We start from the raw sequence: 72,089 nt of genomic DNA, 5'->3' as shown, positions 1-72,089 counted from the left end.
TGCTGTCAGAATTTCTTCTCTCTCGAGATCGGCCTTTGTTCTCTTAAGTCTTCAACCAGTTGGATGATTCCCACCCACATTATGGAAGGCACTCTGCTGTACTCAAAATCCACCCATTTAAATGTTTATCTCATTCAAAATACCCTCACAGAAACATCTAGAATGTTTGACCATATATCTAGCCATCTTGACTCAGCCAAGTTGACACATAAAATTAACCTTCATATTGTCACAGTAGGACCTATTATTGCTCTCAAAACTCAGCAGGAAAAAGCAAATAATCCAATTACAGACTAGACAAAAGATATGAACAGAAATTTCACTAAAGAATTAGTACAGATGGCAAATAAGCACATGAAAATGTATTTTGCATTATTAGCCATTAGGGAAATGTAAATTAGGACCACAATGAGATATCACTACACATATATCAGAATGGCTTTAAAAAAGTTAACAAACTAAATGTTTTCAAGGATTCTGTGAAACTGGAAAATGGATCATTCATTTGCTGTTGGGGATGTAAAGTGAAACAGTCATTCTGGACATAATTTGGCAGTTTTTCTTTTTAAACTAAACGTATCATATGACCCAGCAATTGCACTTCTGGGCATTCATCCCAAATCAATAAAAACTTAGGTTCATTACAACTCAATAGCAAAACCCCCCAACTAATCCAATTTAAAAATGGGCAGAGGATCTGAATAGACATTTTTCCAAGGAAGACAGATGACCAACAGGTACATGAAAAGATGCTCAACATCACTAATGATCAAGGAAATGCAAACTAAAACCACAGTGATATATCACCTCACACCTGTTAGAGTGACTATTATCAAAAAGACAAGAAATAACAAGAGTTGGTGAGGATGTGGAGAAAAGGGAACCCTCGTCCACTGTTGGTATAGATGTACATTGGTGCACCCACTATGGAAAACAGCATAGAGATTCCTCAAAAAAATTAAAAATAGAACTACTATATGACCTAACAATGATGCTGCTGGGTATTTATCCAAAGAAAAAAACACTAACTCAAAAAGATACCTGCACCCATGTTCATTACAGCATTATTTACAATAGCCAAGACATGGAAACAACCTAAGTGTGCGTCGATGGAAGAATGGATAAAGAAGATGTGGTATATATATAATAGAATATTACTCAGCTGTTAAAAAAAAAAAAAGGAAATCTTGCCATTTGTGACAACATGGCTGGACCTTGAGGGCATTATGCTAAGATAAATACGTCAGACAGAAGAAGACAAATACCATATGATCTCACTTATATGTGAAATCTGAGAAACAAAACAAAACAAAAAACAAAGCTCATAGATACAGAGAACAGATTGGTGGTTGCCAGAGGTAGGGGTTGAGGAGTGGGCAAAATGAGTGAAAGAGTTCAAAAGGTACAAGCCCCCAGTCATAAAATAAGTCCTGGGGATGTAATATACAGCATGGCGACATAGTTAATAATACTGTATTGCATATTGGAAAGTTGCTAAGAGAATAAATCTTAAAAGTTTTCATCACACACGAAAAATATCTGTAATTATTTATGGTGATAGATGTTAACTAGACTTATTGTTGTGATCTCACAGTATGAACAAACACCAAATCATTATGTTGTACACCTGGAATTAATGTATATGTTATACCTCTAAAAAAGAAATGCTGAAGACCAATTCTCACAACAGACAGTGCAGGTAGCCAGAACTCCAGAGACTGGCAAGCAAAACACATCTCTCAGTTTAGCAGTAGTTTAGCTACTTTCCCTGTATTTTCAAACTATGTTCAAACCAAAACCTGTACACAAATGTTCTAGCAACTTTATTTTAACGACCCCAAACTGGAAACACTCCAGACGCCCTTCAGCAGGTAATGGTTAACAAACTGTGGCACATCCGGACTGTGGACCATGAGTCAGCAGTACAAAGGAACATGTTAACATACAACTGGGATGAATCTCCACAGATTATGCTGAGTGAATAAGCCAGTCTCAAAAGATTACTGTATGCTTCCATCTATTTAACAGTCTTGAAAGGACAAAATTATAGAAAAAGAGAACAGATTAATGCTTTCTCAGGGTTGTAGAGGAAGGAAGGAAGGCAGGTGAAACCTTAACACCCATGACCTATAACTGAGATATCCACTATAGGACAAGCTTCATTTTCTTTGTTCAAGAGATGAATGTTGACATTTCAGCAAAAAGACTTATACTGAACTTTAATATATATAATAATAAATCTAAGAATAAAACAAAGGTAGGTGAATAAATGTAAAAATAACGTAAATGTTATATGTTCCTACAAAGTAGAAATGGCAAAGATTTTTAAAATATAATGAGGAGAGAGGAGAAAATGGAAAGTTTGCTTACTGATTTTTATATATGTCCTGGTCGATTGCAAAACATAAAACTTAAAGCTAATAAACTAAAGAGTATAAGCTTAACAAAGAAAAATAAGCATGTTAATAGAGCAGTAATATAAAAATAACCACTGGAAAAAAATTGAGTACCTCCCTAAATACTGAAAGAAAAATCACAACAAAGAAGAGAAGTGGAAAATAAAGGTTACTCATGAAATATAAGAAAGGACAGGGTGAAAATAAATTTGAAACATATTTTGGAAAATACTAATTTGTTACTTTGCATAATTATATGCAGACAATTTGGAAATCAAAGGGATCACTTTTAGATGTTTCAGGCTGAGGTACATGGAAGGCAAGTGGTTTATTAGGGAGATGCTGTCTGTCCACGTCGTTTAGGAAAGAGGAGGAGCAAGACAGAGGAAGGGACAGTCATGAAGGAGGTAAGTTAAATTCAAGCAGAGTTAAGGGCAACCCAAGTGGCCCAGAGACAGCTCTCTGCTACAGGCATTCAGAATTTGGGGGAAGGGCAAACGCATTTGTAAAGAGGAATTGGGTGGGGTACCTATAGTCTCTCCCAGAATTGCGGACACTTTAGCACAAAGAACCCGCTGCCGCATTAAGAGAGTAGCACATCATGTCAAAGTAGAAGTTGAACTTTTCGTGGAATACCAGAATGCCTCAAAATTTTTAAAATGCATTAAAGTATTTCACCACATCTGTATAACTTTGGAGGTAAAACATTGACTTATTTCCACAGATGATGAAATAAACTTCATTAAATTTCAACACTTATATTTGTTTAAAACATCCAGTGAAATGAAAATTGAATACTTTCTTAACATCTTCATAGACCTTTGTATCTCAGTCTTAAAGCGGAAGTCTTACTTAATGGCGAAGAACTGGAGGAATTCCTAAATCAAAAGCAACAAAAGGCGCCTAATCCCACTACTCTCTAACATAGTGGAAGTAGTAAAACAGTGTGATGCTATTTTGTGAATTCACTTACAAGTAAAATTAAAAAAAAAGAAATTCCAAAAATAGAACACATGGCTTGCTGACAATAATTTGAAATCAAAGTGCAAAAAACGTCAGTAAATTCAGGGTTTTTTTAAAGTTGATTATAAAGAAAAACAGTAAGCATAAATTGAAAAACAAAAATATACTAAGAAAACTCAAAAGAAAAATAGAAAACTGGAAGAAAATGTTTTCAACATTTAATAGTTTCTAGTTCCTTATGTTTTAATACTTAAAAAAATACTTTTATTGAGAAATACAAAATACACACCAGAGATAGACAATGTAATAAATTACAGACAGCAAATACATCAGTGTAACCACCATCTAGAAAGAAAGAAAAAAAAAGAAACAAAAATTACTAGCAACTCAGAAGACCCCCTGGATCCTTCTCTTAATCACTGCCCTCTCATATTCCCTGAAAGGAAACCATAATTATGATTTTAATAGTAATCACTTCTTGCATTGAAACAAACTTTCTAACTAAGCACACAGCCCTAAAAATATATAGATGTGTTATCTGTTTTCATGTTTGACCTTATTCGAAGGGAATTATGCAGTTGTATTTTTTTTTTAATTTTATTGGAGTAGAGTTGATTTACAATGTTGTGTTAGTTTTAAGTGTATGGCAAAGTGAATCAGTCATACACGTATCCACTCTTTTTAAGATTCTTTTCCCATATAGGCCATTACAGAGTACTGAGTAGAGTTTCCTGTGCTACATAGTAGGTCTTTGTTGATTATCTATTTTATATACAGTAGTGTATAAATGTCAATCCCAATCTCCCAATTTATCCCTCCCCCCTTTCCCATTGGTAGCCATAAATTTGTTTTCTAAACCTGTGAGTCTGTTTCTGCTTTGTAAATAGGTCCATTTGTACCATTTTTTAGATTCCACTCATAAGTGATATCATGTGATATTTGTCTCTGGCTTACTTCACTTGGCATGGCAGTTGTATCTATTTATGCTTTGCCTCTCTTGTGTAACACTGTATTAGTTCAGATTCGAAGCACCTCTAATTCATCTGTATTACTATATGAATTTCCACGGTGTGGCTCTACAGTGATTCATTTATTCACTTCCATCTTAGACAACAACATCACACCTCCACGTCATGTATCCTATACACTTTACTGTATTTTCCATCCTACTGTCTCTCCATGTTTGATGCTGGATTTTCTTCTAACTAGCCTCCAATTCAGTAATTCTCTTTCAGCTGTATCTAATCAGCTATAAAATGCCTCACCAAGACCATATTTTAAGTTATTGTTTTTCAGTTTTAGATTTCTATTTGGTTCTTCTTTTTTGGTTTATTTTCAGTTCATTTCTGAAAGTTTCAATCTTTTATTTCCTTGAATATATTAAGCATAGATATAATGAAGTCTGATCATTTCATGATTTGGATCTCCTGTCAGTTTATTGCTGTTGTCTACCATTTTATTTTTTGACTTTCGATATTGTGATAATTCCTTATATGCCTTGTTATTTTTCGATTGCGTGATCTTCATTGTAAATGAAACTTTAGGGGATAATTTAAGGCATAGAAAAACATCATTCTCAAAGAAGGATTTAAATTTGCTTCTACCTGAAACAAAAGGACCCTGGGTGGGGGCCCCTCATGGTTAGGGACCACCATGGGTAGGGGCACTCAGAAGAGCTAATTTAACATTGAATTAACCTATCTCTCCACCTCCCTTTCTTATTTTAATCTGTTCTTGCCTGTCGTTAAGAGAATGCTTAGAGAGCTCAGATAATTATCACCAATTATTCTAATAAACAAAAGCAATATGAAATTTTATATTGCATATATATGGGTCAGAAGCTAATTTCTAAATGTAACCATATGGGACATGCATGCAAATAATAAATGCATTTTGATTACTTGTAATTTTTTGTTAAAAATAACTCACATTTGAAGCATCCTTAAAAGGATATTTTCAATTAAATTTGGAGATCATGAAAAAATCTTCACATGAGTCAGCATTATTAATGTGTAATTTGCTGTTGTTTCTCTCATAGTATAATATATCCTACCAGCTATTACTCAAAGCTAAATTGTAGCAACATAATTTTAGAATGCTGTTAAAATGATAAGTTATTCTTTGCCTCTTAGTTGCTGATTGACAGTGGTATGTTCTTAAGCTCCAAAGTCAGTCACAACTTTTTTTTTTTGCCAGCAGTTTTAGTGACCTTAGAATTTAGTGACATTGAAAAGTCCTCTATTAGATAGAGAGTCTTTAAACCTATATAGTAATCATAAGCTGAGGGTTACTTTGTAATATGAAAATGGTTAAATAATATTAGTGCAACTTGGAAAGTAATGTAAAAATCCACAGCTTCAAATAATGCTTCAGTGTTTCCATGCACTTCCAGAACTCCAACCAGATAGATACTGTAGTTACTTTGTATTAATCTTTGAAAATGTAAGCCTCTATCATTTAGCCTTCGAGGTATGAGGTCACATGATGTATCCTTGCCCCCAACCCATTATTTGGTGACATTTCTACTTTTTAAAACACCGGTCAATGCTTGGTTTTGGCCATTAGTGATACACAGCTGATAACTTGTCAGGGATCTGGAGATAAGTGTGATCAGGGTTTCTAAAGACCTCGACATCTTATACAATGACCACAAAGTCCTTATATTCTTAATTGATCTGCCTTGTTTATATGCTCAAACCAATTTCCTTCTCAAGGTGATTGCCCCCCAATGATCTTTGCTAACACTTTCTTCCAGTTCTCTGTGTGGTGTGACCTGAGATTTGACTCTGTTTCTTTGCAGTCAGCCAACTGCCAGAGAAGGCAAAACTGAGAACCTGATTGATTTGTCCCTGATCAGTCAATTAAGAAGTTTTTCTATTGAACGTGTTACACAATATCAGTAAAACAAAAATGTAGAACAAGAGTGCTGATTAAAGTTGTTCAGTCATAGAATTGAGAGACCTGACAGTCTTCTAAATCCTTCACCAAACATTTATTTGCTAAATAGAATCTAGCAAGCATGGTGAATGGCTTCCTGCTGCCTGAGAAAAGAAACAAAATGTTTCCTTCACTTATTAATAGAATGATGCGGAGACTTTACTATTGGTAAACGGTGAATGGGGGTTGGCAGATGGGAGTATTAACAGAATGGGGTTTGTTTGGATTGATTTATAGTGGCATGGACATAAACAGGTGTAAGCAGTTTAGCTCAGAACAGTAAATCCTGTGGCGGTCACAATAAAGCATTGGTATACTTAGTTGTAATTATGGCTGCCTAAAATAAATTTAGATACAGAAGCACGACTTGGATAGCTAGAATAACTTCCTGTATCACCTAAAAGAGAGCACAATCCAGGGATATGAAAGTTTCCCTGTGAAGACACTGTTTAAATATTATTTAGAAAAATAAAACCATTTATAATATCTTTGGTAATGATTGATAATAAAAAGTAAATAGCCTTATTGCCAAAGAAAATTACTGGACCCATGAGAGATTAGCCAGAAAAAAGGACTATCATTGATTGAGCTCGAATGCAACAGATTTTGATCTCTACAAGGCAGTCTCGTATCTTATTTTTGACGCAGAGTAAGTATTCAGGTAACACTTGTAGAACTCTGTGTGTGTCACAGATAAAGGCTGACTTTTACTGGGATCCTAATGCATTTGACGTGTGTTAGTGAAGACAGTGCTAGGTGCTGTAGCAGATCAACCTTAGAATCTCAGTGGCTCAAAACATTGGGAGTTTATTTCTGCAATTCAATGGGAATAAATATGCAAACATATGTGGTTCTGAAGAAGGCTACAGATGAACTGGAGTAAAATTAAGTTGTTTCAGAGGTGTGTAGCTGCATTCAAATGCAAGGGACAATCTTTTCATGATTATCAAAATTATCCCGAGGCTGCATTTTGAACAGTAGGAGACTGAGTGTAAGTTCTCTTGAGTTGTCTTCTTCCCAAACATAAGGCAAAAGACCACTAAATGTCTGCAGCTGTAGGTGATTCTCCTAAAAGCACAGGGAGGGGAGTGAGGGTGATCTGTCCACTTTAAGTAATCAGCGTCAAAGACAAAAGAATAGAAAATAAATAGGTAAAAGCTCTACTGATATTACCTCTTTACTGCTACTTCATTAGAATGCTCTCAAGCAATCTACCATTTTGTATTTTCATCCAATACGGAACTATCTTTCTTCTCAATATCAGTGTGGTTGAAAGTCCCTTGTGTACCTTTTAACACTTTTTTTCCATAGCCTTGGAATTCTGAATCGTCTCCTTCAAGGCAGCAGCCATGCTTTGCCCTCTGGTCGTGAGCCCCACACGGGCACAGGCAAGTGCCATGTGTGTTTCTGAGTGCTGAGAAGGATGTTTCCAGAGAAAAGAAACGTTTTTGGCAGAATCAGCTCTGCCTATGCTGCTCTCTAATCTGCTGAATAATTGCTTAAATCTAAGGAAACAACCACCAGCTCTGAAAATGTGTCATTTCAATATCTTTGAAAGTGTAGGACTTTTTTGGCTTGAAAATCAAGAGAAACTTAACTGGTACAAACGTCAGGGAAAGAGGAGGTTATAGTGAGGCTCCGAAGTTGCCTTAGAGACACCGATGACAGCAATAGAGCTGGAGCCTACAGGGACCTAGCAAGTCTGACTTGCCCATCTTCTGTTTCCGTGCGTTTCTGTTTATCCGTGTTGTTCGCTCTTGACCAGCTCTTTCCTGGTTTCCAGTACTCGTGGTGGAAATAATTGGTCTTGAAAATACCTCACAAGTTCTATGATCTAATCACCCAGGGGAAAAAAAAAAGAATAACCTATCTCAAACCCTGCCTCCCACTTCTGGGCTAATCAACAAAGCCGTTAAGTGGGTCACATTGTAGGAACATTGCAGTTCTATGGCCATTGAGAGAAGACAGAGAAGCAACCTCAGTTTCACCACAATTCCAAAACTTGAACATACTAAGTAAGCTTAAAATTTTTTTTTTAATATAGATAGTTTTGCTAATTGAATGAGGCAAATTGTCTAAAAAATGAGAGTTTCTTTCATGTTGTCAAAGGGTGGGTAGTTGGCTGGGGCACCAGAGTCCCTACCTTGGGATCAGATATTAAATGTATAGATAACAACTACCCCAGTATGCCCAGTTTGTAGCTACTGATTACTTGGAATGATTCTGAACAGTCTGTTGCTCTTACCTATACATGTTCCTTAGCTCCAGATTCTGACTTTGTCAGTTATAGCAGAGGATTACTATGTTCTGATCAACTTCCATCTGCTATGTATGACTAATTCTGAGAAAAATTCTAACAAGTCACATTTATGGAGGGTTAATTGTTTACTCAACCACCCCTATTTTTGCTCCATCCTATTTATTTTTGCATAGTATTTTCCATAATATTTTCCCTCAGTAATTCAATCCAATTCGATGAGCTTGCCACACTGTGTAAAACACTATGGTAATGTACTGTCAAATATCCTAGCATGAGAAGAGCACAATTTCTGTCACCAATGCATTTAAAGGCATTTATCAAGACAGTCTTTTATGAGGTAGATGATGATACTAAAATCTTGTATTGGTAGATTTAAAGCTATGAATTCTGATTAGAGCAAAGTAATTCTTAATAAAAAGCTCTATCAAGAAGGAGATAGCCTGTTGGAATACATGGATTTTTATGGGACGTGCTATAAGGAAAGGTATGTTGGACTTGGCCATGTAAAGATGTTTTAGGTGGTAATCTCTCATCGACTAAACTATAGAGCAGTCTTAGTAAAAGCCTAGGTTAATGAAAAGGAACTGAAAAAGATAAAACTGAATAGACAGGTAGGGCAAAATTATGGAGTCCACTGAACATAACTCTTGTGATCTTCATTCTTCAGGCTAGAGGAATCCCATCGAATTTTATGAGTGTAGAAATGCTGTATTATAAAGTGTTTGCTGCCTCCAAAACATCTCCAAAATATCAATGACTTACGACAACAGATGTTTATTTTCTTAATTGGGCCTTCAAGTCAGATGTAACTCCTGGGCTCAGCTTGATTTGCAAGTCTTGGCTCCAGAAGTCAAGGTAGATTTACTTAGGTGACTAGCAGCTAACCGCCTTTTTAATGGAGGGATCCAAAGAATAGGTGAGGTAAGAAAAATATACAGTACCTCTTAAGGCCTTAGCTGTAAACTCACATATGTAACTTCTGTCCACTTCCACTGACCAAAACAAGTCACATGGCAGAGTCCAACATCAATGGGGTGGAAAACATATTCTACTCTAGAGGGGGATGATGCAAAGTCACATGTCAAAGGACATGCATACAGGGTGAGCATGAAGAACCGGGAGCAGCGGTCCAATCCAGCACACGCATACGTGCAGAGCAGTGCCTTAGAAATATTCCTCTGATGGAGCAATGCCTTAGAAACGTATTTGATCCATTATATGGAGCAGAGTAGCACTGGAGAGCCACTAACCATATTGCAGGTAAGAGTTGTATTCTTGGAAAAAACTTTTTCAATTTATTTCAGTTCTTGAACTACTCAGGTTTTCTAATACCTCGTTATCCAATGTCAGTCATGTCCTTGTCAAAAGACATGAGGGGCCTGAGACTCTACCCTGCTACAAAGTCAGCATACCAGAAGGCGTGGGTCTGGTGAGCAGGGGCAAGAACTCACTACTCAGGGCTCAGCAGACTGCTGTCAGGCACAGTGTGTGGTGTGTATATGTGTGTAGATACTCGTGTGTACATAATATAAATTAGGGCAAAAATTTAAGAGCTTTCAGATCATCTACACTTTATTGAAAATTTGCTGGTTTTATTGGTCATTGACAGAGTTGTATAAAAGTCTCCTACTATATTTGTAGGTTGTCTATTTTTTGTTTTAGTGTCTCAACTTTGCTTCACATATATTGAATTTATGGTACAATATGTATATGTATACACATTTAAAATTGTGACATCTTCCTGGTGGGCTGAACTTCGTGTCATGAAATGTCCTCTTAATCTTCAAAACCATTCCTTGCCTTGAAGTCTGATATTAATAACACACCCTTGCTTTATTTTGGTTAGGGTTCACATGGTCTATATTTTTTCATAGTTTTATTTTCAACTTGCTATGTCTCTATATTTAAGGCATGTTGCTTGTTAGTAGCATGTGCTGACTTTTATTCAGCCTGATAATGTTTGTCTTTTAATTGGATAGTTTAATCCATTTGCATTTAATACAGTTACTGGAATATTTGGTTTCGACTTATGATCTTATTTTTTGTATTTATGTCACGTGTTTTAAATTTGTTTTTCTGCCCTTCTTTTGCTTTAGTTAATTTTTTAAAATTTTTCCATTTTTTCTTTTATTAGCTCGTTAGTGATATATGCACATTATATTATGGGCATTTATTTAAACCCTAAAAATATAGGGCTGACATTATTTGTGGATCAGTAGTCACTCATAGTTTCCTCTGTGTTTCCTCTCTGTTGATCTCCATCTATGCATGTGATACACCTGTGGGATTCTTCCTCAGAGCCGGCAATGTTAGTGGATCCCCACACACCCACCCCCCATACCTGACCTCAAACACAAAGTCCCTAGCTTTGTGAGCATATCCAGCCCTCCGTGGACCAGCTCAGTTCAGCTTCAGTATTAAGCACTTGCTTGAGATTCAACCCCCGGGACACAGTCACAGCTCTGCCCTCCCTTCTCACCTGGATGGGGGCCTCTGAGTCCTGGCTGCCTGGGGAGTCCCAACTCCAATTTTATTTCTGCAGCCTAGGAAATTTCCCAAGGCTCCACAGACTTGTTTACTTCTTAGAAGCCTCTCTACACAGAGCTGTGACTCAGCAAGAGGCCGGGTGTGAAGAGCAGGTCTTATAACACAAACTTACCTCTGTGTAGTTCTCTTTTATAACTTTGGCCCTCAAGACCTGGTTGCCCTAAAAGATCTCATTGCTTTCTAAGAAATGTTTTACTTTTGTAGACTCTCTGGATTTTCTGTTTGTTCTTAGCAAGCGTGTTGTTTGCCACAAGCCAGAACTCCGTGTGTGTGTGTGCTTGTGTGTGTGTGTGCACGCACAGGCGTTTTGGTTGTTCTATACAGAGAAGCTTGGAAAGGGCTCGTCTAACACCGACAGTCTGACATCATGGTGCCCTGAAAACATGAGAATGGTAGATTTTTTCAAATTATCTTGAAGAAATTCTTAAAGGTTTTCTGAAACCTCTTATAATTTATTTATAATATACATTAAAGAAAATATTCTAGAGATGTCTAGAGATGCTTTGTAAGCTACAAATAGACCAGGTCTCTTTCAAATATTCTACATATTTGTGTTTGTGTAATGAAGAATGAAAAAAATAAATGAGTGAATACTTTCCTAGGACTGTCATAGAAACACTTACATGTGGCGAATGTCCTGTGCTGGTGTCACAGGCCTACTGGTCCTCACTGCCCTCAACACCTCTCATTCAGTCCTGCATCCACCCTCCGACCACGCCCACCTCAGATGTTCTTTCAGGGGCTTTGATTTCTGCAGCTGGAGCTACCACCTGCATGTGACACCATGTAGGAAGTCTCTCTGCTCAGACGTGCTGACTGGGGACACATCCCTGTCCCACAGCCTTTGCAGCTTCCTTTTTGTTGTTGCTGTTTTGTATCAATCCTCAGCACCTTCACAGGCCACAGGGTGTTGTATTGGAATCCATTCCAGATATTTAGTTCATAATGTGGCTTTCTCTTTGGTTTTCTTTGTTTGTTTGTTTTTTTACTGAACACCCACACACATTATATACATGTATAATACAAACAAACACACACATATATATATATTATAATCATTAACTTAAAGCAACAGCGAATACATAAATAGGATGTTATGTGTGAGAATACAGAATGGGTGAATGTGTTTTGCAGCTGTCAACTTTTTCCTTCAATTCTAATATTTCACTCCAATAATAATGTATCAGGTGCTTGGTAGATGTCATAACGTCACCACTTTCCATGAGGGAAGGGATCAAAATTAAACAGTAATCATAAAAATAATAAAAGTAACAGTCTCTAAATTCTTTACACAAGGTCTATGAGATACTATGTTATTGGGAAATCAATACTATAACCAAATATCCTGTTCACTGCATAAGACCAAACTAAGACAGTGTGAGCAGTAAACATACCGTGGCCCTTCCCAATTCCGTTCCGTTCCCTCGTCCTATATTTGCCATTACAGCTAAAACAAAATAGGAAAAGACCTCTCAGTGTGCTCAGCATGAATCTGATTTTGTTCATGTTGACCACTGGGTACTTTTCTGAAATATATATTAAGAATGATAGATGGTTTTCATGCTTTGCTGCTACCCTAAGCTCAAGCATTCAGTACTGCTTTTGGCCTGGATATTCTGAAGGTTCTAGACTATTTGACAGAAATTCAGGGAAATGGTGATGAGTCAGGAAGACGTGGCTCTGCCAGCTTGCTCTTCACACGCATCCCATAGAGCCAGCTCACAGGGCACCCACCTCACCTGTCACATCGGCTGGGTGCCCCTTTCCCTCTGTGAGACTTCTGTTTCCCACCAGTGTGTCCCTTGGTTGTAGTAATGCCTGTGGTGTAGCAAGGGTTTTGCTGGGGGCGCAGGTGGGGAAAGACGACCCTACTGAGATGCTACTGGCACCATGTCTCTGGTTGTGCGTGAGGATGGGGATGAAGAGATTTTTCATCTGCTAAAATATGTGATTTAAACACACATTTGTCAAAAGAGATTGGACATTGATAACAAGGTCCTTAATATTTAGATGAATATGTGTTCAACTCTTTTAAATGCTGGCTTTTAATCAGAAAAGAACTGATAAAAAAATGATAGAGTAAGCCTATTACCTTTCATTCTGGTCATATTTGGAAATCAAAATAAAGTCAAATATGTATTCCTAAGTTTCCACAGTTCAAACCAATTCAAATGTGTAAAGGAAGAAATATCTGAAACTATTTCTTCATAATTTTAAGCAAACAAAAAAAATTAAGAAAAGAGAAAGGATAAAGATAAATATGTTGGGACTTCCCTGGTGGTGCAGTGGTTAAGAATCTGCCTGCCAATGCACGGGACACGGGTTCGAGCCCTGGTCCGGGAAGATCCCACGTGCCACGGAGCAACTAAGCCCGTGAGCCACAACTACTGAAGCCCGTGTGCCTAGAGCCCATGTCCTCAACAAGAGAAGCCACCACAATGAAAAGCCCACACACTGCAAAGAAGAGTAGCCCCGGCTCACTGCAACTAGAGAAAGCCCATGCGCAGCAACAAAGACCCAATGCAGCCAAAAATAAGTAAATATAAATTAATAAATATTAATTAATTAATTAATTATAAAAGTATATGAAAAAAAGTTATGTTATGAAAGTTTTATGGTTGTTGGCTCATAAAAACATATATAAAGTATTTATTATGCCAATAGCAAACCTCAAAAACCCACTTCAAGGAATGTTGTTCTATGCTATTTTATTGTGATATAATAAGTCATATCATACTTGCAAATTTTCTCTTTGTGATCACTAAAATAATAAAACACGTTTTTGCTGAAAATTAGTGTTTTCATGTCTTCTTTGGTTTGTTTTTTTTTTTTTTTCCAATTATTTATTTATTTACTTATGGCTGTGTTGGGTCTTCGTTTCTGTGCGAGGGCTTTCTCTAGTTGCGGCAAGCGGGAGCCACTCCTCATCGCGGTGCGCAGGCCTCTCACTATCACGGCCTCTCTTATTGCGGAGCACAGGCTCCAGACGCGCAGGCTCAGTAACTGTGGCTCACGGGCCCAGTTGCTCCGCGGCATGTGGGATCTTCCCACACCAGGGCTCGAACCCGTGTCCCCTGCATCGGCAGGCAGACTCTCAACCACTGCGCCACCAGGGAAGCCCCTTCTTTGTTTTTTGATGTATGTTTTTCTTGAAAGAAATATTTGAGGGGGTTTTGGTGTTTACTAAAAGATATTGTTTCTTTTTCAAAATGATCTTTATTAGAGTGAGATGTATTTTATAGCTATCTTATCTCCTACAAATTACATTATAGAACTCTTCTTCCTTCTTGGAATGAATTTCCAGATCTGATTTGTAATAAGTACAAAGAAAAACTTATGAGTGAAAATTGGACATCTGCATCCTGCAGATTTCCTTCCAAAGCAGACTTTTAGAACAAAGAATTAGGAGCCAGATTTCTTGGTTCAAACCTGAGATCCTCCACTTCCTTGCTGTGTGAAGAGAGGCAAGTTGCTTGGCCCATGTGCACTCTGCGCCCCGCCGTGAGAGTTCAGATCATCACAGTATGTGATTCACAGAGTTTTGTGGGGCAAAGGAGAGGAATGTACATGGGGGCACTTGGACTGGAGCCTGTGACGCTGTGTGCTTGGTCTACTGTCATTTTCGCCACCACCATAGGTTGATGTGGTGTCACCCGTGGAGGGTGTAAAGCTGAGTCCAGGGACTACGTCGTCAGCCCAAGTCCCAGAAGGTGCTGAGAAATCCACAGGCTGGCCTTGGCCAACTGCAGGAAGGAGGATCCAGATATGTGTCAGTGGGTATAGCGGGTACAGCCACGCCTTCCTCCATGGTAGCGGATAGAATGTGAGTCGCCTTTGGGATAGTTTGACCTTTTGCTCTGGTCAAATCTCCACTGGGCGTTTTCAGTGCTTTGCAATGCAGCTATATTTCATTAAAATGGATTATTTATGTTAATTGATTTATTATAGTTATTTTTGAATGAGTATTTTAAAAGTTCTCAGTTTTAATTCCTACTGTGGTAAAACTCAGTAGATTTAACCCACATAATACAAAGTTTTTTGGATCCTCAATGGTTTTTACTTACGTAAGAGGTCCCAAGACTAGCATGTGTGAGGACTGCTGCTCTGTGTCGGTCTTTATGTGGGTCGGCCCTTCTTTTACTGTAAAATGTTCTGAGGTGTCCTCTTGAGTATGGAGCCCGCTTGTACGTGCGTTTTGGGGTTCAGCAAATGGCCTCTCTGTACTTTATGGTTCAGAAAGGAGACGTGGATCCACCTCCCCTTAAATTCAGGTGTGAACACTTCACTGTTGCTCCCGACACCAAATTAGGTATCCAGTGCAGAATGCCAGGTGTAGAGCAAGCAGGCAGACACAGGCACACCTTGTTTCACTGCTCTTGGCAGACAACCGTGTTTTTTTACAAATTGAAGGTTTGTGGCAACTCTGCATTGTAAGAAGATGGTTAGCATTTTTAGCAATAATGTACTTTTAAGGCATGTACCTTGTTTGTTTAGACATAATGCTATTGCACACTTACTAGACTATACTATAGTGTAAACATAACTTTTATATGCACTGGGAAACATTTTTTGGTTCATGTGACTCACTTTATTGTGGGGGTCTGGAACCAAACCCTCCATGTGTCCAAGGTGTGCCTGTGAGGAAATTCTCTACCCCCTTTATAATGAGCTCAGGATTTATGGAATGCCAGTTACAGAAAAGGACCTGGGTGGCAGGCTGTATGGGATGTTGGGGAGGTAGATGAGCTTGCGAGTTGCAGAAAGACCAAGAGGTCCCTTCAGGTTCCTACTGTAGCTGTGTTATCTACCTCACCGCACACCATACTGGTTTTACTGATAGGTTTCTACACCCTGTTTTTATGTAGAGGAATCTTGGTAATGAGAAAATAATATGTCTGTTCCAACTTAAATAACAGTGTTACAACAGTTCTGTGGGCAGGATTAAGTGAAAAAAATAGGTTAAAATCAGTATATGTAGCATAATAACTTTTTCTAAGAAAAAGAAAGAAGCCTGTAGGAATATATTTTAAAATTTTAGGAGTTGTTATCTTTGAGTGCTATTAGTGTAGATACTGCAATTGTTACTGAAAATTCTTCCTACACTGAAAGTACTATTATGAAGTAAAAACAATAAGAATTGTTTAAATACAGTCGTTACTCAGGATCCACATGAGATTGGTTATAGGACCCATGGAACCCAAAATCCATGAATCCTCAAGTCCCATAGTTGGCCCTCCATATCTGCAGTTCTGCATCCTGGGATTCAACCAACATGGGATTGTATAGTATTGGGTTAGGGTTATGTATTTATTGAAAAAAAAATCCATATGTACGTACTGAAAAGAAATTCCACATGTAAGTGGAGCCAAGAAGTTCAAACCATGTTGTTCAAGGGTCAGCTGTATTTAAACTGTCACTGTATTTTCTTTTAAACTTTCCCCCTTAATCTCTCATAAGTCCAGAAGCTCTTCACACTTTATCATTCATCAGTATTTTGTATGCAATTAATCTGAAAATGTTTCCATTCATTTATTCAAACAATAGTTACTGATTATTCTTTGTGTCATGGCACATAAGATAAAAGAATGTGTCACGCGCCATGCCTCATTGGACAGACACGTATGCAGGTGACTGACAGCGTGGGCTGGAGCCTGGGTCAGTGCCGGCTGGGATGGGCATCCCTGGAGGGGGCGTTTGCCCAGTTGCGGGGAACCAGGGACAAGCAGCAGCCACGTGCGAGAGGTCAGAGGTCTGAAATGCAGACCCAGCAGTGAAACACTCAGAAGAGGGGAGTGATCGTGACATAATGGAGACATAGGATAAAGAGTACACTTGAAGTTGTGAGAAAAACGGAATTAAGCATGTGTGAGTGTTATGAATATTCAATACTTTGACTTGACACCTTTTCGAGGCTATTTTCTGAAAAGATGGAAATATCAAATACTCCCATGTGCTTTTCTAATTATTTCCATAAAGTTTCACCTTCACTAAGTTAGATCGCATCTGTGACTCTACAAACTGAGGAAGTTGATGGCATATCTGCTGTTCTTTAAGAGGTTCCTTGAAGACTATTCTCACATCATCGAACAATTTTTTGCTCTAGGCAGGATCTTTTCAAAGTCTCCGATTTGTCTGTCGGCTGCTTTAGAACTCCAGCTGTCACAGTGCTCAGTCAGGACAGGATGAGAGAACCTGCCTTTGACAACCTGCCCATCTCTCTCTGTCTCCTTCCATTTCCAATCAGACTGCAATAGCTTTCTGTAAAGATGGGATGTATCACTCACATATTTAATTTCAAATCCATGCATGAGAGCTGAAACTAGGTGTAAAACCACAAGAAAAAGAAACATTTCGTTATCAGTTCTTCTCTAGTCGCTGAACTCAATGATCAAATTATTTACTGATGTGTTACTGGCATTTCTAAAACCATGTCCATCAGATCCTTGAAACACAATTCCTTTGCAGAAAAAATTTCATTTTAGTGTTCTCTTGTTTAAAAGGAAAAGATATCTTGCATCAATATTGCTAAGTTTATGCTTGTATAAGACAGTGGAAATTACCGGCTGATTGCTCAAGAGGATTTTATGTGGATCCTGAGAGAGTTGTTCTGTTCTGTGCTCATCAGCCACAGGATGTTTACTGAATGCTTCCTGTGAGTAAGACATCACTGCTGGGGGAGCCATAAAGGAAATTGGGAGGCATGTGACATAGTGTTTGACCTCAAAAAGCTTACAAAACTGTCACAGCTATAAGCCACAAACCATAAACTCATAAATATAACTAAAAATGGAAACACATAAATGGAGGAACAAAGAAAGGAGAGCTCATATGTGCAGAGAGTACTGACAAAAGTTATACACAAAGAACAGTATCAATCGTAAAAGAATGGTAGAAAGGGTGATTGTGGTGTAGATGGCGCTGTCCACGGTATATGAAAATGTGCCCCCCCACCAGGTGGTCCTCCTCGTCTTTCTATCCCCGGGACGTTCCGCTTCATCTTGATAGTAACTGTACATATTTATAACAGAAAGATGTGTGAACTCAGTTCATAAGGCTTCTGGAGAGGGCATAAGTATAAAATAAATGGTTCTTTGGGGACAAATAGCTTTAAAGTGAGTTAGCCTCAGCCTTAACATTCCTAACAGAGACACTTGTCTGAATAGTTTCCATTTGCAAACCTTATTTAAGTGATTTCAAAGATTAGCTATCTAACAATTAGCATATAAATCCTGAGTTAAGTCTTCACAAGGTAAAGCGATTGATTATCTGCATCACTGATTATTCAGAAGAATCCTGGAGAGAATGGATTCTAACTCACCTAATACAAACATGAATAAAGGAAGAATCTGGAGGACACATTGCCTGAAGCAGCCCTATCTGAGGGCATGGAGGGTTGGGAAATGGGAGGACAGAACTGGGAGCATGAGAGGATGACTTCTCACAGGAGATGGCGTGCTTGTACCGAGGACCAATCTTGTTCATACTCTGCTTGCAGGTAGCAAATTGGGATCTAGTGATTGTGACTGACCTTAGGTGTGGGGAGTATCCCCTGAGTGGGGTGAACAGAGGTAAGCACAATTGCTGCTTCCACCCACTACGTTGGTCCATGAGAGCCTACCGAAGAGGGGGAGGATTCATTAGGTGTTTCCTGGGCTCAAAGGTAAAAATGTAGTCGGGTAATTACTGTACATTCATACTGCATTGATAACCATTTGTCCTAATCAGTCAAGGAAGCAGTGACTCAGTTCAAAGCCATGTTTGTGCCTTGCCCAGAATCATGGGAAGGAGCTGAGGCACATATTCAGGGGCGTGTGGGACACGATGACAACTTTGAACCTTTATGGGAAGAGAAGCCATCGTGCGTGTCAAAGGTGAGAAACAATGGCAAAGACATTTGGGGGGGTCAGGGGCAGGAAGAACACAAACTGCTGGGCAGCAGACATGGTGAAATTCAAACAGTGTTATTTTTGAAAGTCGGAAGGAAGCATCCAGCCTGGCAGAAGTGGCTCCGGGCCGGGGGTGAGGCCAGAGGGGCTTTCCCTGAGACGCCCAGCTCCAGCCCCGGAGAGTCAGCAGGGACTGAAAGTCATCCCCGCTAACGGGCACCCTGGAGATCGCCCCTCTTTTGCTTCATCGCTGCAGCTGTGGGAGAGGGGCTCCTGTGACAGCCTGTGGTTTTGATTTCTGCACTTCCGTACTGTAGACACTTTTATCAGAGAAGCCACCGTTCATGTCTCTTCCACTCCAGCACCCTCCGACCTACTGTTAGGGATGGCAAACACCTTTGCTTTTTAAGTTTTCTCCATTGGAAACAAACTTAGATGCTTTTGTACATTGGTTTTATGGCAAAGTTATTAGTCTTGAAAATGTAATAGTACGATCAAACTCCTTTGCTTGCCAGGTCACGCTAGAACATACAACTGGAAGGGATTTAAAGTATATAAAGTATATGAAAACGTTGTCATGAAAAGTTGATCAGTAAAGAAAGAACTCAACGGGAGAAGAGTTAATGTGTGCTCTTTGTTCATTTGGATCATAACTGGCTTTTAAAAAAAGGTTGATTTTATTATTTCTATGATTAATTATGGTTAAATGCAATTTATAGGATTTAAGGATTAATATTTTTCTTGAATTGGTTCTCAAAATGAAAAGACTTCATTTTTAAAAGTAAAATGCAAAATAAAATCAAAATAATAATGACTGAGCTTTTTCTTAAGGAATCATATATATTAGCCACCTTTTAAATTTCTATTTTTTACTAAGATGGTAGTACTTTGAGAGATTGAATACACAAACAAAGACCAAACCATATACAAGAGCACAACTCTGACTTATAATCTGCAGCTCACCAACCAACCCCTCACCTACAGTCACCTGCCCAGGGGGTCCTCTGACCAGCCTGTCCTCTGCAGTCACGGCCCAGGGCCCAGCCTGCGGAGCTCACACCTGTAGGGGGTCCTGCAGCCAGTCCAGGAAGCCTAACAACAACCCGGTGACAGTCGACCAAGCGGCCAGGACTGGATCGTCACTGACCGCTGCCCTGAGTCTGTCCCCGCTTCCCCCGAGGACCAGCCAGAGACGCCAATCCTGAGGAAGCCCTTCTAGTGGGCGCACTGCACCTGCCCCACCTCAGCCTCCGTCGGGGGGCAGCAAATACCAGAAGTCTTACCTTTCTCCACTATAAGTATGTTCCCACCTCTCCTCCTGCCTTGGAGACAGGCAGGTGTCTCACATAAACCTTTTTTGTGCCATTGATCTGTGACGGCAAATTTCTGGAGACTTGGAGACTCTGCCAGACCAAGTGAGGCTGCCATCTTCCATGCCGTAGCAGCTCTGAATAAGTGGCCTTTGCCTGCTCTCGTTTGGTTGGTCTTGGTTTAATGGCACAACGTAGATGTGTCGTGTCACATCTTCGCCTTTATGCCAACATCTCCAAAAAGGTGTCTACAGTGGCTCAAGTCCCTTTGATCCATTTCCGCGGAAACGTGAGTGGTGTAGGACACAGTGCTGTGAAAGTGTGCCTAACGGGAGAAAGGCCCCAGCCGAGCCCGTCCTGTGTGTCTGGCAGAGCAGCTCCCCCTCGGTAGGAGGGACGTACGATCTCACCTTGAATGGCCAGCGCTCGCTTCCAATTTAAGGTTAGGCTGGGCGCTTCAGAGTCACTGGGCTCACCTCCCCTCAGAGCACAGGTCCCTGCGGAACGTCCCGGGAAAGCTTCAGAGTACCAGGTAGACTCTTCTTATTCTGATGGTTTCGAAGAAAAGCTGCCCCACCTCTTGGGTATCAATGACTGTCCCAAAGGGGACAGTTAGTCTAGGGCTGTTAGATCAACTAGATTAACTGTTAACCATTAGATTAACAAGCGGGCAAGTTTGGACTAAGTCCCGTCCCCGCACTGCTGGTATATGAAATGAAAGAGCTAATCAAAGAGGATCTATAGATTTTGGATCCTGGATAGGGTGTATGCTTGGCCAAGCTTACCATTACAAGAGTGGGATCACGTGTCTTGAAGATTCACTTCATAGCCAGGGTTAAGAATCTGGACTCAAGAGATCAGCAAAACCCTGAACAAAATTTTCCATTTAAGAAGCGACACCTGGTGGCAGAACGAGAAACAGCACCCGCAGATTGAGGAGACCCGATCTTGACAGGACTCTGAGGAGGAGGCCTGATTTGGGACCCGGGGACCCTCCGAGGGGGAGAGAGACCCGGGAGACTACAGTAAGTAAGTAGGAAAGCTAAAAGATGTATCCACATTCCATAGTGAATCTGGGGAACAGTTTATCCCATTTGCATGCAAATTCTCCTTTGAGGAGTATTTCTCCAACTAATGATTAGCACTTGAGAATTTCTTTCTGTAAAGGCTACTCTAAGTATGCATATGATTTAACAGTAAGCTAGTGAGTTTCAAAAGCAAAATAAAATGCATCTAACTGAATGACTCTATTGGTAAAGCCAGATAGAAATATTTTAAATTTATTTCATAATCAAATGTAATTACAACATTTATTTGGAGAATAATGATAACAATTAATGATTACTTAGAAACTAACTTAGCCTTGTATTATCTATAAGGCCAAAATGTTTCCTAAGCAAATGGGTAAACTCTCAGAGAGAAAATGTTTAAAATGCTTAGGATAAATGCACACGAGCTTTTTAGATTTGTTTATTTTCACATAAATCCTGCACGAGTTTTAAATCTAGAATAAAAAATCCATTTATTGTGTTACTTAAATACACTTGGCTTTGTGTTAATTCTTGATATTGCTATACAACAAGATTTTAAAATTTACCTGGAAAAATTGAAAGGTAAAGTGTTTAAAAATTTTTGTAAAGATCTTTTAAACAATTTAACACCTGATAATTGCAAACTATATACCAGGATACAAAATTCAATAATGCAAGCCCAACTTTCATGGTGTTTGCAGCTTTCCAAAGACATGATAACTAACCAATTCACTACTGGAAATTAAAACATTGAAAAAAAGTGATACTTTTTACAAAGTGAGATACAAGTAACTTTTATTTAAAGGAATAGAATAGTTCTGAAACTGATTCTTCAATATAGTAATTTAATCTCTATCAAAAATTCGCCATCATAGATCAATGGCACAAAAAAGGTTTATTTGAGAAATAGAATTAGAACAACTGGTTACAGGGGGACGGAAAGTCAGGTAAAGTCCTTATTTCTTAATAATCACAGCTTTCCGTGCTGATGAATTAAAGAGTTAAAAATTAAAGTCAACCTGCAGCTTAATTCTTTGTTGTGGGAAAGGGATCTGTCTTGTGCCTTTTGGATATTTTGTGGTGTCCCTGGCCTCTACCCACTAGGTGCCAGGAGCACACATCCCTTAGCCCAGTTGTGACAACCAAAAACGTCTCAAATACTGGCGAAAGTCCCCATGTGGTAAAATTACCCCTGGTTGAGGACCTTTGCTTTATAGGAATAAAAGCATCTGCAATTTAAAAAGAACCTTTGAGGGTTTTGCTATTATCATCATCATCTATTAGAGATGAAAAAAAATTGAGAATGAATTAGGTGAAACAGATAATGAATAGATGTATATTATTATAAACTGAATATGGAAGATTCTAGAAAATGTAAACCTAAGATTTCTACTACATTGTTAGTATTTTGATGTATATTTTCCATTTTGAACTCAGTTCCCTTGAAACTCATCCTGAGTCCTGCCCCCTGGCATGGGTGAGCCAGCATGAGCACAGGCAGGAGGAGGTGATGGGGCTTCAGACCCAAAGACAATGAGCTCATGGTGGTCCCTTTCTCCTAAAGCAGCCGTGCGCAGCTTCATTCTAACCATACGATGCTTCCCTTGTTGCCACGATGGGAATGCAAACTTGTGCGTAGGAGCCATTTAAATTACTTCTTTTTAAGGGATTGTTTATTTAGGTGTGACTTACATGCAATAAAACACACAAATGTTCTGTTTGGTCAGTTTTGACAAATATACACACCACAGAAAACAAAATACAGAACATTTCTGTCAAGCCAAAAAAGATTTCTCATACCCTTTTCCATCCAATACCCCCTCCAGAAGCACTTTATCTGATTTCATCACCGCAAATTAGTTCCGCTTGTTGTACTGCTTCATAAAACAGATTCGTGCAATATGATCTCTTATGTGCTTGGCTTCTTTGCTTATCAAAATGTTTTGAAAACTCACATGTGTGATTGCATATATTTGGATTGCTATCCCTCTTTATTACTAATTAGAATTCCACTGTACAGAAAGACTACAATTGGCTTATCAGCTACCCTGATGAACATGTAGGTTCTTTCCAGTTTGAGGCTATTGTGAATAAGTCTTCTGTGGACATTTGTATTCAAGTTTTTTTCTGGACGTATGTGTTTACTTCTCTTGAATAAACCCTAGGAGTGGGATTGCAAGGTCTTAGGTGAGATGAGTGTGTAATTTTATAGGAAACTGTGGTATAGTTTCCAAAGTAATTTACCATCTCAAGGGCAATACATGAGAATTCCCTTTGCTCCCCTCCTGATCAACATTTGATATTTCCTGTAATTTTGACTTTAGCCATTCTAGTAAATATGAGATGTTATTTCATTGTGGTTTTAATTTGTACCTTCTCATTTACTTACTGGCTATTTGTACATTTTCTTGTGAAGTCCTGTTCAAGTAACTTGCCCATTTTCTATTTATAGGGCTTTCTTTTATTGATGTGCAGTTTTTTAGATACAAGTTTCCCCCACTGTCTGAAAGTAGAGCGTTCCTATGAAACCTTTCCTAAGTTGAAATGGCCTAACGTGAAGAAACAGATACCTTAGGACATATATTGCTAACAGATGCACAGAATAGAGGAAGGTAAAACACAGATGCTCACAGACACAGGTGAAAACTACGGCAGCTAGGTGCCGAGATGCCGAGGGTGGTTCCCAGAGAAGGAGCTTGGCAGGGCCCCTCTCGGCGCTGCCTCTGTAACGATGCCTGCAAAACAAATGCTGAATGCCATTTAAAATTTCTGCGTTTTTTCATAAAAGTGAAAATCCTCTTTGAATTTCTTTCATTTAGCAAAATCAGGCACTAACGCAGGTCTTTTATAACAGCGAAGTGGCACAAAGCAGATTTGGAAAAGCGGGGATTCAAGTCCTGGTCAGATAAATGTGTCACAGATATTTTATTCTGAGTCTGTGGATTGCCTATTCCTTTATTAGTGGTGAAGAGCAGACGCGTTAAGTTTTGATGAAGATGAAATTATCCATTTTAATAGTTATTTGTGTGTGCCTATGTGTATGTATGTGTATCCTAGAAATATTTGCCTAAACTAAAGTTGTGCTGTGTTTTTCGGGAAGCCTTTTGGTTCTCAAATGTATGTTTAAGTTTCTGATCCATTTCACATTTTTTTTATACATGGAGTGAGTTAGGGGTCCAAGTTAATTTTTTATTCCATACATGTATGTAGTAGTCTGACACCCTTTGTTTAAAAGACCATTTCCACTGAATCACTTTAGCACTTTTGTCAAAAATCAATTGGCCATATGTGTGTGTGATTGTTGTCTTGACTCTCTGTTCTGCTGACCTGTGTGTCTGTCCTTACAACAAAACCACACTGCTGTGGTTACGAAAGTAGGACAGGTCCTGCAATTTTGCTCCTCCTTTCCATAAATACTATTTATACTATTCCAGATTATTTGTATTTCCATACATACTTTACATTCACCTTGTCAACTTCTCAGAAAAATCTGCAAGGATTATGATTGGGAATACTTTGAATCTATAGATCAAATTGGGGAGAATTGACGTCTTAAAAGTACTTATTAGTTCTGAACTATTTATAAGAATAAATATTTATTCCTCCAAACTATGAACATAGTGTACCTCTTCATGTATCTAGGTCTCTAATTCCTCTTAGCCAGGTATTTAGAGTAATTCTAGTTATCCATTTTTATGCTACAAAAGAGGTATGTTTTTAAAAATTGGAGCATAATTACTTTACAATGTTGTGTTAGTTTCTGCTATATAACAAAGTGAATCAGCTATATGTATACATATATCCCCATACGCCCTCCCTCTTGCGTCTCCCTCCCACCATCCCTATCCCACCCCTCTAGGTGGTCACAAAGCACCAGGCTGATCTCCCTGTGCTATGAGGCTGCTTCCCACTAGCTATCTATTTTACATTTGGTAGTGTATATATGTCAATGCTACTCTCTCACTTCGTCCCAGCTTATCCTTATGAATTCAATTTCTTTAATAGGTACAGCTACTCAGATTTTTCTATTCTTTCTTGAATCAGTTGTGATAAATTATTGTTTTCAAGGACATTGCCCATTTCATCTAAATTTTCCCAATTTATTGTCATAATTTTTTTTAATTTTTATTTATTTATTTATTTTTGTCTGTGTTGGGTCTTCGTTTCTGTGCGAGGGCTTTCTCTAGTTGCAGCAAGTGGGGGCCACTCTTCATCGCGGTGCACGGGCCTCTCATTATCGCGGCCTCTCTTGTTGCGGAGCACAGGCTCCAGACGCGCAGGCTCAGTAATTGTGGCTCACAGGCCTAGTTGCTCCGCGGCATGTGGGATCTTCCCAGACCAGGGCTCGAACCCGTGTGCCCTGCATTGGCAGGCAGATTCTCAACCACTGCGCCACCAGGGAAGCCCTGTCATAATTTTTTATAGTGTCATCATGTTGTTTAAGGCTATGTGATTTCTGGAAATTTGCTTTTTTATTTTCTGATGTTTATAATTTGCATTTTCTATTTGTCTTGATCAATCTTGCTTGGAGTTAATCAACTTTATAATTTTGCAATACTTAATGTTCTGTAAAATATTTTTTAAAATTTTTATTTCTCATTTCATTGATTTCTGGTTTTAGTATTACTTTTTTCTCCCATCCTTTTGGCCTTAATTTGCTCATTTTTTAGCTTCTTCAGTTGGAAGCTTAGTTTATACATTTTACATCTCTCTTCTTCCTTAAGTAGGCATTTAAAGCTCTATTTTTTTTTTCCAAGTCTTCTGTACCTGCATCCAAAATTTTTCATAGGCTGTGTTTATTGTTGGGATCAAAATATTTAATATTTCCTCTTGTGAGTTCTTCTTTGGTTGGTGGGCTATTTAAGGTCTATTGCTTCATTCCTTAATAAAATGTTGTAATTTATTTCTAAAATAATTTAACATGATCAGAGACTATCTTCTGTGAATTCTATATTTTGAAATTAATTGAGTTGTTAAATGACTCACTATAAAGTTAATATTCCATGAGCCCTTGAAATAAAAATTGATCATACAGTTGTTGTTTGTAGTCTTCTGTAAAGTTCAAAAAGACCAAGTTGGTTGAAAGTATTGTCATTTTCGTTTACCTGTTCTATCAGTTACTGGAACAGAAGTTTTTAAAATCTCCAACTATTTTTGTGAATTCATCCTTTTTTCTTTTTAGTTTTAGAAATTTGCATTTCAGTTATTTGGAGTTCCGTTATAGGTGCATGCATATTTAGGACTGTTAATCCTGTGATAACCTGATAGTTACCTGTGAGATAGACTATTCGATTTTTAAAATGGAGTTTTTATGAAAAGTGATTTTCTAACCAAATTTAATGCAAATAGTCCATGTTAACAAGACATATCAATATAATTGACATTTTGATAAATGTAACTTTTATTAATAGTTATTATATAAACTACCAGTATTTTAAAGTATAATGCCACAACAGACATCTGTACCTTTTTATTTAAAATGTGTTTCTCATAAAAAACATATGCCTGTGTTTAGCCTTTTCATCCAGTCCCATAACCTCTGCCTTTCAGCAGGAGCTTTTCTTTCTTCTCTATTGATTGCTTTTATGATGGGGTTGGAAGTTCATCTCCACATGTTTCCTATTTGTCCCATCCCTTCTCTGCTTCTCTGTGTTTCTGCTCCTGCCTCTGTCCATATCCTTTCATCTCCTCTGTTGATTTGTTTGCTATCTGAACTCTCCTGACTGTGCTATCCTGCCCCTGGCCTCCAGCCTGGGCCGTGCACTAAAGAGGAGAGGCAGGTGGGAGAGAGCTGGGGGGAAGCAGGTCATTCTGTAGTGAGCTCCCTCACAGTTCAACACGTCAGGCAGGCCCGCACTCAGGAGGTTAAGTTTGCCCTGTTTCCCCTCTCCTGTGTCTGTGCTAGATGCATGCCTCTTCTCAACAACTCTGCCAAGAATGAAGGCAGGTGTCAGTGTTGTTTCTCCCAACCTGAGCTGGACAGAAAATAGATTGAAAATAGAAAATAAATTGGACTTGTGGGGCAATCACAAAAGATGTACCATTCATGTCTTTGGCTTCCCAGGAGGCGAGGAGGAAAGCATGGGGCTGAAAAAGGTTTGAAGAAATAATGGTTAAAAATGTCCTAAACTTGGCAAAAGACATAAACCTACAGATTCAAGAAGCTGAGTGAACCCAAACAGATAAACCACACCAATGTCCATCATTTCTAACTTAAGAAAAACAAAGACCAAGAAGAGATCTTGAAATCAGAAAGAGAGAAATGTCATCTTACCCACTGGGAAAAACTATTTGGATGACTGTGGATCTTATGTCAGGAACCATGGAGGCCAGAAGGAAGTGGTGTAACATTTTCCAAGTGCTTAAAAGAAAAGATTCTGAGTCAGAATTCTATCCTGTGAAAATATTTTTCAGAAGTGAAGGGAAACCAAGATGTTCCCAGATGGAGGAAGACTCAGCACTTGTTGACAGCAGACTGACCCTAAAATCGTGACTAAACAGAAGAGGGATGATAAAAGAAAGAATCTTGGGACGTCAGGCAAGAAGAGAGAACAACTGAAAGAATAAACATAAAGTAAATATGTCTTTCATTCACCTTTTGTGTTTTCTAAATTATTTTTAATATTTGAAGCAAAAATTATAGTATTGTCTAATGTGATTCTTAATGTATATAGAGGAAATATTTAAGATACTTATATTTAAAATGAGGAAAGGTAAAGGGGTATAAAGAGAAATAATGTCTCTATATTTTACTCAAACTGGTAGAAAGTGTGACCTGATAGATGGTGATAAGCTTTATGTGTATAATGTAACACTTAGAGCAACTACTGAAAACGTATACAGAGACATAAACTCAAATACATTATAGACAAATGAAAATGGAAATCTAAAAATGTGTTCAAGAAACCCAAAAGCAGGCAAGAATAAGAAAACAGAAAATGATAAGACAGAGAGAATAAACAGAAAACAAAACCATGAGATAATAAAGTCAAAATTTAAAGAAAATGCAAAAATGCTCTGCAAAAGACTGTGAATTGAATGGAAAAAAAAACAAACAAGCCAGGGACTGAGAGATAATATTTGCAAACCACATATAAGACAAAGGACTCACATCTTGAATATGTAAGGACATCTCAAAAGCTCAATGTGAAAAAACAAAATCCAAATAGAAAGGTGAGAACAAGAATATTGTACTGAAGAAGACAGATGGATGGCAAATAAGCATTTGAAAAGATGTTCAACATCACCGGCTGTTAAGGAAACGCTTATTAGGGCAATGATGCACTGTCGCTAGACATCTAGTAGAACAGTAAAATTAAAACCAGAGCAGGAATAAATGCTGGTGAGGAGGCAAAGAAACTGGATCTTCCACACTTTGCTGGCGTGGGTGTAAAATGGCAGCCACTCTAGAAAATCAGTGGGCAGGTTCTTAAAAATAATAAATAGACAGTTCCCATGTGACCAGGCAATTGCACTCTTTGGTGTGTATCCCAAAGAAATGAAAACTCATGTCCACAGAAGAACCTCATAGTGGCTTTATTTTAACAGCTAAAAGCTGAAACGTCAAAATTTGGTGAATGGTTAATAAGATGGTCATAGGTTCATACCACGGAATGCCACTCAGCAATAAAGAGAAACAAACTCTTGCAAGATGCTGCTTGGGTGGGTCTCAGGGCATTACGCTCAGTGGATAGCCAAAGGTTGCGTACTCGATGATGTCATTCAAATAACATTCTTGAAATAACAAAATTATGGAGATGGAGAAAAATTGGTGGTTTCCAGGATTTAGAGATGCTGAGGAAGACAACGGCTCTAAAGGGGTAACGGGAGGAATCTTGTGGTCCTGGAATAGTTCTGTATGTTGAGTGCATTGGTGTGATAAAATGACATGAAAGTATGCACGCATGCTGTGCCTAGGCCACCTTCCCAGCATGGATAGTGCACCGTCACATGGTGCACACTCCTTGAGGGAGCCCAGGTGGAGCGTGCAAAGCACCTCACTCTACTGTCTGTGCAGCTTCCTGTCAACCTGTTGTTACTTCAAACTTAAAAAGGTAGAGGGCTATTCATAAAATAAATTTTTAAATCTACTCTCAGCTATCCAACTGACTTTTTACACAACGCCCCAAATTGTGACACTTTGGATAAAACAAATCATGCATTATTAAATGTCCATTTAATTTGACCCTCGTATGACTAATTTATTTGGATATTATTTTCTGGCTTTTCCTTTATATCAACTTCATGAAAAAAGTCTGGTAATGAATTACACCAATTTACAAATGAGAAGCTTAAGCAGAGAGAATTGAAGGAATTAAGGAAACAGTGTGAAAAGACCCCACAAGAGACAATGGGATGGGCAGAGGGCTGGCGATTTGATGGAGCATAATTTGTTCAGAGCATAGATATGTATGGTTGGCATTTAGGCAAAATGGTGGAAACAGGAGAAAGTTATTTGCGCACAAAGAAATGGAGAGCTGGAGAAATAAATTGGGACTAGATGTTGGAAAAGCTAGTATACCAATCTGAAATCCTAGAATGCATTCGGATGAGGACAGAGCAGCTAGCGGGACTCTACCAGGCAATGCTGGGCTGGCTGGCGTCTTAGACGGATAGTTCTGGTGTCGCTCTGGAGGGAAGCACCCTTCTGCTCCCAGAGTCTGGCACGGCGGTGACAGGGCTTCAACAGGTGCAGAGAGGAGGACTCGAATCCAGATAATCCATGTACAGTAAGACACTAATGTTCCTTCTCAGTGCAGAATAATTCTCTAAATGCTGGGCGACCCATCTTGACACTGAAGGGCCAAGAAGAATTGCAGAGAATGAAATGGACCACATGCAGTCAGTCCCATGGGAGCCCACAGAACTGTTTTCTCTGCCGTGATTCCGTTGTTCTCGGGGTCATGAAGCATAAGATGCAGAAATAAGGGAAACAGGGTAAACAAATGCCCACTCGATTCAGCAAACTCCCTTATCAAAACCCAGAGTAGATATGACAGCCCGTATTCTCAGGGCAGGACAGGGTTTAGTATGAACACCAACCGACCAGTGCCATGTACCTACCTGGCGGGAGGTATGACAATCAGCCCATCAGTAAAGCCACTGTGGACCTTTAGCATGTTTCTATGTATGATTTCCCATAGAAAAATAAGTGCAAACATCTTCATCCAAATCACTAGGGTCCATAATTGTCCTTGGGGACAACCTGCCATTAATTTTACTAAACACTGGATGTCACTGTTGCAGTTTTATAATAAAAGGTAATTTATGAAAAAGAGCTTCCTAATCAATATTCTCAAAGTAGCTACAGAAACTAATTTATATCTTATATTTTTCATAGAAAAGATAGATGTATCCCCTTCAGAAAGGCTGGTTTCTTCATAGGACTTACCGTTTTTGAAGACCAGACCAATGCATGCTATGTTCTCCGCACCAGCTACGACTGACATGAATGTCCATCAGTTCTGAAGTCCCCACTCGGCCCTCAGACACCAACGTGACTAGAAAGCCCACGGTGATGGGGCAAGTTGCTTTCTGTGAAATCTGAAATCTGCCGCGTGCCGAGACTTCTTGTAAAGAATCAAGCTGTCAGGATGTGGCAGCATGTCCACATTATTTGCTGAATTTGGTAATGAGCTTTCACACGGCAGAGTCCATTTGTGAGGTAAACTCTGGTAAACTGAGAGTCACCTGTGAGACAGGCTATTTGTTTTTTAAAATACAGATTTCACGAAAAGCAATTTTCTAACCAAACTTAGTGAAAATTGTCTGTGTTAGCAAGACATATCAATATAATTGGCGTTTGATCAATTTAACTTTTATTAATAGTTGTTATATAAACTAGTGGTTTTTTTAAGTATAATGTCACAACATACATTTCATTAAAACTATGGTGAATTACATGAATCATTATTTGATAATTTAGAAAACGTTTCAATGTCTTTTAGTATCTGAGGTTCATACTACTAGCACCACTTATAATGGAAAGACACACTTCTTCACATATAACTGGCTTTTCTCTCTTTTCAAAAGCACTACATACTTGACATCAAATGCATGTGTAAGACACAGTCTCTTGTTAGTCATTTATTAGCAAGAAGATAAGAAACTCATGCATAAATGGCTCCGATACCAAGCTACACATTGGTGAGGGGGATGCTTCAGGCCAAATTTCTCTAAATATTTTTTTAAAAAATATCTATTTTTAAAGGTGGAGTTGGGTGAGTCTTCAAAATAGTAGCATAGATCCCAGCTTTGATGGATAAGAGATAGACCTTCACAAAACATTAACCAAAAAGAAAAAAGAAAAACCAAAACAGCGTGAGCAAAAACACAGGAACAAGAAATTATAAGTTTTGTAGGACTGTAAGAACTGATTTTGTCTCAGGTATGTGGAAAAAGTAGGAAAATACTGAAGATAAGAAAGGAAAGAAGGAAACTTGTTTGTTTTTGTATTTATCTTACCATAGGAATATAAGTGAATAATAAATATTTATAGCATTAATATGTGAATGCCTGAATGGCTAAATACATACCTTTCCTTTTCTAGAAGTGAATTATACATTTTTTCATGCCAAAATTTGAAATCAGTTCTTTCTTGATATCTGATAAAAATAAGTTGACGATTAACATGAGATGAAAATTAACTAAGATGCTTAGTTCTTTATCATCAGCAATTACTAATTATTTAGTAGCTGTTGACTACATAAGCCTACAGAATTTAAATAGAAGACTTAGCTCATAATAAAGAAGCAATAATTTCATTTGGGCTCACAAATAACTTTGAAAAAATATAGATTGGGACTTCCCTGGTTGTCTGGTGGTTAAGACTTCGCCTTCCAATGCAGGGGGTATGGGTTCGATCCCTGGTAGGGGAGCTAAGATCCCACATGCCTTGGGGCCAAAAAACCAAAACATAAAACAAAAGCAATATTGTAACAAATTCAATAAAAACTTTAAAAATGGTCCACATCAAAAAATCTTTAAAAAAAAGAAAAAAAATAGATTGATTTTTAAAAATGTATCTACCTTGTGATAAATAATCCCACAAGACTCTCTCATTATGGAAAATGGAGTTCAACCACAGGACTCTGTTATTTTCCCACCAACACAGGAAAAATCTTTTTTTTTTTCTTTTTAAATAATAGATTTGGACTTAAAATAATGGAAAAGCTGTAGTCCTCACATAAAACTTTATGTGAATTTTCTTCCATAATAAATGGATATCCTTCACAATATGGCAAGTACTGATTGTTAAGAGAATAAAACAGTTCTATTTAAATGGAAGTATTTTGCATTTATAAGTATATAAATGAATCATGCATATTGCATTGAGTATGGCTTTATACTAGGTTGAGCTGTGAATTTATCATTTTAAAATATTAATTTATTTTAATAGAGCCTTAAAATTTTCACATTCAGATATAAAAAGTCTTTCTGTTTTTGTTTTAACTAGTTTTATATTTTAAGTACCTAAGATAATGGAGAGCACTGTACCTATGACATGAAGTGAAATTTCATTGTTATTTCTTACAAAGTGTTTATTATAGCTGATTTTCATGAATAAACATTTATTTTGAGACAAAATTTGAATGAGAGAAATAAATCCCCATTTAGTCACAACCATTTTTATAGCAAATTGCTTTTTAGTCTTCAAAATCTTTTACTAGAACCAGTATAAAATTCCAAAATTAACTTTTTTCTGAGTTTATTTTTATTTACATTTTGTACCTAGTTTGCTATTGATAATATTAATGAGAAATGAAATTAAAATGAAAAGCTAAATTAGGAGAAGAAGACTTAGAGTCTATAGTTAATATGCAAAATAATTCATTCACTTTTACCCAGGTTATCCTCTAATTTTTCTGACCCTGTCAAAAAATGATTTCAAGTTGTTGGTTAGCTTTAATCAGGCTCCCACCAAGGGTCACATGTTTTGTTTGGGGGTTGTGTCTCCCATACACAAGCACTGGTATTTCATGCCTTAACTTGTTGAAGACATCAAGTCAGCCGTTTTTATAAACTATCCCTCATTCTCTTATGTCTGTTGACTTCCTGCTGTTATATTTTTAAACTTGTTCTTTATCACCATATTTCCTAGTTTAGACGTCAGCTTTTTAAATACTTGATTCGATTTCATAGAGGGCAGAATAGCAGGAGGCACTGACTGTCTAACTGGCCCATTTTTAGTGATAACTATGTTTGACTCATTGGTCCAGGTGCTGAGAGCAAATCCCTCAATTGTGGACTTTCAGGGATGGGGTCACCATCAAAAGAGCCAAAAACAGAAAAGGGGTCGCTGGTTACCACTGAGGAGTGTGAATGTGGGAAGAGACAAGGAATCCCAAAGAATATATTGTTATTTCATTTTATAACCATTCATACTGTTTGCCTTTTTATCACCATGTGTTTGTCTTAGTTTTGAAATTAGAAATATAAAATATTTACAGTTAAATATATATTTTTCTGCCTACTGGGTTCCTTCTCCAAGTTCTTACCAAACAGCATGCAAACCAAAATAGAATCCAAACACCTGCTTTAATACTCAAAACTGATTATTTTTTAAATGTAGATTATGTTTTCATTCATTAGGCACATTATATTTATGTTGCTGTTTCTCATCAGAAATCTAGAATTGAGCGCATGATACAGTGCAAAGAGCTTGTTTTAGGGATATGAGAGCTGTTGGAATTTCACTGTGTGGGAAAAGGCTGTGACTTTCTGTGACTCAATTTTTTGCCTCCAGACATTATTAGAATAATGTACATACCCTGATCCACGCTGAGTATTAAATTTTTAAGTGCCTTTTGCTCAGCAAACATAAATTCCTTTTTCTGTTCATGCTGAGTGATTATGTCTGCTCAAGCTTGTCAAGGGAATCTGGAGATCTGTTAAACTATGATTTCTTCTGCCAGCACTCACATAATTCATTGATTCTCCAAATAAAATTATTCAAAAACACCTGTTTTTCCTGACACCATTTCATGTGACTTTATTCAGCCCACCCTTAATCCATTGTTGAAGCTAGTGGTCACGTCTCTAGAATGCACACAATACCTTCATTCGTTTCCCCCACCCAGCTAGGGACACTCTAAACCACATTTTATAATGTTCAAAAAAAGAGGGGGGGACGGAGTCTCTATGGGAGTTGGTGCTAGTTATGATATTGAGGAATGTAAACACAGAATAAAACCTTTCCCCAATAACCCCCTGGAAAAGGGCCGAAAACGAGGTCTGCCTTAGTTCCATGCACAAATCTCTTTTGAATGGACATCAGGCCCCTGCAAGTAAAACAACTCTCTAAGCTGCTCCCTCAGCCCAGAGGCTGTTGTCCCTACAACTAGGACATTGTCAGAAGACAAAGAATCAAAATGGGGACAAAAGCAGGCTGCCATTCTGGATTGCTTCGATCCCATTTGCCTTGAAAATGATGCGCATCTCAGATGGGATAGAACTTCCGGACAGACTAAGGGTGAGAGAAGCATCTGGAACATGAAATATCCTCTTCTTATTTTAGCCTCAGTAGCTGAGCTGCCAGTGTGCAAAATCATCATAAACAGAATAAAACTTCAAGTTAGTGAACAGAGAAGAAAGCTGTGACCTCCCAGCCAATGTTAAAGGCATAATTTGATGGTTAACAACTCTGGAGGGAGAGGAGCAAAGTCATCTGATTTAGAAAATGCGGAGCATGACATACCGGGGGCAAACATTCCAGTGAAATATTTGGATATGTTGCTTCTAAGTTGAATATTCTTATTAGTATTTTGAGTGTTTGGCTCCAAATGGCATTTGTTTCCATGTGTTTTAATATCCAATTTCGCAAGCTTTTGTCATGATTACATTAGATGATTCTATTTGTTACAAGAAAAACTTAGGGAAATATCAGTAGAAATGGAAAAATAGAAAATAATTTTTAATGACACTGGGGAGGTAAAATGGGCCACATCAGGTTGAATATATTTCATGTAGAAAAATGATTTAAAATTCTGAATGATCCTTTCCGGATGCACAGTAATCAAAGTGGGATAGAATTCCACGAGGTGCTCACTTTTTCAAAATAATGCCACATTTCCTGGGCGCATGTAAATCCCATTCCTGTTAATGCTGACAGCCTGCCCTGGTATCTCCTTTAGATGTGAGAATTTAGCAATTTGTGATTTCTTCTGCAGTGGAAGAAAAGTTCCTAATAATGGATATGGCAACCTTTTTGTGAGGAAAATCTCTTTTTGCATTTCACAAAAGCAGCATAAGATCAAGGAAAATGCCTCTCTAATTAAAACTGATGATAATTACATAGGGCACGGTGGTAACTCTGCTCAACATCTGTTGCTTGATCAGAATGGAGGAGACATATACTCCTGTCTCAGGTCAAACAGCAGGGCACTCCAGCATTATGTGCTGCGTTACAGAATTCCAGTCGGGAGAAGTGGCCTTCCTCACAGGTTCTGCTAGTAAGAGAGAAATGGACGCACCTCATCCTGTGCTGGCTCTATAACCCCCTCCTGAATCCCTCAGTGCCTTCAAGTTTTGAGCGGTGAGCTTGCCCTGGGAAGAATGGATTAGAACATTTACACACATCATTCTCCACTGAACTCTCAGCTGACGCAGTCACTTGCCTAAAAATTATTTGAACTAGTTTTTAAAAAGTGAATAAAATGAAAATAGGAGTTAAAACACTGCTCTCAAATATTAATTACCTCTTTATCCAAAATACCACTTGGAACCTTTCAGATAAACCCTTAAATCTAACCATTTAGTTCACCTGAATGGAATCATGTACGTGTGAGGTCCTCATATGAACCCATCCAAGAACTATACATGCTTCAGTGAAACATTATTTCTGCTTTTGTATTTTAACAAGGTCTACGGTCACCATCTCAGAGAAAGCTCGAATTTATTTTCTCTGAACTGATTTATACTTCCTAATTTGAACGGAAACTGTAAAATAGAGGTTTAGAAGTCCTGGAAACAGCTGAATGGGTTTTGAAAGAAAAAAAATTCCAAAGTGCAGTGAGATTCTTAGGCAGAAGGAATCATGGCAGATCTGTTTAATTTTCCCGTTTGACACAGGGACCAACGCGAGGAGCCAGCATTTGCAGTCAAGACTGGTGTGAAAAGCACAGAAAGCCGCGGAGGGCAGTGTGGGCAGGTGGGGAGGTGACGGAGGGAGGGCAGGACGCGAGGCAAAAGCCCAGTTAGGGAGGCAAGAGCGCCACTGAAGAGCCCGCCTCCGGAATTGCAGCTGGCAGGCCAGGCAAACTGCAGAAGGCAGGCTGCTTTCCACCATCGCTGTTTATGGGCTGTGAGCCCTGCTGATTGTCACTATGTTGATTAGCTCCACATGTTTCCCGGACACGTGCTGGGGCCATGGTTTTCTGCCATGTGACTTCATGAAGAAGACAGCGCTGTCCAAGATCAGTACCTAAATAGGGCGGCAGAAAAAAGATAGAGCACAGAGGAGGTGAATAAGGAGAGAGGACTCTCCAGTGCACAGGACTGGGAAGAGGAGAACGGCCCCAGGACGGGCTGTATTTGTGGTGAGACAGACCGTGTGTGTTGGGATATGGCGGGGACGAGCTGGGTAGTTGGAATTAGAAAGAGCACTAGGTGATTGTTCAAGTAAAGCCAAGGCATGGGAAGAGTTAGCCACGAAGCATTGAGAATCTGGAGACATCAAGAAGGTGGAACGTGACCGAAAGAGCCCCTGCCCATAGGAAAGTGACACAGAATTAACAGCTGCCCCAGGACAGATCTCGAAAAGAGTCATGAAAGGGTCTTGGAGGCTCATGATGGAGAGGGTTGCCCCAGGTTTGAGTGAGCACTTTACCATTGGAAGGGAAAACACACCTGGCGAATTTATGCTCATTTCTGTTTCAGTGGTGGAAGCAGCACTCACCAAGCTGTGAGAGCCTATCCATAGACGCTGAGTGGGGAAGAGTCAGATTCTCCCATAATCCTGTTCAACCGACAGGATATAAACTGATCTGTGTATCGTCTCTGAAATGTGCTTAATTCCTCTCTCCTTCTGGGAGATAATTCCCATGGCCCTGAATTGTCCATGAGTTGCTTTTCACCTCTCTTTGAATCATGGGAGCAGTATTTTCAGGAGGATAGATAGTGTTTATCAATTCCCAGGTATGTTTTCTGCAAATATGCTCCCTCAAGCTCCTACTTCAAATGATCTGTGACTTGTGGTAGATCCCATGCGAGCAGATTCTCTTTCCTAGAGAAAAATGTAAGTTGCCTGACTCATACTTCTTCGGGTCCACTTGTATATGGAAGTAAACAACAGAAGAAAACAAAAAAGTTCTGAAGGGAATACATTTCTAAAGAGAAATTGAAAGGAAACCCTATTCTAATACCCAAACAAAACAACGTTTAACTTTTCCTTTTGTTATGTGAAGTTTCTCTCTGCTTCTATGGTGATGCAATAAAAGCAAATTCAATTCAAGTGGTTCATTAATATTAGCTGAAGTGGTCAACCACATCCAGACTTACTCATTCACGGTAACGTTTCAAGGAAGTTCTCAGAAAGGCTTCTTCAGTCCAGCGTTCACAGGCTCCAGACACTTCTTCTCAAGTTTAGTTCCAATCCGTCTATTTATTTCTACATCAGGAACCAAGGCAGACACATAGACATGGAGATGGGATCCTCACACAAGAGTTTGACTTAAAGCCAGTGTAGACCCCAAAGGGGAGGAGAAAAGATTTCTAACCTGTTGAACTCAACAACTAATCACTGAAATGGGATTTTTATTCACCTAAACGTATGCCCCTCAGAAGTCCATAGATATTGGCAACACTTCCCCATTCTACAGATTACACACTAGAAACTCCCGGAGTTCTGGATTAAAGTATAAATGTTCCCGAAGCCCATGCTTTCCCTTCTCTAAACCACACCGATTGGTCTGTAGGGGGGAATCACACACATTAATAGGCCGTCCCCCACACAGGTCCACAGCAGAGGGCCAGCTCTTCCAGGCCCGTTTCGTTGTATAGGAACCCAGAGAAACAGCACCTCACAGAGAGCGGATTCAGGAAGGTCTCTTGGGGAAGTGGGTATTTAATCTGAATCCTAAAGGGTGAGAAGAAGTTCTACAGGGGATGGTAGGGAGATAGTGGGAGAGGAGGAAGTAAAATGTCTTGAATTGAGTGACCATATTAGGCACCAATTTGCAAGTAAGAGATGGAAGTCCTATTAGAAGACTTTAAGCAGTAAAGTGTATTTGAAATGAATAGTGTGGTGAAATGAGGTTTTTATCAACTAAAACTGAGGGCGTATTCAATGATCTTAGGCAAGTGGGCCTGGACTTAATCATCTTTGCTTTTTAATGTAATTTTAGGCAAGTCACTTAACCGCTTGGAGCCTGATTATCCCATCACTTCATCGTAAAATGGGGTTAATAATACAAAACTAGAACGTCATACTGGTGTTGAACATGGCAATGTGTGAAAACATTTTGCAAGGTGTTCTCAAATATCAGTTGCTTTTCTTGATTACCTTTCCGGTTGTAGGACACTATAGAAAAGTTTTAAGAAGCATAATTGAAAAGGATAGAAAACCCTAGTCTTTGATATGTTGAGATAACAGGGAAGAAAAACCCAGGCAAAGGATGTGATGTTTCTAATATGAAGACAAGAGAAAAAACTCAGCCTGACCCTAGAAAACCTTTCCAAAGGGATTTCATGAGACACAGCCCATGTTTTCAGGTACATGAAATTATCTATGGACTAATGGTTATTTATAATGGTGTTACATTACCTGTGAGATGGTGTAAGTGGCAAAAATGTAAGTTTCCACGGGGTAGTTTTGTTGCCATTTTTCATAGCTTCCGGTTCCACTAGCATTAATCTCCTTATTTCACAATATGTATTTCAGTAGCAAGGAAAATATCATTTTTCTCTTTCTTTACATTATGATGAAATTCTATTCCTTACTTAAATATATTTTATGTCAATGCTTCTTTCTAGCTGGCTTCCTAAATGTTCTTTTCGTATTTGTAACTTCAATCCCATCTGCTGAAAAATTCTATTTTCACAAAACACTGTATCAAAGCTCAATGATTTTACATCCGTTTCTTTTTTAACAATGCTATTTTGACAAAAAATTATCACCCATAACATTATTTTAAGGGAAAGAAGTCATTTTTTTCTTTTTTCTTTTCAGCATAAAGGAATAGATAAAAGTTTCATCATAGAAGCACACAAAAGCATTGTCAAATGACCAAAAGTAAATGATAGCTGAAAGTGATTTGCTGGGTTTTTAGCTACTTTAAAACAGACATTTTCTACAATAGATTTCAATATAGATGTCTGTGATTATTTTACTTCAACAAAATCTGCTAAGTGGGCATTGCAAGAAGATGGCTCAACGTCCGTGTGGAATTGAAAAGTATGCACTAGAAATATACTTCTGGATGTGATCATTAGATCATGTGCAAAACCACAGGACTGAGGGAACTACCAAGAGAGCGAGTTTAGATGGAAAAAATAGAAAACATGACATACATCCACACCGCTTTATGTCATAGTTACATATAATTAGTGTTCTTTCATGTTCGTTGCTATGCAGTACTTGGTTGTGTGAAAGTATCACAATTGATTTATCCATTTTATTATTATTATTTTTTTTTTTTTTTTTTTTTTTTTTTTTTTTTTTTTATTTTTGGCTGTGCTGGGTCTTCGGTTCGTGCGAGGGCTTTCTCTAGTTGCGGCAAGTGGGGGCCACTCTTCGTCGCGGTGCGGGGACCGCTCTTCATCGCGGTGCGCGGGCCTCTCACCATCGCGGCCCCTCCCGCTGCGGGGCACAGGCTCCAGATGCGCAGGCTCAGCAGTTGTGGCTCACGGGCCCAGCCGCTCCGCGGCATGTGGGATCTTCCCAGACCAGGGCTCGAACCCGTGTCCCCTGCATCAGCAGGCAGATTCTCAACCACTGCGCCACCAGGGAAGCCCCCATTTTATTATTGATAGACATTTTTATTTCTTCCAGTATGTTTCAAAAACAATACAGTTAAAACCATTCTTGCACATGTAACCTGGTTCTCACATGTGCATACAGTATACGCACATACGTAGTGCACATATGTACTAGTTTCTCCAGGGCATATGCACTGGAGGGAAATGCTGGGTCACAGAATATTTAAAATCTTAATATAATATATAATCTTAATAACTTCAAGATACAGGTAGAGAATTATGTTTCTACCATTGTGAAACTCAAAAGGAAAGTATGAAAACATAGTTATTTTAATCAAAGTTGGGGTAAATTTGTCAGCAGAATTAACTTAGGGTCCTGTATGGCTTACCTGTATCCCCCTCTGGATGAGCATTTGTACGTTTCACTGGCAACACAGGAAATAGATGTGATCAGAGGTGTCCTCCTAGACTTCATATTTCTAATATATGGCATGCTCACCATATCATTATATTATATATTATACATTATTATATTAGATATTGTTGTATTATGCATGGGAGTCTTACTTATGGCCACCATGAGAAGTCTTCTTAATTCCAATTCCTTAAAGTTTCCAAGCCTAGACTCATGTCATCTGAGAATGACAGTTTTATTCTTCCTTTCTCAGCTGTATGTTTTGCTGCTGTGTTTGTTCTTCTTGGCTTTGTGCACTGGCCAGAAACTGCAGCACGGTTTAGAGAAGAACTGTGATAGTGGGACTTCTCGCCCGTCACTGCTTTCGGAGGAGACGGCTTTGATGGTCACTGTTGATGTTTGCTGTCAGGTGTCTCAGAAGGTCCTCCTTAGCATATGAAGATGTTAGATTCCATTTGTCATCATTCAGTTAAAAATACTTTCTGTAGTCAACTATGTATGTTTGATAGCTGGAATGTTTAGAAGCATATTTTTATAATTTCAAAACATATGAAACTTTTCCAGTATTTAAAAAAAACTAGTTTAATTGCTGATAATTAAGCAAGTGGATTCTTTCCTTTGTCTAAGTCTAAATAGGAGCCCAGTTAAAACAGAGAGTTATGGAAAAGGAATTGGGTATATAAGTTCCTAAAATATTATACCTGAACTAGAAAGTAAGAGGCTGTTTCATTAGCATCCTGGTTTGGGGTTTGTTTGTCTTTGTTTTTCCTGGGCGCTGGGCCTTGTTTATAGGTCACGTCTGTATCACCTGCATCCAGAATTTGTACTTAGGAAAGTCAGTAACATTCCGTGAAGTTAAGAGGAGCCAGAAATACTGTTTCTTAATGATTGAAGATCACCCTAGGTTCAATTACTTTTATTTAAGCCAAATATTTACTATGTTAAATGCCAGCAATATGGTACACTCTTTAACCCCCAACAGTAATTTTTTTCAAAAGGCTAATATTTCATAGAAGTAAATGAATAGGGAAAAGAGATTTAAGACCTGCTATGAATATATTCTCTTAATTATTTTTGGAACCATTTTAAAACAAGATTAAACTATTAGATGAGTATCACTAAACAACTATAACTATAAATCTGGAAAACTGTGCTTCCAAAAATAATGAATACTTTTATTGTTTAGCTATTTTCTTCTTCCTCTCTGTTTCTGGTGATACATTAAGAATATAATTTAACTGTTTTAAAGAAAGGAAAAGGGCTGTTCTTCTCATTGCAAGTTCTGTAAGCAAAAACTAAAAGGAAAAACAGAAATACAAACCCACAAGTAAACTTAGTAATGATATGGAGCTAAACTCAGGAAAGGATTAAAATCAGGAGTAAAATCAAGGAAGATACACAATTCTATAAAAAATATGGTTTCTAATATACTTTCAGAGATGTTAACTAACTTGAGTACATTCTATTTCCAAAGAATAACGTTTTCCCTGGGTCCCTAGTAAACTATAATTTCCCAGGATGAGATAATATCCCTTGCTTTGGAAAAATTCACATTATTTTTAGGTTGAAAGTAATAAAAAGGGTTTCCTCTATGACTCTCCATGCACTCTTCAAGCTACTATGAAAACAGGGGAAAAGGAAAAATCAAAATGAGAATTTTAACTGACATGTTTTTTAAAACTTAAAACTCATGTTTCTTAAAAAATTCAATTTGGTCTATAATTTTTCAGTTACATGACATCTGGTGCTGGTCTTCTTTTTCAAACACAAGGAATATAGCCTTTTTCAAACACAAGGAATATAGCTAAGTCTTGAGGAAAGACGGCCCTTCTTGGTTTTCTCCATCATCACCATGGGCACTGATCCACTCTCCCTTAGTAGAAGGTGTAATCGTGGAGTTGAGTACTCTGGAAAATGATAGAAAGAAGAAATAACCCTGACATCAGGGTGGGAAAGTAGCATGGTATATTGATTTATTTATTTTATTATTCTTTATTGAAGTATAGTTGATTTACAATGTTTTATTAATTTCTGCTGTATAGCAAAGTAATTCAGTTACACATATGTATATTCTTTTTCATGTTCTTTTCCATTATGGTTTATCACAGGATATTGAATATAGTTCCCTGTGCTATACAGTAGGACCTTGTTGTTTATCCTTCCAATATATAATAATTGCATCTGCTAATCCCAAACTCCATCCCTCCCTGCCCCTTGGCAACCACAAGTCTCTTCTCTATGTCCCTAAGTCTGTTTCTGTTTCATAGACAGGTTCATTTGTGTCATATTTTACATTCCATATATAAGTGATATATGGTATTTGTCATTCTCTTTCTGAGTTACTTCATTTAGTATGATAATCTCTAGTTGCAACCATGTTGCTGCAAATGGCATTATTTTGTTCTTTTTTATGGCTGAGTAGTATTCCATTGTATATATGTACCACATCTTTATCCATTCATCTGTCGATGGACATTTAGGTTGTTTCCATGTCTTGGCTATTGTGAATAGTGCTGTTATGAACATAAGGGTGCTTGTATTGTTTTGGATTAGAGTTTTGTCTGGATTTTTGCCCAGGAGTGGGATTGCTGGATCATATGGTAATTCTATTTTTAGTTTTCTGAGGAACCTCCATACTGTTTTCCATTGTGACTGCACCAACTTACATTCCCACCAACAGTGTAGGAGGGTTCCCTTTTCTCCACACCTTCTCCAGCATTTGTTATTTGTAGAATTTTTTTTTTAACCCCACATTTGTTTATTTTTTTATGTATTTTCGCTATGTTGGGTCTTCGTTTCTGTGCGAGGGCTTTCTCTAGTTGTGGCAAGCGGGGGCCACTCTTCATCGCAGTGCGCGGGCCTCTCGCTATCACGGCCTCTCTTGTTGCGGAGCACAGGCTCCAGACGCACAGGCTCAGTAGTTGTGGCTCACGGGCCTAGTTGCTCCGCGGCATGTGGGATCTTCCCAGACCAGGGCTCAAACCCGTGTCCCTTGCATTAGCAGGCAGATTCTCAACCACTGTGCCACCAGGGAAGCCTGTAGAATTTTTAATGATGGCCATTCTGACCAGTGTGAGGTGTTACCTCATTGTAGTTTTGACTTGCATTTCTCTAATAATTAACGATGTTGAGCATCTTTTCATGTGCCTATTGGCCATTTGTATATCTTCTTTGGAGAAAAGTTTATTTAGGTCTTCTACCCATTTTTTGATTGAGTTGTTTGTTTTTTTGTTGTTGAGTTGTATGAGCTATTTGTATATTTTGGAAATTAAGCCAAGAGATCCATAATCATTGAACAGACAAGTGAGAGCAACGATGAATATTAGTGTATTGATTTAAATATCCTTGAGGACTACCTATACATGCTCTAAAATTGAGGGATAAAAATGGTAGGCATCATTTTCTATCATAATTATGAGGCTGCTTGTGGCACCAGTAGCCTGATTTTTCCTGGATTCTTTATCAAAACATTAAACACCTACTTCTCTTTGTCCTGTTACCATCTATCCAGCTATCTCTGTCTTCATAGAATAAGTAGAGACTTACCCATCTTATAGACCTGACCTACAGTCTGGATTGTCTCTTATTATTTTCTGGAACACACCATCACATAAATGTATCTGCATAAACACACATTTGATCTGATCTTTCATGTGGTTAGAAGATACTGAATTTCACTGCTTTGTGGTCCTTGCGTCAGCATGTTCAGGAACACACTTATATGTTGTGGGCTTCTATTTTCCACAGTTCTCTTAAATTTCCTACTGTGAATATTGTGATAGTCTTTGGCGGGAATCAATAAAAGCTCTCAAAAAGAAACTGGCTAGAAAAAACAAGATATGGATCACAAAAAAGTGCCCCACTGGATTAAGGCACGAGTCTGTTTGACCAGTGTTCTGCTTCTGATGGTGGCATCCAGCCAGAGCCTGAAATGGGAGTCGTCCTACTGACTTTTCACATTATGATAATGAGACCAGGGTCCTCCCAGATGCCAAAGAGACCCATTTTTTTATGGATCAGCTCAAATGTCAGTTCCTCTACTAAACTACTTTCAATTCATAGTTCTACAGATTAAAAAAATATGGAAAGTACTTTAGAGAACTGCCCGAGTGATGAAATCATTGTAATATTTAAATAATGTGTCAAAATCATTTTTACGATGTGACATGCTGTATGAAAATAAACGTCGGTGGGAATTATTACAGTGGGTCATTAGGATTCCTGTTGAGTCTTCACTCAGAAACTTGTGGTTTATGAAAAGAATACGGTTTTACATACAATCAATTTTTCTGTGACAGCATCAATAGCTACCAACTGTTCAGCAGAGCAAAAACCGCCAGACTGCTGGCTCTCTGTACAGACCCTCTGGGTTCAAAATAATATTTTTAACCCCGTGTTTTATAAATTCCTACTTTATACCTTTTCCCCGTAATAACCAATATGAATTACAGAGAACAAAGTCTAACTCTGTGTTTGATACCAGGGCTGCCACAAAAGAAGCCCCTGTGCTGTCCAGCTGTGATGGCCTATGATAATTCCACAATTCCGCAACATGGTTCGGGCCCTTAAAAACTTATATTTAGGGCTTCCCTGGTGGTGCAGTGGTTAAGAATCCGCCTGCCAATGCAGGGGACACAGTTTCGAGCCCTAGTCTGGGAAGATCCCATATGGCGCAGAGCAGCTAAGCCCGTGCACCACAACTACTGAGCCTGCATGCCACAACTACCGAAGCCCACATGCCTAGAGCCTGTGCTCTGCAACAAGAGAAGCCACCGCAATGAGAAGCCTGCGCACCGCAACGAAGAGTAGCCCCTGCACGCCGCAACTAGAGAAAGCCCGCGCACAGCAACAAAGACCCAACACAGCCAAAAATAAATAAATAAATTAATTAATTTTAAAACTTATATTTAATTACATTTTCATAATTTTCAGAGTTCAGCTTAGGATGTTTATCCTGTTTGTATAGCTGAAAAACTATATTTGTAAGTATTTAACTAGAATACTTCATTCATTTTCTTAGTGCATCTAAAAATCTTCTAAGGTTATTTAGGAAAATAATCATATATATAATGAATCCATACAAACAATATCTATGGTCACAGCTTAAGGTGATATGTAAAGACTCATCTCCTGTGATTTGAGTATAATGAGAATTATAGGTTTACACAGGTCACCCTAGTCAACTTTACTTTTTTAGTTTTTCAGAGGTTAATAGATTTTGTCTAGAACTACAAGATTACCTTGCTGATTTTTTTATACTGTATTTCTAGATGGTCATAGTTCTCAAAGATAAACTGGCTCGAAGCACATTAATTTGTAAGAAAATTTTGAAAAAGTATACAAATAAATTAGCATTTATTATTAATTACACTAGCGAAAATGACCATTATTAAAAATTAATACAATATACAAAGACCACTTACATTTCTTACCACCATAAATTTAGTTCTTTACAAAGCACCTAAATGTTAGAAGTGGCTGAGAAGACAAGATGATTTTGGTTCAGTATTAAAATTAATTCATTCTGCTTTACATTGACATTTTTAATATACATCCTCTGTATGTAATGAGATGGTTCCATAAATATTATAATTCATTATAACAGCAAATTTACTGTTCAGTTTTCCCTCATATTTCAACAGTTAGTGTCTGACAAAATTAGCCTTAGCAAACATCACAGAGTCTTGAGTCAGTTCTAGAATTTCTGTGTGAAACAACAAAGCAGTCAGAATGTTGTCAAGGTCATGAGCAGCATGATTAGCTTAAAACTGTACCAGGATAGGACATTGTCTTCAGAGCTTAACCAACTAATTCTCTAAAACCCATTAATTCTTTCCAGTCTCCCAGTGATTTTTATCTTGTCAGGAAGGTAATTCAACACGTACTCCAAGGAACTTTTAGAGTCATGCTGTGTATGCATAACTGAGTACAACACTGGTCCTGATCCAAGTGAATAGTTAATTCTACGAGTGATGGCCAGCTCTGTACCCAACACCACATTTATCGTCTTCATATGTACTCAAATGCAGAAATGTCTTTTATGAGAATTCTTCCTTGCAAGAAGAAAGAAGTATTATTTTTTAGATTTTTTTCTGTTAATATTTTACTCTACATTTTATCCACATGACCTTATAAAATATAATGTATTATAAACCATATGAATCAATTAAAATTATCAACAGTATATATCAAATTTAAATTTGAAGTACCCTACATGAAATAAATTATAGTATTTCTTACTTACAATACTCTTTTAAAAGTACTTTTGGGCACAATCAGCCTGTTATTTTGACAATCTTTACTAAAACAGAAATGTACTAAATGTATGGAACAAACCTACAAAATTAGCATTATTTGCAGGTGGTCCATTATGAAATGAATTTTTTTTCCTGAATAATAAAGACCTTTTGAGGATGAAAAAATATAAATTCCTGCATTCACACTATAATTGTATTGTTCAATGAAAATGCTTTTCTGACAAATTGTGGTTATGTAATGTAACCACATAATTAGCACTTTACTCTGAATAACTTTCTAATCAGCAAGCGCCACATGGCACAAGCAGTTTCCTTCTCTATGAAACTTCAATAAAATGGTGCTTTCAGTCTAAGATTTCAACTTTACAATTCCCATGTGAAAAAACAATGGCTTCTTTAAAAATGTAATTTTTGTTTTGCTGTGTAATCTCTGACCAGCCTTTGTGCCTGTGCTCTCCACAACACAAGGCTTACGTTTTAAGCTATATGATGGGGGATAAGCTGACGCAAAACCCTAGTGTCAGTTGTGGTGACGAAATCTGTAAATAGGAAAGGCTGCTAGTAATAATAGCTAGCACAAAAACTTCTCTGTGTTCTCAGATGATTTTTGAAACTTTTGGAAAGTTTTATCCCATACTTAATTAATACTACATAAAAGTAAAGAATCTGTTAGGAATACTATTGAGTAAACATTTTGTCTATCCAAAGGCATCAACCTTAAAATGGTCTTCCTATTTCCCTTACAAATGTCCAGGATTTTGACCTAGCTTCTGTATCTCTCTTGTGTCATTTCTTCAGAATTCTTCAGGCTGTGCCTACAAGTAGAAAGTAAACTTTGAGGAAGACTCGAGAAGTGCCAAGGGAAGGCTTTGTGAAATGATATTGTTGTAGCTAAGAGGAATGGGAAGTAAAGCAGCTTCCCCAGGCTGATTTCTTACCTCCCCAAGATAAGGAAGTCTGAATACTTGTGCCTTTGTTTTTCTTTTCTTCTTTCTTTTGCTTTTTTTGTGCCTCAGCCTATTCCTGAGGGCTGAAAGCGTCAAGTTTCTAAGGGTGTTGTTTTTCCATGGCTTCTGTTACTCATGAGAACTGTGTGGATCAGAAATGAGTATGAACTTCTCTACCGGTGAGCATTAGAACAGTTCTTTACTTCAAGCCATCCTTTCCTCATTTCTAAGATGGGGTAATGCTGTCAACCTTTTAGAAATTGTAGCAATAGCCAGAATAATATTAAGTCAGTCCCCTCATGTCTAGAACTCCCCAAGGCAACATGATGGGAGCTGCATGAACAAAAACCCTACATAACCAGTGGAACTGTTCTGTAGGAAAGGGGCCCAGAAACATGCATTTCCTCTGCTCATAGAGGGAAAAAAGGTGGCTATTCTTATCAGCTTCTAGAAGTTTCCTTGAAGACTGGATGGGAACGATCCTTGGTGATCTCTGCAGGAGGAGGACACACTGAGGGTTTCCAGGTTTACAACCCAAATTATCATCCCTTTTGAAATGTAAACACCTGGGAAGGCATGCCCAAATCCCTCTGGAGGTCTCTGGGTTATTTAGTCTTGCTCAGAGTTAAACCAGGTGTCTATCCTGGATGTAACCATGGGGGTCTTGTGGAGATAAGAAATGTCTTATCATTTTGGATGGAAACAAATAGCTCCATCGTTACAGAAGCAAATAGCTGCAGAGCAAATGCTCATGGTATGTGAAATGTAACATATTCCTGGGGAAACTGAAACCAGACTTTCTCTCTCTTCACAGTTTATGAGTATCCATAGCTCAGGAGGCTAGACTTCGTAGGAACACTGAGAACTCCAGGGAAGATCCCCCTACAGGTCCTTGCATTGTCATCGTCATCATTATCTTCACCATCATGATGATTATCATCAACATAATCATTATCCTCATTGTCCTCCAACTGTGAGATCCCCACAAAGATTCTGATAACAACCAACTTTGTTCTCATAACTCTTCAACTTTCCTTTCCCCACTTTTCTCCTTGAAATACTTTCAATTTGGCCCGCCCTGGCCATATCACGCCCTGAATTCTGAGTCAATAGGCCATCCTGTTTTCTGTGGTTCCCATTCTTTACCAAATCATGTTCTTGTTCTTGTTTATTTATTATCTGCCTGGATGATCCTCGAGTCACAATTTGCTGGCAATGAGCAGAACTTTAGAAATCATTCAATCTTCATTATAGAGACAACAATGGAGACACAAAGTCATCCAAGTAGTTGATAATATTAATCTCTTTAACAATTCACTTCTCCATATTTGAGAAGAACGTATTTCATCGTTTGGGCTTCTGAGAAGGTGCTTTGTTTTGTATTTTGAAAAAAGTCTTCCATTGCCAGAGTCTCAAAATTATGAATATATTCATCTCATTGTACAAATAAGAAAATGAATCTGGGAGAGGTTGGCATGTACTCAACATCACAAAGCCAGTGTGTGAGAGTCAAATGAGGTCCCAAATCTACTGATTTTGGGGGCATAGCCCACAAGGCAGAACACTCTACCTGTTCATCCCAATGAAACCTTCCAGGGCAAAGGGAATATATGTGTCAGCGCTTTAGAAAGACAGCTCCATAAAGGCTGCTCTAACCCGGAGGAAAAACATCATAAAAAAGGGAACCCACATCAGTCTTACCTGGAGTGATCCACACCAACAATGAAAATAATATCAAGTGGACAACCTCAGTTTTCTGTTCAATTACACATTTGGGACATTCGCACACACTTTTGAAATAATGCCAAAATGTCAAAACCTCATGGAGAGTTGAACCTCCTCATGTTCACTTTGAAATTCTAGGAATTAATTATGCCATCAAGGACTTAGTAATGCTAGAATGTATACTAGTTTGACCAAATTATAACAAATGCCAAATAGTGAATATTAACTCTACAGTTTAGTCCATTCAGTGTAATTACAGTCAGCTTCTAGGTTCAGGTAGTTATTCAAATTAACAGAAATACAGAACTTCATAGCTTTTGCTCAAAACTGGGAATGTTCTTTATGTTCAGAGTTGCCTTAGGAGATGAGGTTTATAATTCATATGTGAAGATCCTCTAACAAATTTGGCTGAAGTACCTTGGCCCTGAAATTTCATTAGTTTATTGAAATACCTTGAAATAGCTATTCTGTTTTTATTTCTCCTGCAACTATGGTAATTTTTACCCTGCTAATTATTAGTTATAATCTATATATTCTTTATATAATGAATCTATAATGTATGTAATTATATCATCTTTGCAAATATGAACAAAATGCATGACTTACGCTACTCTTTTCTCACTTATATTGAGGAGCGACGTTCTATTTTTGGTGTTATTCTTGATGTCATGTAAAGGAGACTATTAGGTCATGTGAATCAGAGGCACTGCTACAAACCTGTCATCTCAGGCCTGGTGTCTTTGGCCTTTTATTTCCTCAGCTACTAGAAACTGGATTCTATGTGGTCAGCCAAAACTAGTCACAATTAGAAATGATACACAAACGTCTCTGAGTTTGTTTCTAACAGCAAGGACTGACATGTGAGCGCCTGTGTGCTTGGGACCTGCCCTCTCCCAGCTATGGGAAGGCAGGAGGTTCCCGACCCTGGGCCCTCCCACTAGGGTTAGACAGCTGGGCACTAAGTCTGTTTGAGCATAAACACCCAAGGCACCTGGTGCTATTCGCCGACTTCTATACATAGTTCTGAATCCTTCCTGTGTTTGCTTAGAACATTTCTATTCGTTTCTGGATAATTCCTTCATTTTTAATCCCCTGCTTCTGCAGACAGTTGTCACCTTCTGCCTCAGTTTACCTGAAGCTCTGAGTCATTTTGTCAGGAAACATGCATTCATGCAGCGCCTTATAGGATAAAACAGGAAATTTAAAAACTAAAATAAAACATGGTTCCTACCTGGGTGATTTTGACAGAAAATGGAGCAAATCATATCCTCAAAACAAAACTTAAATATAGGTAAAGAATGTATGAAATATTTAGCCTCTAAGTTATATGTTATTCTTTCCCCAACAATAATATCATCAAAAAGCTTTTATTAACCACTTTACTATACAAAATGTGCCATAAGATATTCAGGAGCCTAAAATAATAGCTTATGCCAAGCCATTTTTCATCTTTGGATTGCACAAACATTTTAGATTGCATTATTATTTACCTCATTTATTTTTATGAGGTGTTTGAGCTAGTCAGATTAATGTTGAAATTTGACCTTTGAAATTTAGTGTACTGCTCATAAACTTTACTTGAATAAAACACAGTTTGTCACTTTCCAGCTTTGAAGTTGAGTAGGGACTAAAGAAATACGTGAAATGAGGCAGTATAAGCTTGTTTTTGATAGATGCTTCTGATTTCTATGATACATAATTTTGCAGAATTTTGGAATAAGCTTCAAGCCCTGTGGAATAAGAGATCAGAACCTAACTGAAAAGTGTGGCATAGACACAGAGAAGGGATAATTAGTAACGTCATACATACTCACAGAGTGAATGGCACAGAAATTCAGGACTGTGAGTTGATTTGTTGCAGAAGTGAGCGTGGCTGGTGAGGTCAGAACAGGCTTCAGAGAAAAGGTAATCACATCTATGCTTTTAGGTAGAGAGGAAGCAGGGAAAGCATCCCAGGTGTGGAGAACATACATTTTCATGATCATAGGTGTGGCAATAGGAATAAATAGTGATTTTGCAAAGAGGAGCCTGGTTTTGTTGACAAGAGGAAATCAGTAGAGAAGGAGGAGACACATCTGAGAGCAAGGTTGGAACTAGATTACAGAAAGTGCTGAGAAACAGGAAGACGCTTCTCAGTAGAAAGTGGGAAGCAGAAGGTCATCAAACTTACTTAGCAAGAGGTCAACGTTATGAAAATATTTTATATAAGAGCAATGCTAGTTTTGACTTTCGGATAAATATATTGGGTTGGCCAAAAAGTTCGTTCAGTTATTGAGTACAATGTTCAGTAAAATTCTTGGTGAAAATGAAAAATGTGTCTTTACTTAAAACCGAATGAAGTTTTTGGCCAACCCAATACATCCAAGAGAACTTAAAATGGAAAGACAGCAGCAATAAACTGCATTCGCATCGTTTAGTGGCTTTTGAAATAATCTGCTCATTAGGCAAGAAGTGTCTGGACCAAGATGGTGACACTGAAATCAAAAAAGGGCTGTATTTCAAAGATACTTGGAAAGAAAGTTTGTTAGGATTTGGGAACTCTGCATAAGCTGTGGGTGGAGGGGGAAGAATCACTACCTCAGCCAAAGGCGGCAGGAAATGACGATAAATGGAAACTTCAGAGGAAATTGCCAACATGGTAGAGAGGAAAATAGCAAATGTCTGTAAAAGCTTATTAATTTATAAAGTCATGATCTAGCACATATGTACATATGCACACTCATATGTACACAAAAGGCTTGGTCACCATACAGTTTTACAGTGGGGAGCCAGCGTCCCCTATGCCCAGTGAAACGGTCTCTTTCTTATATTGATCGATACACTGAGTATATCCCAGAAAGATAAGGAACAGGAATTCCTATTTGGATATTTGTCATGTGATGTGGACCCCAAGCAGATTTTGAACACCTTCCTGTGTTTGAGGAATGTCCCATATGACACGTCGCTGAAGTGTAAAGTTTAATGAATATGAAAGCTCTTCACTGCCAGCTCAGGAGACAGCTCATGAAGAGGTGCTTTCATCCCCACGTGGGTGAGAGAGGTGTCCTCGGTCAGGGACAAGCACAGTGGGAGACGGTGCCCAGTGTCCAGTGTCAGCCGAAGCACTTGCAGGAACCTCGGTCCTGGGCTCTGGAAACTGGGCATCACTGCATAGCCTCCTAAGCTTGACCAGCAGACCCTGCTGGGGACTCTGTGAGCTAATCCATGCTAACAGCATGCCTGCCTCCTGACACCAGCGGTAGGCCACTCCTTGACACAAAGATGGGCTCAGGGCTTCCCTGGTGGCGCAGTGGTTCAGAATCCGCCTGCCATTGCAGGCACACGGGTTCAAGCCCTGGTCCGGGAAGATCCCACATGCCACGGAGCAACTAAGCCTGTGCGCCACAACTACTGAGCCTGCACTCTAGAGCCCGCGAGCCACAACCACTGAGCCCGCGTGCCACAAGTACTGAAGCCTGTGCACCTAGAGCCCATGCTCCGCAACAAGGGAAGCCACCGCAATGAGAAGCCCGAGCACCGCAGCGAAGAGTAGCCCCCACTCGCCGCAACTAGAGAAAGCCCGCGCGCAGCAACGAAGACCCAATGCAGCCAAAAAAAAAAAGGGTCAGAGTGTTGATGGGCAACACAGCCTAAAGGAATAAATGAATGAAGTATGCCTGCATATCTAGTCTTCATGCTCAAATTTATTTGTACTGTCTCATCAATATTAATTTCTATTCATCATTAACCATATTAAAACAATCATAACACGTAATTTCACTTGTTTCTCTTGATGTCTTATGACGGTTTTCACTCTTGAAATGTACTGTATATATTTTATTTTAAGCTGGATGAAGAACGTTTCTAGAACTCATTCGATACAGTAGACAGAACAATTTTAATTACAAAATTATACAGTTTCATCTACCAATACTAAAAGTTTGGGAGACCTAATAATGTCTATATTTCAGGGACCATGTAGATATATTTTTCTGTACATAAACCTATAAGAGAATTAGTTTTTCTAAGATTTATTATATGTCAGATGTCAACATAAGGGAGATTTTGTATGCATATATTTACAATGTTTTGCAAAAAGAGAGAAAATCTATCAGTTTTTGGAGCCACAGGGAAATAAGAAACCACAGGCAAATACTGCAGGCTACTCATCTTAGTTTGACAGGGATGTTGTCCTAGACTGTTCCATTTCTTTGCAGAAGTGAAAAAAAACCCCACATAATTACGCTTGGGGAAACCTGCCAGGGGAATTCCTATTACTATGTGCATTTTTCATACAAATCATCAGGGAGTGGGTAGGTGAAAGCTTGTCTTCAGCACCAACCATTCATTTTGAGAAACACTGGCTGACAAACCCCTTTTGCTTTTGGTTATTTTTATTGTGTGTCTAAAACTTTCTCTAAATTTCTGAGTACAAAAAAATACAAGCAGCCATCCCTAAATTAATTAAGTTGGAACCAGGAAACATCAGATTAGACCTATATTACCAACTTCAGGCGATGAAGAATAGGATGATTTTTTTCCAATCAACTAAGGTAAATTGCTTGCTTATCATTGCCCTCGGTGATGACATTATATCCAGGTCTTCCCTCCAAAATTGCCACAGGAGAGATAATAGTCTCCCTAATATTTATGTGGGCATTTATTTATTTATTTATTTTAAATTTATTTATTTATTTATTTTTGCTGTGTTGGGTCTTCGTTTCTGTGCGAGGGCTTTCTCTAGTTGCGGTGAGCGGGGGCCACTCTTCATCGCGGTGCGCGGGCCTCTCACTGTCGCGGCCTCTCTTGCTGCGGAGCACAGGCTCCAGACGCGCAGGCTCAGTAGTTGTGGCTCACGGGCCCAGTCGCTCGGCGGCATGTGGGATCCTCCCAGACCAGGGCTCGAACCCGTGTCCCCCGCATTGCCAGGCAGACTCTCAACCACTGCGCCACCAGGGAAGCCCAGCATTTATTTTTAAACAATATTTTCCTGTGTATTTGCCGCTTACAACTCCCTATGTACTAAAATATATACTAGATCAGTCTGTAGTAAATGAGTTCTTGGGTGTTCATATAGAACAGCTCTGAGGATACACTCTAATGGAACCTCATGTCAGCACATTATTAATTTTGTTATGCAAGTATGCCTTTCTTGGAAAGACTGTACTATCCCAGAATATTATGATCGCTCCCTTGGTTGCTACCACTACATAGTATGAGATTATATTTAAATTGTTTGTTTCTTTTCCCTCCAGCACATTTTCCCCCCAAAACTAAGGATATTTAGGAACAAAGATTCTGAACAGCCACTTTTACTTTCTTTTAACAGAGTAAAAACTCTTTAATATACATCAGGAAGAATAGTTTAACAATTTTTTGCTTATTTACACACTTAAAACATGAATATACTTTCATTATAAAAGTTCAAATAAGAAAGAAGTATGTCGAGCATAAGTGAAAGTCTTCCTTGATTATTTAAGAGTTCTCTTTGGGGTAATCACAGTTCCTTCCCTGCTGAAATCATAGTTATTTTCCATGTCTATTCTACCTAAAACTTATAGTGATACAATTTTTGAGATGCTATGACTATTGTATTAATTTAATTTTACAAGTTTTTGCTTATGTTTGCCTAGAACTGCAAATGATATTGCATACACCCTCCCAAATCACAATATTTTGAATGATTAGAAATTGACTAAAGGGTTAGCTACGCGAAAGTTGACGACACTGTCCTTAAAAAATGTGTTCCTATAAAGTAGCTTTCTGAAATTATACTCCTCTAAATCATTTTAACATGATTGGAGTACATCATCCAGGGGCTTGAAAACAGATTTAGTTTTCTCTATCCATTAAATGGCCCACTCAAACTAACCTCTTTTAATAAACTAGAGTTCAAGTTTCTGTCTCACTGACCTCAGAAACTATGAAATGCCATGAAAATAACAGATTTTCAGCACACAAACTACATATTCTTGATGAATCCTGTTCTTGTGAGCAAACACTCTGACCATGTAGTGCATACTGGGATTCAGAAAATACAACATTTTCAATCACCTGTTATTAAGGATTTTTTTTTAGGAAGGAAATGCTATGTGATCCATGCATCTAGCCCAACTGTGGGTAATGAAAAGTCATCACTTTAAGCCCAAGGTCCTAATAAGGTATCTGTGGGACCCATAATCCACGTGGTGGGAAACAAGGCCCTTGTTCACATACTCAAGACTTTGAAAACGTCAAATGTGGAGCCACAACCCCTAGTTCTCGGCCTCCCTCCCTCACTGCCCTCCTCCGGTCTGGGACCCACAAAGTTTGGACAGCAGTGTTGGCACAATGTCAGGCCTATTCTAGGCAGGGAGGCCCACTGCTCCTCCTTTCCCTAAGTTACTCTGCCGCCCGGCATGAAGCAGTTATGCCAAACAGGGAAGCACGCCTGAGAGGAGGCAGGGCTGCCCCTCTGAGACCTGAGCGCTGGGGTGACACGCGGCGGTCACGTCGTCAGTAGCTGGGCGGCTGTGGATTTTGTTAAGATCATTTGAGCCTCTGCTGGAAGGAAAGCTCTCTCTTCTCCACCTGAGCTCTGGTCCAGGCGTTTCTCCCCCAGCTCACCACAGTGAACATTCTAGCAGGACAGCAGGTCCCTTTGCTGGGCTGATTTGAGAGTTTTGCGTTGTCTCTGCTCCCGTTTTTTTCACCTTATTGAAATGTGGGGTTGCTGAGAAGGGATACAGTGCAAACCCTCAGCAACGCAAAGGTAAGAAAGGAAAACCTGTCCAGCGCTTAGTAAAGGCCATCGTTCTCTCTGCCTTTTCAGCCAGCCTTCTGCCCTGCGGCAGTGTTTGAAAAATGCGAAAGTACCTAACCTAGAACTTTGTTTAATCATCTAACCTCCTCAGGTAAAAAGCCTCTTTCTCTTGCAATGATGACATAATTTGCCGTGAACTGGCAAAGGCCTTTCAAGGCTTTATTTTTATGGGTAATATGTGTGCTTACAGAGAATTTTAATACGCAGGTGCTTATATTGAGGTGTGTTTGTGTAAACACTGCCAGCTGCTGGCATCCTGAGTAGTGTAATTCCCCATACACTTATTATCCACATCACCTTTGCTGGGACTGAAATACGCTGTACATCAGAGACTGCCAGACTTTGTATAGTTCTCGGTCCAGTAAAATTAACAATAACAACCAAAACTAAGAGGTCTGGTTCAGAGTGCCAAACTTTTATTTTACCAAATACAAACCTGCACTTCCTCACCAGCTACAACCAAATCATTCATTCATTAGTTCAACAAGTATTTATCAAGAAACGACTATTTTCTACTCACTTGGAATATGGTGATGAATAGAAAAGCAAAGTCTCTATCACATGACTTTGAGCCAGTGAGCCCGTGAAATATGGTCGCACCACCAGGGAAGGAAGGGTAGAAACAGTAACACGATGCATTTAATTGGGTGCATTTTGTAGTATATGAAAACAATCCTGTAGCACCCCTATGTTTGTCCTTTCACTTGAGACAGTTAGAGAATAGGCTATTAGTGAACCTTCCTCTACGGACCTTCAGGTGTTCAAAGCAAAAAAAAAAACCCTGCCAACCCCTAGTGAGGGCAAGCAACTTGTGGATTATTCTCATTAGCACATTTTAAATGTATATATGTATTGTTATGCTTTTTATTACTATGTATCTTTTACCACGTATCAGATTCCATGTCTTTCTTTACGATTCACTGTCATAATTTTTTCCTGGTTTACATTTTTTTTCTCCACACTTGAGGGGTCATATTTAGCGTGAATTATCTGGACATTCGCTTGACAGATTTGAAGCGTCAGGTGAGAGGATGACGCCGGTGAGCACCTGTCCGGGTTTCTGAGGCTTATCTGCCAGACGGGCGTCAGCAACTTGTCTGTCAAAGGCATCAGACGTGTAGGATGGCGCTGAAATCTATTTTAGTGACAAAACTTCTCAACGTGTGCTTTTCAGATGAAATGCAGTTATTACAGGTAACCGACAGTTGATTGTCATTAGTTTTATCCTGTAAGTTTGTATTTGTAGAGTTGAAAACAGCTAGCTAAAAATTCTGTTTTCTCTCCAATTTTAACTACTCCCAATTCACCTTATTAATCCCAAAAGGGCAAATATTACATAAATTCCAAAACTGCGGCCATTTAGAAACCAGGTCCCGGCCTTCCTCCTCTGGGGAGTCACGCCCTGACTCACCTGCCCGGCACCTCCGGTGCCCGGCACCTCCGGTCCCCGGCGCTCTGCCCGGGAGAAACCCCACGACCCTCATGATTATTATCTCTCGTCTTCGCCCTCGGGTCCACTTCTTATGTATGCTTGTGGTTAGTTCTACTATCTATTTCAGTGACAGCGACCCCCTCTTTTCCCCAGACTCTACAGACATAAAATGTCTGCAACTTATTCGTACGAATATTGCTACACTGTATTATTCTGTCAACTCTGTGAATTCATCAGCTTCCGAATTGTTTAAAAGTTAGATCAACAACCATGACTAGATACAAAAATGAAAAAAATATTGTATATATAAATATGTATCAGCCAAATCCATATGCTGCTTTTAGGCAGCACTACTTGGGTCACCTGTGTACTTACATAATCTCTTTTTCTCCTTTATCACATTGCCTTTTTTGAAAAAAAATTTTTGTTTTATTTATTTAGTTGGCTGTGCTGGGTCTTTGTTGCGGCATGCAGGCTCTTAGTTGCGGCATGTGGGCTCTTAGTTGCAGGATGCGGGCTCTTAGTTGTGGCATGCAGGATCTAGTTCCCTGACCAGGGATCGAACCTGGCCCCCTGCATTGGGAGCGTGGAGTCCTAACCACTGGACCAACAGGGAAGTCCCTATCACATTGCCTTTGGTTTGTCGTTTCCAGTTTCTGGTGTAACCCAGCAATCTAGAACGGCACATCATTGTTTTGTATCCCTTCACTTCTGATGTGCTTCTGCATTCACTCTAATTTATAGGAGTTATTTTTGGACCCATTTTAGGATAATTATTTCACAAAGGGAACAAAATTTTGCAAACATTGCTGCTGGTCAAAGCAGAAGCATATCCCGAACAGAAGGTATGTCATATTTTTCAAATCTCAAAAATCTTTTCAGAGTCTTTTCTTGAGTGTGTGTGTTTGTGTATTTCTTTGTTTGTTGTAAGTACTAAAGGGAGTTATGGGGCCAAGGGCTCACTGTACCTAAGTATCAGGGAAAGAAATAGAGAAAGAAAGGTCGCAGAGTGGAAATTGTTCTACACATACAGGTGAGGACAGTCAAGTTCTTACGCTGGTTCTTCCCTAGAATATCTGCGTGACTCTAAGCATCTTATCTCATCCCATTGCATCTCAGTTACATCATGCATTAATTTTGTAAGGGTGGACAATAAAATCTCTAACTTATCAAAATCTGCGGTTTTATGATTGTAGTTGTGGAAAACAGTGACATAATTGAAAATAGTTTTATCTGAAATAGCAGCAACAGCACAGAACATAAAAGTTAGCTCTCTGGTCCTTCAATTTCCTCAAAAAACTACCATGTTAGTGTGTTGGACTTTATTACTAATATTCTTGGCTCTAGGATTGCAGCCCGGTGTTTAAATCATGTTCTAACCAAGAATATGCATGTAAATTCACAGTCTGTCTCACTCTAAGGTTCTCCTTGATTTCCAAATATTTGACATCTGTAAAAGTAACAAATATTTGTGTATTACCACCATCAATGAGCACAGGACTTATCAAATTTCATCTTGTTAAATACTTGATGAAATTCAATATTTCCTTTGTGCACACCTTATGTAGCACTTCCCTGTTTCCTACATTTTTAGAACTCTCAAACTCACCAACATACCATTATTTTATTTTTTCTTCAGATTCTTGCTAGTGTTTATTCTAGTAGAGATTTAGTAAATATGAATCCCTCCCCCCAAAACTGAGAAACACTATAAAGAGTTAGGAAGCCAGGGTGGTGCGATCTGTCTGCTTCACGATTTGATCTCCCCTCATCTGTCAGGGCTTCTAAGATAACTTCCCCAGGAACGGGTATTGCCAAAATCTCACACGGTGCAGGGTGAAGACAATTGCGTTTTCACCTTATTTTATTTGTTTTCATGCAAAACCTTTATCTCAGTTGTAGAAATCTTTGCTTCAATGCCTATAGTGGATACTTTGGTACACGGTTTAAAATCCATTTGTGGAGAGGGGAGGTTAAAAACAGATCCTTGACGAATGGCTGAACATGATTACGCACACAGCAGATTGGTTAACAGCCGGGGCTCAGAGAACAGACTGCCTTGGTTTGAAAGCTGCTTCTTCCACAGAATAGCCAGGCGATTTTACAGCATAATTGCCTAGCTTGAAAACTGGGATAATAAGAATAACCCTTCCACAGAATGTTGTGAGAATTCAGTGACTTAATCCGTGTTCAGCTCTTAAAACACTGCTTCATATATACCACGTGCTTGGTGTTCCTATTATCTTTGTGATTGGCATCTATTAATATTATTAATTTTTGTCTAAAGGATTGCACCTGCTCTTGAATACCTTTCACTTGCATTTCTATTCATCCTCGTAATCTTGGCCATGCTTTCTTCATGCAGAACCAAATGCTGCCCCGAGAATTCTTGTCCTAGTCATTTAACCTGGAGAACTTCCTTGCACTCAACCATTTTGAAATTACCATAAAGATTCATGAAGAACAAGAATTTCTTTTAAGTGGAATCTCTAATATCCTTTCAGTGGTGCTATTCCTATTGTTTTAGATTTTTTCAAATCAGAATCCTAGTATTGTACTAGTTTTGTGACATTGGGCAAGAGACTTACTATTTTAATTGTTTGTTTCCTTGTCAGTTTCCTGGGAATAACATACAACTGTATATCACTGGTTTCCATAAAAATTAAATAATCTTATGCATGAGTTGAGCATATCATATAGAAAATGCTGAAGAGATTTTAGATTTTCCCCCAAAGTAGAATACAGGGCCATATCCTGGAACAATTTCAAGATTTTAATAATATTCTTGGAAGTCAAAAATTACATGCTTCACCAGCTTAAAGATACTAGAATTTAATCGAGCAGAACATCAAATTTTGAAGTTCGATGAGTTATAATATTAAAGTTGGAAGGAATCCTAGAAAAACTGTAATGTAACTTTTGGTGCTATGTAAGGGAAGTGAAAGTTTCATTTCATAATGAGAAATGAAGTGTCATTGGAGTTAGCATGTTGTTGTTTAAATCATGATGTTAACAACATGTAATTATGTCCTGACAGCAGCAAAGGAGCTTTCAGTGATTGAATACCTACCTTGTGCCAAGCGCTAGTTTCGGAGCTATGCCGGCTTCTTTTACCTACACACTGACCACCACCCACAATCCTGCATGTGTTATAAGCAATGTCAAATCGACCAATTCTGTAGATTTCATAGTTATAAAAGCAGAATTTTTGAAACTTATAAGTCATGTGAAATGCAAGTTAGATACCCTTACACATATACTAAAATGGTTAAATTTCGGAAAATGAGAAGAAAATATTGAGGTAAGCTGCCAGGAAGTGGTAGTAGCTTGTACTCATAAATATGATTTATTGAAATGAAAAGTGATACAAATACTTTTGGAAAACATTTTAACAGTTTCTTACAAACATAATTTACTGTGCAGTCCAGTAATCACAGTCCTCAGTGTTTACCCAAGAGAAATGAAAGCTTATTGCCACACACACGAACACACACACATACACGCATAAAACTATACCCAAATGTTTAGAGAAGTTTTATCCCAGTGGCAAAAAAAACCAAAAAACTTTCATCAATCCAAACATCCATCATATTTTTTTAAAATAAATTTACTTATTTATTTATTTATTTTTGGCTGTGTTGGGTCTTCCTTGCTGCGCGGGCTTTCTCTAGTTGGGGCGAGCGGGGGCTACTCTTCGTTGTGGTGCGCGGGCTTCTCATTGCGGTGGCTTCTGTTGTTGCAGAGCACAGGCTCTAGAGCACAGGCTCAGTAGTTGTGGCACGTGGGCTCAGTAGTTGTGGCTCACGGGCTCTAGAGCGCAGGCTCAGTAGTTGTGGTGCACGGGCTTAGTTGCTCCGCGGCATGTCGGATCTTCCCGGACCAGGGCTCAAACCCGTGTCCCCTGCATTGGCAGGCGGATTCTGAACCACTGCGCCACCAGGGAAGTCCCCAAGCATCCATCATCTTTTAAATAGACAAACTGTGATGCATCCACACAGTGGAATACTACTCGGGAATAAAAAGGAATGAACCACTAGCAATACAGCAACACGGATGGACTTGAAACAATGTTTTTAGTGCATTATTCCCCTGCGGTTGCTGTAACAAATTGCCATGAACTTGGTGGCATAAAGCAAAACAGTTGTATTCTCTTACTGTTCTAGACGCCAGAAATCCAAAATCACTTCTGGGCTGAAATAAGTGTCTTCAGAGCTATACTTCCTTTAGAGTCCCCAGGGGAGAATGTGGGCGTTTGGGGTTTTTTTGCCTTCTGCAGCTTCTGTGGTCAACTGGAGTCCATTCCTTCATCTCCAAGCACATCCTTCCCATCTTTGCTCTGTCATCACACACGGCCTTCTCCACAGTCACCTCTCTCTCGGCCGCCTATCAGAAACACTCTCGTAATGACACTTAGGGTCCAGCTGGATAATCCAGGGGGCTCTTCCCATCTCAGCGTCTCTGGCTTAATCACACAGGCAGAGTCACGTTTGCCATGTAAGACAGCATTCGCAGGCTCAAGGGATGAGGGTCTGGGTAACTTTGGGGCCAGGCACAAAAGGCTACAGACTTTACGTGTGGATTTACATAACCTTCTGGAAAAGGCACAATTATTTATTGTGACAGAAATCAAATCAAATCAGTGGTTTTGGGCTTCCCTGGTGGCGCAGTGGGTGGGAATCTGCCTGCCAATGCAGGGGACACAGGTTCGATCCCTGGCCCGGGAAGATTCCCACATGCCGCGGAGCAACTAAGCCCGTGTGCCACAACTATGAGCCTGCGCTCTAGAGCCCGTGCTCTGCAACAAGAGAAGCCATGACAATGAGAAGCCCATGCACCACTCGCTGCAACTAGAGAAAGCCTGTGCACAGAACAAAGACCCAACACAGCCAAAAATAAAAACAAACAAATAAATAAATAAATTTATTTTTTTAAAAAAGTGCTACCTTACTGAGAGACAATTCCTATTAATGAGCTTAATTCTTAAAAAAAAAAAAAAATCAGTGGTTTCCAGGGGTTGGCTCTGGGGACTTGGAATGATTGTAAACAGGCGTAAAGAAAATTTGGGGGTGATGGACGACACATTATCTGTCTCGAGTGTGCTTGTGGTTGCATGAGTCTATACATTTATCAAAACTCCTCTAATTACACACCTAAAATTGGTGAATTTTGCCCACCAATTATAGCCTAACAAATGTTATTTTAAAAAGTAAAAATAATAATTTATAATGAAGTCTCAAATACATGTAGAGATTAATGAAGGATGGGGTTTCTGCAGTGGTGCTCTGAGAAGCTCAATGAACTGGCTCCCCAGAAAAACCACCATCTATCTGGTACACACTGGACAAAATCAACAACAAGAACTATTTACAGGATTTGGAAATTTTCCTAAGGACACAGCAAATGGATAAATGGAGAAACATTTATTTATGAAACTCTCCCAAATATTGGTGAAAACAGCAAGCTTACATGGTATTTGAGCCACAACCCACCCTCAGTCCCACCCCCAGATCATTGTGACAGAGGCTCTGTTCCAGGTGAGCATAGCCAAGGTCCTGACCCGCTTCCCTTCCCCACCCTCCCCTTGTAGGGCAGAGGCTCCGCTGCAGGTGTGACAGCCTGAAGATAATGGCTCTGACCCTTCCTACCCAGCTGTCTTTCAGGGCAGAGGTTCCGGGGTACCTTCCCACACGACCTGTTCAGAGACTTCAGGTGTCACTCTGGGAGAAGGGCTGTTGTCCCCACCCCCAGCTCTGGCACAGTGCACAGCAGTTGTGTCCTGACCTTGTAGACACAGAGATCCACCATGCCACCTAAGGGGACAGGCTTCACTTGAAACAGAGACTGTGGAAGCTCATGCCTAGGAGTCTTGTCGGCCACAGAGACAGGGAGCTCAGACAGGAGCTGTGACCGCAGCTGGAGAGGACTGATGAAAGCCCATGGGTGTGGAGAAGCTCAGATATTCTCTGAGAAGGGGAAGCAATGTCCGAGAAATCCACTTCAGCACTGGGCTGGTTCCCAGCAGGGCCTTGGGGACAGAGGAGGGCAGTGGAGTTCCCCTCCATCATCCCAGCCCAACGCGGTTGGGTCTCTGCATCCTGAGACCTGCAATGTGCAGATGACGATCTCAGGTGTCTGAGGTCATGTTCCTAAGTATGTTTCTCTCCACAATACTTTGATTATGATTCTACCAGAAGGGGAAGAAATGACAGTGGCGGTCTTTGGGCTGAGCATTTAAGAGGAAGGCTGAAGCTTCATGGTACTTGTAGCAAGAAGCAAAAAGAGATGGCTAAGGAGGGCCCTTCTGGGGTTGGGACAAGTCTCAAAGACTCTCATCCCTCTCTCCACCCCTGCAAAGGGGTCCAAATTTAATTGGATAGGACTGAGGGGAATCTATGCCCAGGGTGTTGTCGGAAACATAGCTCAGTCAGCTCAAAACCACAGGGCTCCCTGGTGGTCAGGGAGATTGTGCCCATGCTGAGCCTGTGACCTCTGAGGGGTGACCTTAGTGGCTGCACATTGTGAGGAGTGGACTTGACTGAACTCGTGCAGCCAGTCTTCAAACACACAAGCAAGTGAACAACAGCAAAAATAGACCTTGGAATATTGGGGACACCAATACCTAGAATTGTTACAATGTATTATCTAAAATGTCCAGGGTTTTTTCTATTTTATTTAATTTTTTTTTCATTTTTAATATATACTTTTTTATTGGAGCATAATTGCCATACAACGTTGTGTCAGTTTCTGCTGTACAATGAAGTGAATCAACTATATGTATACCTATTAAAATGTCCAGTTTTAAACAAAAATTACAAGACATGCAAAGAAGCAGGAAAGGGTGACAAGAAATAATATACAAGAAATAAAGCAGGCAATAGAAACTGCCCTGGAGGGGGTCCAGAAACCTCTAGCATTTCTTTTTGTTTTTTTCTTAGTTTTTCCGTCTCTCTGCTTACATTGCCCATCTGTTCTTGCATTCTGGCTACTTTATCCATTGGAGCACTTAGCATATTAATCACAGTTCTCTTAGATTCTTGTTCTGATAACTCAAGTGTCCCTGCCATGTCTCATTCTGATGTTTACTTTGTCTTTTCAAACGGTGTTTTGTGCCTTTTAGTACATCTTGTGATACTTTCTTAATATCTACACATGATGAAGTGGGTAAAATGAGCTGCTATAAATAGACCTTTAGGGATGTGGTGTGAGTGGGGTAGGGGGAGGATTCTGTGATTAGGTCTCTCTCAGCCTTTTAGCAGGTCTGACCCTCTGGATTGTGAACGTCACACATGCGTCTCAGTTTTATCTCTTAGGTGGGACAGGATAGCCAGGCGGGGGGGAGTGGCTGCAGCTGGTTACTTCCCTTCCCCAGGCCAGGTGGGCTCTGATCAAACCCCAGCAGGTTAGGCTCCGGTTAACTAGTTTCCCCTGAGGGCAGCCTTGTTAGGAAGAACAGAATTCTCTGGTGAATTTTTAAATGGTTCCTTTCCCTTCCCCACGAGGGGATTTTACTGTGAGAACCTCCTCAAGCTCCTGGAGGGAAAACTCACAAAGGTGGGCCCCCTGGAGGTCTCACCTCTCAGACTCGCCCACACTGGGGCATACAGTCCACCAGTTACACCCCAGCCCTGGTTCCCACAGAGGGTTCAGCTCGTGCGTTCCTGCTCCAGGAAGCTGGGATTCTCTGTACTCGCCTGATGGTCTCTGCAATTTGGGGGCAGTCGTTTGCCCTGTGACCTCAGTTCTCTTAAGGGTTTAAGAAGCGTAGTTGACTTTTCAGCTTGTTGGATGCTTTCCTTGCTGTCAGGAAGGCAACTGCCAGCCTCTTGCATGCAGAGCGGGAATCTGGAAGTCCAGAGGCAGCGTTTTAAGGTCCATAAACAGCTGCACTAGGGCCCGAGTGGCCAGTGCCAGGAACTCATGTGCATTGGAAAGGCCTGGGTGCTCCTTTCAGGGGAGAGAGTGGGGGCATTGTAGAGAAAGATTTGTCAGCCACTCAGCATCCCCACAGCCCCTGGAGTGATTGCCCTCTGCCCTCCTCTCTGTGAGCTTCACCTCCTGGTCCAAGACACCTCTGGAGCATCCTCTTTGTGGCTAGCAGTTAGGAAGGTGGGACACAACCCTCCTTCTCAGGACCTGTGTTGAAATCATTTCCATTTTCTTTCCGTTGTGCAGACGCAGGCTTCTCACAGCTGCAAGTGGACTTTGGTGGTAGGTCTTGGTCCAGTCAGCCACGTGCTCGACTAAAACTGGGCTCTGTCACCAAGGAAGGGAGGAGAACTAACCATGGGTCAGCCAGCATCTGGGAGCAGAATCGAGCTTTCCTTAAGGGAATTAGCATCCTTCTCAGCTGGTTCCTTGGTGGCTCTGGCACGAGGCATGTGAAGTCGAGTCTGGACAGGCTACCTAGGGCGCCTCACCTGACCCTCAGCCTATCCTCTGCTCCCAGGAATGAGAGGAACTCGTCGTATTCCTTTGGGGATCTGGGGTTTCACAAGCGTGGGATGTCAGCTTTGGAGGACTGTCAGCCATTTACTCACTGTAATTTATCTGTTAATAGATCATGGCTTTATTTGATCGTCTGACACCTGACTGTACCAGTTCGTATGATATTCTCCTCTAGTGGCTGAGATAGACAGTGTGACCATCCCAGCAAAATACCGATAAGATACGGTTAAATCAGTTGCCTGTTTCTTAGATGTTGACAGCAGTCACCACCTAACATCTCAGGTGCGCTGGAGCAGGAAGGGTAGCATGAAGGACCTTGGAAGAAAACTGTGATACGAGTCTAAGAAAACAGCTTATGAGCAGAGGCAGAAAGGAGACACTGGGGGAGGGAAAGCAGAAGAGGGAGAGGACGGTGAGGGACGCTCTGCATCAGTGGAAGCCTGAGACTTGTGGCCCCTGCAGAAACAGCCCCCCTGAGAAAAAAATGTGAACACAGAAAAACTTTCTCTTAAACTAATTTCAGCTTGACAATTCTGAGCCAGATTTTCATGCCACACTTCTCCTCTTTAGAAACCACCGTAAATGTGACTTCAAGGGCACTATAGCCTACGCACCTTTTTAACCTTCAAAATAATAAAACTGTGGGAGAAAACCGTTCATTATGATTAGCACAAAGAAAGCAATCCACTCGGGTCTCACAATACCTGTTAGCTTGAAGTCTGCCCCTATGTTTCCAGCTAGAAAAGAGGAAATTGCAGAGCAAATTGGAAAACCACCAAGATTCAGTATAAATAAAAAACACATTAGTACATTTTCAAAGAAGGCTGATGAGAAATCCAACTTTCTGGGTGTAGTCACATTGTCTTTTCTTCCTGCCTTTAATCCAACTAATTGCTTTTGTTAATTTTAGTGTCCTTTCAGTGCCAAGTTTGCAAATGGAAGATGGAATGAATTTTCTTCAAAGAATTCTGCCTGCAATTAGCTGGATGATTTAAAAACTAACCGATTATGTGTGTGTGTGTGTGTGTGCGCGCGCACTTAAACATTAATCAGTTTTCAGTGAGATTTTAAACATGCCTTTGAAATATCTATAATTTTACTCAAGTGTTTAAAAAGCAACAAATTCAACAAATATGCACTTGACCGCACTGTCTGTCAGCCTGTCCAGGTGTTACAGATACAGCAGTGAGGCTGGTGGCTGCAGACAGGCCACTGTGCAAATCACATGCTGTGGGGGCGGGGGCAGGTAATAGAACAAATAGCTAGACTTGAATTATTTACTTACTATGTAACACTATATTGTGTACCTATTCTGCATACTTTATGTGCTCCACACACAAACCCCACCATAACAGGAGCCCTGACAGTCCTCCACCCCCGTGATTGACAGATAAGGGGAGGGACGCCCAAGCCCACCTTGCCAGGAACAGGCAGAGGTGAGGCTGTTAGCAGGGAGAGAGGGAGGCACTGCTAACCCTCTCTGATTTTAATGAGCGTTTGCCTTTAGATGTTTTTTCTACTCCCAGACCAGTGTGGTCTTCCGCAATTGCAATAAACAGTATCAAATGTAATTACTCTAAGCCATTTTTGGAATAGAATGCAGTAAGGAACTTACTTTGTTAAATGTATGAACATTTTGGAAAGAATCTTGCAGAATGGAATCTGGTTAGAAAACAGATTTCCAATACTTGTTTGGTTCAAGATTGCAGTGCATCGTGTGTGTGTGTGTGTACTTAACTCACAGTACTCAACTGTCTGGTTAAAAAAGATCTATGTGTTTATCATTTTATTCTGCTGAACAATGAAAAATGGATAAAGAAACCATAAGTGGAAATCAGTAGCTTTTTGGGAAGCATCAGGCAAATTTATCTGCCTCTTGAATGTAGGGGCTGCATTCCTCTGCATCCAAACCATTTATGATTGCATATGGATGTAAAAATTACCAGTGGAAGTAAGAGATCATTTTAAAGACTCTGAGGTTAGAAGTTAAAAAACATCAATAGGCATTTATTGTAAATCGTCTTTATCCAACAGTAGGAAAATAGCATGTTAAATGTTATAAACATGATTTAGGTTAATTGGAACAATAGTTAAAAGAATTAACAGAGCCTTTTGAGCCATACTTTGTTCCATGGCAATTTGGTTTAAAAGAAAGAAATAGAACCTCAAATTTAGAGTAGCCTAAAATTTAGACATCCGTCTGAGAAGGAGCAGGTTGGGTTATGTGAGCTAAACAGAAAGGGATGATGGAATCGTAAGGTTGACAGTGTCTTTGCTCAGGCTGCTTAAACAGAACACTGTAGACAGGGGCGCTTAACCAATCACATTCACTGATCACAGTCTGGAGGCTGAAGTCTGAGATCAGGGCGTCAGCATGATTCTGGTGAGGGCCCTCTTCCCGGTTCACAGAGGGCTATCTTCTTGCTGTATCTTCACACGGTAGAGAAAGGGCTGCTAGGTTCTCATAAGAGCGCAAATCCCATGCATGGGGGCTCCACCCTCATGACCTAATCACCTCCCCAAAGCCCCACCTCCAAATACCATCACCTTGGGGTTAAGTTACAACATGAATTTTGAGGGACACAAACATTCAGTCCATTGTGAACTGTCAGACAGGACATCTAGATTTTATGCCGGTGAACATTTTCCCAAACTTAAACTCAAAATATGGAGAAAATGAGCATTTTTGAACACCTCCTTGTCTGGCAGATTTCTTCTGTAATCTCTGATAACTGTTTTTCAGTGTAAACAATGTTTAATAAATGTCTTTCTACCCAGAAATTAGATAGATAAGTGTATTTATATGTTAGGTAATCCAACAAAATGAACAGATTTTATACTAATTATAAAATGAATTCTTATACTATTTTATTTTATTTATTTATTTATTTTAAATTTTTTTAAACTTTATTTATTTATTTTTGGCTGTGTTGGGTCTTCGTTTCTGTACGAGGGCTTTCTCTAGTTGCGGCAAGCAGGGACCACTCTTCATCGCGGTGCGCGGGCCTCTCACTATCGTGGCCTCTCTTGTTGCAGAGCACAGGCTTCAGACGCGCAGGCTCAGTAGTTGTGGCTCACGGGCCTAGTTGCTCCGTGGCATGTGGGATCTTCCCAGACCAGGGCTCGAACCCGTGTCCCCTGCATTGGCAGGCAGATTCTCAACCACTGCGCCACCAGGGAAGCCCGTTATACTATTTTATGAATAGACATAATAGAGATAATTGGAACACTTATAGTCAATGTAAGAAGAGTTAAGAATGAAAAGGATGATTTTATGCCAATAGATTAATAAGAAAACTCCTCATTTGAAAGAGTAAGTGGTTTCTCAGAATGTGAATCAGAGGTGTGTATTCAGTATGTGCAAATTATTTGGCGCATTTGTGTGTATGTCTCTGTGTTTGTATGTGTGTTTTCGAGAGAGAAGGAGATACAGACACAGACAGAGATGAAGAGAGAGAGCGAAAATTAAAAAAAGGAGAAGAAGAAGAAAAAAACCTTAGTCCTGCTTAAAGGGCACAAAGTCACTTGGTAGAAGGTTGTTCCAGACTTGTGCTGACAACCAATCCTAGCAAACCAAACCAATACTTAAATGTAAATAACAAGGGCAGTTAAACATTAAAGCATTCAAAAAAGCTAGAAATGAAAATCACTTATACAAATAAGAACAAGGAACAGCAAGACTTTAAAACACCAAGAGAAAAAATGGTACTGCAACATATCCACAAATGTCAAACATTTAAAACATCACATTATTTTGGATAATAGGGAAAAAACTGACTGATATTTCCTTGAAAGTAGCAACAGAGGGTCATGAGCAATTTTATTTATTATTTTTTCCAGCACCCAGCAAGTTTCTTGGATCATGTTCATGCCTAAAATATACTGAACTAAATAAATGAACCTACTATTATTACTGTAATGGTTACTGTAATGGTTTGGTACCTTTCCTCTTTAGAAGTTTTCACTATGGAAATATCTACTTAGAGTAGCTCTTAACAAGCTACTATGTTTCAAATGAGAAGGAATTCCCCTATAAATAAATGGACTATAAATGGACTCTGGCACATAAAATTTTTCTCATATCTTTTTCCTTTTTATTGAATTAGATCCTTACACAGGAGACCAGGGTAATGGCATTTCATAGGCCTGGTCAGTCATGGTCATAACCTCCCATTGGTACAGCAGGCAGGGCCATGGATCTGAAGCTAACATATGGGCAGAGGGAAAAAGAAGCCCATGTCCTCTGAGATCACTAGGCAGAACGACAGAGATCTATATCCATCTATACTTGGCCACAGGTGGGAACTGATCTGAATAAGGAGTGAATAAGTCCAACACACACAAATAGGGAGAATTTAAATACATAGAGAGAGAGAGATGCCCTTAGATTATTATATGATTTTATTGATCAAAAAGCAAGGCCTGTACCCAGAATCACCCCCTAGTCCCCAGTTACATAAACCAGTAAGCTCCGTTTTTGCTGTATCTTATTCCAGTTATCTTGTTATCTTTCAGTCATTTGCAATCTCAAGGGCCCTACTTGCTGGGAGACGATTCTCCACGGCTTCCTTACATTCTGCACCATTGAAAGCGAGGCACTGGCAGCTCCTAATTCTGGATTGTCTTTGTAAGGGTGTTTGTATAGTGAGTAGTGTTAGAAGAGAGACATAGTGTCTCCCTCGGGAGCAGAGAGCAGGCACACTTACTGCCCATTATAAAAGATCCCCGTCCCCCAAGGCCCGGTTTCTCCCCGTAATGCAGCCTACTGCGCACATAGGCGTCACCTGGCCCACTCTCTGCCTGTGGGAACTGGGGCTCGAAGCGGTCACACAGAATGCTGGCACCCTGCCCAGTTCTCTTGCTCTGAGAAATACACCGTCCTTTGTCTCTGACCCCGGGGCTTTCATGTCTTCTACCGGGATACTTGAAACTGTGGCAAGAGGACGTGTCTCATCAACCTGCAAGTTAGGTAAAGTCACAGACCCTTCACAGTCCTTGACACTGATGTGTCCGCCTAGGCAAGAAGTAGAATCCATTTTAATATGGAGAGAAAAGGACCACACGCATTTTGAAAAAGTGAAATAAATATTTATTGATTTTAAATTGGAAAAAAGATGATGTTTTCTAATATAAAGGATAAATATATTACTGGTTGGTACATAAAGAAAAAAAATAGAGTCACCTACGTTTATGAAAAAGATGTAATGACTCCTAATTGTCAGGCGAGGGTACATATAATTTAAAGAGGGTGCATCATTGTCTAGAACATGAGATGTTTAAAGCTTATCAAAGGCATGTAATTTTACAATTTTTGAGATAGGGACTTTTGGGGTTTCCAGAAAAGAAATTTGGAAATGATAAATGCCTTAGTGATGAGAATTTCATGTTCCTTGAGCAATGTTAAATGCCTAAATTTGGTTAAAATGTACTTGATTCAGCCAACTTATGTCACACATTTCAATCACTTATTTAGCAAACATTAATTACATTCAAGCAATGTATCCAGTACTATTCTCGGCAATAAGGAGATCAATAAAAAAGTTGACAACATCCTGCCAGTCCTGCACCAACTAACGTCGAACACCTGCTGTCCAGGGGGAAATGCATGTGTGTATGTGTGTCTATGTGTGTGTGTGTGTGTGTGTGTGTGTGTGTGTATAGTTGATTTTTGTATCCATAGTTGCCCTGGTTGCAGTTGACAAACAAGAGTACCTTGGATACAAAAGCTGAAAGATATTTTCTCTTATATTAAAAAGTAAGATAAAATTGAACCATGATGACTTGTGTCAGAACTTTGCCAATGCCATAGCAGCTCCTAGGTGATATTGGATAATAATTTTTG

This window comes from Balaenoptera musculus, chromosome 21 (genome assembly GCF_009873245.2).
Source record: "Balaenoptera musculus isolate JJ_BM4_2016_0621 chromosome 21, mBalMus1.pri.v3, whole genome shotgun sequence".
Taxonomy (NCBI): Eukaryota; Metazoa; Chordata; class Mammalia; order Artiodactyla; family Balaenopteridae; genus Balaenoptera; species Balaenoptera musculus.
This window is presented reverse-complemented; position numbering follows the sequence as displayed.